Source organism: Mus caroli, unplaced genomic scaffold (genome assembly GCF_978045245.1).
Source record: "Mus caroli unplaced genomic scaffold, Mus_caroli_1 scaffold_17, whole genome shotgun sequence".
NCBI lineage: Eukaryota > Metazoa > Chordata > Mammalia > Rodentia > Muridae > Mus > Mus caroli.
In genome coordinates, this window is record NW_028227272.1 from 82752884 (window position 1) to 82824972 (window position 72089).

The 72089-nt window shown below is 40.1% G+C and overlaps 1 protein-coding gene across 1 annotated transcript; it reads right to left on the reverse strand.

The window, feature by feature from the left end:
• Nucleotides 1–8796: 8796 nt before the first annotated feature.
• On the reverse strand, nt 8797–54961 carry Adamts5 (ADAM metallopeptidase with thrombospondin type 1 motif 5). Its single transcript, XM_021185177.3, has 8 exons — nt 53784–54961; nt 41729–41861; nt 30994–31161; nt 23109–23392; nt 21733–21916; nt 21214–21389; nt 19819–19994; nt 8797–16827 (listed from the first exon to the last, which is right to left on the reverse strand). Exons 1-8 carry the CDS (start codon nt 54882–54884, stop codon nt 16260–16262), a joined length of 2790 nt encoding a protein of 929 aa, XP_021040836.1. The 5' UTR covers nt 54885–54961; the 3' UTR covers nt 8797–16259.
• Between the last annotated feature and the right edge of the window lie 17128 nt (nt 54962–72089).

The window sequence follows — 72089 nt, forward strand, 5'->3', positions numbered from 1 at the left end:
TCAGCATTTCCTATCCACAAACCTGGCACCCAGTAATATCTTCCTTGCAAATTTCCATTTTCTGGAATATCATATAGCTGTATTCACTATAATCACAGGCTGTATGAAGCCTTTCGAAATTGGATTATTTTACTTACTAATATTTCTTAATAATGTACTTAGGTTTCATGTGTGTCTTTTCATGACTCAGTTGCTTCTATTTGTAGGGCTGAATAATATTCTACTGTCCAGCTTTACAAAGATTCAAGGACATTAGGTACTCTGAAGTTTAAAGAATTAAGAAGAAATTACTACTGAGCATATCACTATTCTTTCATTGTTTTCAAAACCTGCCAAACTGTTTCCAAAGCAGCCACAGCATTTGCATGCTAGAAGCAGACAATGAATATTCCCAATGTTCCAAATATGTGTGTGTGTACCTATGCATGTGTGTGTGTGCATGTGTGCATGTGTCTGTGTGTACCTGTGCATGTGTGTGTGTGTGTGTGTGTACATGTGAACACACCTGCTTGAGCACCTTGACATTTACCTGTAGGATTTGGCTTGAGAATTACTAACTTAGAGTATTAACATCTCTTGGTAGCCATTTTCTTCTTTGTCTTAGTGTTCTTATGTGGTAGAAGAGGAACGTTTAGTGAGTCAGTGGATCAGCATTCTCCTTCCAGATTCTTAGAAGTGCCTTCCCTTTTCTATAATATTTATCATAGAGACTCCTTCAAGGAAATATGGATCACGTGAAAACAGAAAAGCCAATCAGCAACTGAAACATCCTGGAATTGTGCACATTCTAAGATTAGTTTTTAATGCACTCTAGATGTTATTGTCAACCAAGGCTGGCAGAGAGGAGAACTTGATAAAGAAACGGGCAGTGAGTCGGAATTCATCAAGAGGAAGTTTGCTGGCTTTGTGCATGGCCACACTCTCAAGCCACTACCAATAATAAAGCAAGGAAAGGGAGGTAACTAGAATATTTTACCCTAGATTTTTCTGCCCTCAGTTTGCTTAATCTTTAAAAAGAAGAGAGTTCCATGTATGCCCTAGAAGCTCTCTTGCTTCCACCACACTGTACTGTTGCTCAGGATCAAGGTTTCATTTGTGTTAAGGAAAGCAAAGTGAACAAAAATCATGTCAGCTTTTCTTCAGCTATGTGATATTCAGAAAATATTCTAGGCCATCACTTAGGATAAGGCAAGTGGAGGACTTGCCCTTCGCGCCTACAGTAAGGGAATGGGGTCTTTCTTTAATTGTTAACATTTATCAGGATATGTAATAGACTAATGATACATTTCTTCAAAAATCAGAATTGATGACAATAAAATGTTCACACACATATGTATATGCAGACTGTGTTTCAAAACTGTCTATTTGATCTGGTAAGTTGATGTCTCTTTTGTTTGTTCAGTCTAATATAATACAGTTTCAATTGTATCAATCACTCATACAACAGATTTGTAATTTATATGTATGGAGTTTGAACTGCATCCATAGTCTTCAATGGTGGTGAGATATAATATGGGTTGGAGAAGTAGCAGAATGAAGCAGGCTTGTGAAAGAAACTTTAAGATGTGGGGAAATATGAGGGTTTTATACTACAGGTAGCCAGGACACAGCAACATGGATGCAGGAGTCACTCCGTTGCTTGAAATGGAGAAATACTGGTTTCCACTCATTATTTTCTTTTTGTTGAAAGCCAATAATCTGGGCTTGGGTATTTTAAGGTATGAAGAAATAGTCACAGAAATTAAGTTGGGAGAAAAGGAAGAGAGAGAGAAAGACTAAAGAAAAGAAGGAGGGAAGGAAGAAGTGGAAACAAGAGAAAGCTGGAGAGAGGGAGGGAGGGAGAGGAGAGAGAGAGCATAATAAGTAAAGCAAAGAATATATTTGGAAACTTGGACTTTTGGGAGTGAGGATTATCTAGATCTCTGCTCATTTTGATTAGGAGTGTGTTTGCAAACTCCTGTGTGAGTGTGTATAAATGTGTAGTTGTCGCAGCATATGAGAAAAGAACAAGTTTTGTTATGACAGACTGTTGAAAGGCACCTATGTTGAAGGTTGACTTGGCACAGGATGAGATTTGGGCACATTAGGAAGTTCAGGATAAAGGAATCCTTTTGGCGGTGTTTTAAGTGTAGTTAGGTACCACGGTTGGACATAGGGGCAAGAAAGTTGGTAGATGGTAAATGTTATGGGCATACTTTACCTGCTGCACTCAGCTCAGCCACTCTTGAGTGAAGGATTGAGCAGGAAACATTCTTAAAAGTGTGAATTCCTGCTCTGCTTCTAAATGAAATGGTGTTCAGAAGGTTGTAAGTGACCTAGGAAAAAATTAGCCAAAGAATTTCAGTAAGTATGCAGAAAAACAAGCTGCCTTCAGTTTGCTCTGAATTGACAAAAGGAATTATTCCCTGTCCTCTGCATCACATAAACAGTGAACTGGAATCCAAGAGAATGTATTGTTTAGGCATGGCATTTGATTAGATGTACTACCCCCCCCCCCCCCCCCCCCCCGTGCATCAGACGTTGAGTTTAGTCAATATTGACTGTGATGACTGAGAATCACTCTCACAGGATGAAAACAAGGTGCATCAAAGTGCGGTCACTTTTCAAACGGCACACTACTGGCTGCTAGAGATGGAGACTTTCTGGCACTGACTTGAAAGTCATGGTGCTGAATCTTTTAGGAGGTGGAAGGTAATGGCTTTAGACAGTAGAAACATGAGAACCTCAGGAATCCTTCTGGTTTGGCACAATGGAGCCCAGTGGCAAGTATACTGAATATATCTAATAATAAACAACTTCTTGAAAATGTAAGCAAAATTTCATAATCTCCCCTCCCCTGAGCTTGCCAGCTCCTACATGTAATGCTGGGTAGCACACTTGTTCATGCTTTCTGACTCTGGTCTACATTACTTTGGTCTTTCCAGTAGTTCTCTTTCTTGCTTTCCTGTTTTTCCCTCCTCTCCATGTCTCTCCTCATCTTTAATCTGTAAGATGTTGTTTATTGTACTTCTTTTTCTGGGGTTGCCAAAATTATTCAACTAGCATATTATTGATAACATCTTTTTAAATTTAGGATATTTTGGTTTATAGAAGGAATGAAAAATAACCTCTGCCACATCTTCTTTAGTTAACCAGAGCATCATTACAGTCATGTGTCGGGGCCAAGTTTAAGAAAGAAAATACGTTTAGTCAACAATAGCAGTTTTCCACCTTTTGCATAGCTCCTTTCCTTTAGTACAAGTTTAAGAAGGTTTAAACAAAAGATTTGAAAATTAAAGGATAATGATCTTTTGAAATTTAGAACCCGAATTGGTTGCAATTCTGAGTTTTCTGATTTTCTAGATTTTCCTAGAAAGTATAGTACCTTTATTTAAAGCAGTTACTATTTTAAAAACACATGCAGTTTCCATGAAAGTCAGATATTGTTTTAAAATGCTCTTGAAGAAACAAAACTTCCATTCTTCTTAAGTCTTCGCTTGGCTCCACAGGAAACATTCTACTTAGCCCATTCAGAAACTGTAGAGACCTGGCTTAGGACATAACACCAATTTTATAAAGTGATTGGTCCAGGGAAGTTTCCAGAGACTTCTTACGATCACTTGTAAATATCAGACTAATAGTGATTTACAATAATTGCCTGTCTTATGTTTATGCCATAGTCACCTGCATAATCCATCAATTGCCCCAACAATGCCACGTTCATAATCCACCTAGATTTAGCTTTTAGGAACCACCCACCTGGTGTCAATGTTCCAAGAATGAGGGGCTGGCTTTCTGCTTCTGCTGCTCCATGCTCTAGGAGGAAAGAGAAAGGACTCATAGACATGATGGCTATCATCTCATTAGAAAGGGAAGAATACTATTCTGAGAAAGTTTACTAACCCGATGTGGCAGGAAGGAGTGATGACTGATCAATGGCAAAGTCCTTACTTCAGTTCCATTGACAATCTGAATGATTTTTTTCATGCTATGGGGTGTTTTTTCATGCATTCCAGCTTCCTCAGTTTCTCCTTATGAGACCCCAGTACCATCTCCCACCTAAGTGGTAACTCTAAATAGCTCCAAACCTTGGCAAATATTTACCAGAAAGTAAAATTTCCCTGATTAAGATGAACTAATGTAGCCAGGCGTGGTGGCACACGCCTTTAATCCCAGCACTCGGGAAACGGAGGCAGGCTGATTTCTGAATTCGAGGCCAGCCTGGTCTACAGAGTGAGTTCCAGGACAGCCAGGAAAAACCAAAAAAAAAAAAAAAAAAAAAAAAAGAACTAATTAATGTAAGGTGCTATGGCATAAACATGACTATGTTCCTTAGGGTTCATTGGGACTAACGAAGAGAAGTGTGTACTTGAAATAGAGCATTCTGGGTAAGAATTCTAGATGCATTTCATTTGTGACACTGTGAGAATGGAACCGTGAGCTAGGGTGTGGGAAAGCACAGTGGATATCAGAGAGGATGATGGGATATGATCCGTGGGACCCCGGAAAACAGGAGAAGATACTGTTTCTGAGTTTATGGCGAACAGAACAATGCTAGAGAATTTTCAGCAAAGAAGTGGAAGGATTTGACTGAAAGGATTTCCCAGGAACAGTCTTGCTGTTGATGGAATCAGGAAGCCCCACCAGGAGGTTTTGGTTGTGGTTCAGGTACAGTGGTTAGGTGGGGGTTTGGACCTGACTGGCAGCAGTGAAGGAGAGAGACTGGCTCTGATATAAGCCTGGAGGTAGAGATAGCTATTGTGTGTTCTTGTAGATTTTGCATAACATACTTATATCTGGGAACTTTTAGGCACTCTGCCTATAATGGATGTTACATATTTTCTACCTTTCCCCTGATTTTTCCCTACATTAACTTTTGAAATCCCAAATTCCACCTGCCTAAAACTACACAAAATGAAAATGTAGGGGCAGGACATTAACCTTGCCTAGCTGGAGGACAGAAAATGGAGCGTTGCATAAAGAAACAGTAGAGTAAGTTATTTGCAACATCTAGGAGATGTATTTAGAAGATAAATATGATAACATCTCTCAACATTTCATTTATTTTTTTTTAACATCAAAGGTACCCCATTCACTATAATTTCAGCCTAATTACACTTAAGAAATTACTATTTTTATTTCTAAGGTTTAATTACTTAAAAATTTAGATTTATTTATTTTATGCTTATGAGTATTTTTCCTATACATATGTATGTGCACCACACGGTCATAGGAGGGCACTGGATCTGGCAGTGGAGTTATGAGTGGTTGTGAACTGCCATGTGCGGGCTGGCAACTAAATTCAGGTCTTCTGCAAGAGCAACAAGTGCTCTTAACTGCTGGATCATTTTTTCAGCCCAGGTTTAGATTTTTAAAAATTTATTAGATATTTTCTTTATTTACATTTCAAATGTTATCCCCTTTCCTGCTTTCCCCTCTGAAAATCCCCTATCCTATCCTCCCTCTCCCTGCTCACCAACTCACCCATTCCTGCTTCCCTGTCCTGGCATTCCCCTACACTGGGGCATTGAGCTTCCTCAGGACCAAGGGCTTCTCCTCCCTTTGATGTCCAACAAGACCATCCTATGCTACATATGCAGCTGGAGCCATCCCTGTGTAATCTTTGGTTGGTGGTTTAGACCTTGGAGCTCTGGGCATACTGGTTGGTTCATATTGTTCTTCCTCCTATGGGCTGCAAACCCCTTCAGCTCCTTCAGTCCTTTCTCTAGCTCCTCCATTGGGGACCTTGTGCTCAGTCCAATGTTTGGCTGAGAGCATCCACCTCTGTATTTTTCAGGCACTGTCAGAGCCTCTCAGGAGATAGCTATATTAGGCTCCTGTCAGCAAGCACTTGTTGGCATCCACAATAATGTCTGGGTTTGGTGACTGCATATGGGATGGATCGCCAGGTGAGGCAGTCTCTGGATGGCCTTTCCTTTAGTTTCTGCTCCACAATTTGTCTCTCTATTTCCTCCCATGGGTATTTTATTCGCCCATTTAAGAAGGACGGAAGTATCCATACTTTGGTTTTCCTTCTTCTTGAGCTTAATTTGGTCTGTGAATTATATCTTGGGTATGCCGAGCTTCTGAGCTAATTATCCACTTATCAGGGAGTGTATACCATGGTGTTCTTTTGTGATTGGGCCACCTCACTAGTTACATCCATTTGCCTAAGAATTTCATGAATTCACTGCTTTTAATAGCCAATTAGTATTCCATTGTGTAAATGTACCACATTTTCTGTATCCATTCCTCTGTTGAGGGACATCTGGGTTCTTTCCAGCTTCTGGCTATTATAAATAAGGCTGCTATGAACATAGTGGAGCATGTGTCCTTATTGCATGTTGAAGCATCTTCTGGGTATATGAGCAGGGGTGGTGTTGCTGGGTCTAGTACTATGTCCAATTTTCTGAGGAACCACCAAACTGATTTCCATGGTGGTTGTACCAGCTTGAAATCCCACCAGCAGTGGAAGAGTGTTCCTCTTTTTCCACATCCTCACCAGCATCTCCTGTCACCTGAGTTTTTGATCTTACACATTCTGACTGGTGTGAGGTGGAATCTCAGGGTTGTTTTGATTTGCATTTCCCTGATGACTAAGAATGTTAAACATTTCTTTAGGTGTTTTTCAGCTATTCGGTATTTCTAAGTTTCGAATTCTTAGTTTAGCTCTGTACTCCATTTTTAATAGGGTTATTTGGTTCTTTGGAGTCTAACTTCTTGTGTTCTTTGTATAATGGGACCTCATGAAATTACAAAGCTTCTGTAAGGCAAAAGACACTGTCAATAGGACAAAATAGCAGCCAACAAATTTGGAAAAGATCTTTACCAACTCTACATCTGATAGAGCTCTAATATCTAATATATACAAAGATAGATTTTTTTAAAAATCATAGCCCATGTAGCAACAAATATACTGTAATTCTAATGTAAGTAAAACTCCAATGAAAGATAAAGTCAGATTTTAAAAAAATGCACTGTTGACATGTTGAAAAAACTGGTCTATATGATGGTCTACTTGTTATAATGGTCTTGGGTCTGCTCGTATTCCTCCATCATTGGGAACAGCCCCAGCTTGCCAATCACCCTGGGATTCTCTTCTATTTATCTATGTAATAGACATCACAAGGAACTAATAAAGCAAGACCTACTCTTGTATTCCTTTATCTACTTAACAAAAGCCCTATCATGTTAGTCAAATTGGTTTTATATTACTTAATATTGAAACCAGAATCTATAGTTATACACCGTACCCAATAATGAGCTCCTCATGTGTGTGGAAAAATATTTATTTAATGGCACAGATAATGTGGTAAAATATTCAGAAAGACACAACAATAAGCATTAAAGATAATTTGGTGGCACGAGTATCTGTGCTTTCATTTCTAGACAATGTCCTTGTTTGTTATAATAGAAAAACTGCCCTTCAGACCATTTTTCTGTCTTTGACCTGATCTGCCTCGGCTCACTGTAGGTCGCACAGAAGATTGCAAGGTTAAGCACTGAATGTCTTGAGAATGCCTAACATGCATGGATTCGTTTTCCAAGTCAAATTCTTCCTGCTCATTCCAGAAAAAGTAATTCCTTGTGCTACATGTAGCTTCTGAGTCCATCCTTATGCTCTATGTGGCCTTCTGTAGCTTCCTAACTATTTCCTTGGAACATTGTGGCTGCTCTCGAGCTACCCAGAAAGCCCACACTTTAGAGACAGTAAGGATATCTCCAGTCTAAAGAGCTTTCTGTTCATAGTAAGAGCGGTCCCTCTGACTATTAGTTCCTGCCTTTAAAGATGCTGACAACAGATAATGATTCCCCTAGGAATGCTCAGTATCACATGCTACTTGATATCAAATTGCATGTCACGTCACGTCAATACTAGAATCTTCTGACTACATTATCAGGTCACAGAAATAAAGCACATTTAGAATGTTCAGGAAGTGTTTGCTACAGGGCCTCAGGCAACAAAATGCTGAAGAAATTCCAGCCATATCATAACCATTAAGTTTATGCTACCTTTAAGATTAATAGGAGATTTTAAAAATTTTTTGGTGTGTGTGTGTGGGGGGGATAATTTCTTTAGAAGAAATTACTAAGGATAAGGTTTAAGAGTATTACTACTTTTCTTTTTAGTACTTTCAGAATTGCGTTTTTCCTTAATGACTTATTGATCACTCTGGATGAAAGTATTTCTCAGCTCTCTTCAGATAAGCTTCCCTTTGGAGTAGATGCAGTTGATATAGAGGCATGCGGATAGACAACGTGTCGAAGTAAATGACTGCGGATTGCTCAGATTTAAATGTGGGCATTCTTATTACATTCCTTTTCGGAAAGACTCAGGGATTTTCTGAGAAGAGGGAGCAGAAAGGTTGCAAGTTCGTGAGGTGGTTGGCAACATCAAGAAAACAGTGTTTCCCCTGGAGCTGGTGTCTCTAGCTGCATATGAATCAGAAGATGGCCTAGTCAGCCATCAGTGGAAAGAGAGGCCCATTGGTCGTGCAAACTTTATATAGCCTCAGTACAGGGGAAGGCCAGGGCTAAGAAGTGGGAGTGGGTGGGTGGGGGAGTGGGTAGGGGAGCGGGTGGGGGACTTTTGGGAGAGCATTGGAAATGTAAATGAAATAAATAACCAATTTAAAAAAAAAAAGAAAGAAAGAAAACAGTGTTTCCCAAGATACAGTGGATCCTGTGCACAGATGAACTCCTCACAGCATGCATAGGACATTCCCAACTCCAGACTGAGAACATCCCAGCATGAAGCAGGAGAGGTGGTCATGACATCACATCGCTACTCACTGGAGAGCTCTTAGCATTTGATGGCTGCAGGGAAAGGAACCTTCTGTCTGCTTTAATGATGGGACACCCAGGATTTGGACCACACACCAGGGCAAGCCTCACTCCTAAGACTAGCTAGGCAACACAAAATGGACTCAATGGGGAAAGAGGAGAAAAAAGTAGAGATGATGAAATCTCAAAATAGCATGAACGGAATGGGGAAGGGCTGAGAGAATATTGAGGAAAAGTGGAGGGACTTGTTATTCAAATGCATCGTATGAAATTTACAAAGAATCAATAAAACATTGAAGGACATTTTCAGTATCATAATTCTAAAATATTGCTTGCTATTGGAGGGAAATTCAGTGTTTGTAATGTCCACATAGCATCAATGACTGCAGTTTTAAAAAGAATCAATGTGCACTGGAAAGTTACTTATAAACTCTTATTAAATGTGTAGGGCTTCCAGTAAATTTCTCTTAAGAATATAGGCTTAATTATAATTTCAACTTCTTAAGGCTATACTTGTAGTAAGTTTATGTATAACTGTAATCCAGTTATAGTGCCAGCTTATGTTTTAATATTCGGTAGACTTTAGGAGATCCTACACTGACCAGATGTTACATGCCAAAGAGCTACTGTTTCAGCTAAGACACCATCTTGTCTGTGCCCTAACTGATGATGAATGACAGAAATGACAGACCAGGCTTTGTGCTACAAGGGTTGTGAGATATTTAAAAATAAAAGGACAGTAGTTTTTAAGTCCAAGTATATACAGTACATTCTTTTACCTAGTTTTCAATTTCTATTTATTATGTCCACTGAAACAGCAGTTAGGTATACAGTTTAATTTCACACAGAAAAGATTTTTTTGCTTTATAAAATAGTATTCCTCAATGAAAAATAATTACAGTTTATGTCCAAAACAGCTCAATTCAAGTGTTTTTCTTAAATAAAAAAAAAAGAAAGGATTTGGTATGGGCTGTAGACTGAGATATAGCAATACTCTAAATAGCCAATTCCTCTCTGAAGTTTGTTAAAGCTAAGGAGACATTTTCATCAAAACCTGTCTCACTTTTACCAAGATTTTTTTGGCCACTCAACTGCATTGAATGCCATCATTTTCAGGTGTCATTATCTTTTATTATCAGGGAAATTATCTTTTATTACCAGGGAAATATGTTTTGAGATTTCAAACATCTGAGTTCTAACTTCTAAGGTTTACTAATTGGCTTACTCATTAACACTAATAGAAGTTCAGCGTTGGCGCCACTGCTTATGTCAATGGGTTGTATTTCTGCCATTGATTTAGCTACTTGCAATATTTATTCTCAAAACTAGGTATGTTTCCCATGTACAAACCAACCAAGCAAGCAACCAATCAATCAACCCATTAATCAATCACTATTAAAATATAAGCAGTGTTTGCCACTTCTTGACTGTAGCAGACGAACCAGCAATTTCCATGCTGCACACAAATGCACATTTCATTACTGCTATGTAAAGACCAGACATTTCTCAGTCAGAGTCTAACCTTACACTTTTTCACATTGATGAGAACCCCTACTCTAATTACGCTCTCTGTATAGGTACCAATATTTCAAGGTACATATTAGAAAGAGGTTGAGATCTAGGCACTAAATGTTGACTACAGCATGAAACACTACAATGTTTAAGAAGAAAATACACACACAGAAGTTTCCATTAACTGTTGAAAACTTAGAAATTCAGAAAGACAAAGACCAAACTCTCACAGGTCTCTCTTCAAGATTTGATGATATCTTAACTGTGCTCAGATATACCATGGATCCGAATGTCCATTAGATAGGCTGACTCCTCAACCTTTGAGGATTAAATTGTGCCTGACCTTAACAAAAAGGATAGAGATCATTTTTTAGTAAGTTATAGAATCGTGTGAAAACTAAAAAACAAGTCAGTAATGCTATATTTGACAGCCATTGCTAAAGACCTTAGCACCTCTGCTACAATAACGGTTTTTCACTAGATAACACAAAGAAAATTGAGTTAAAAAACTGTGTATTCTGAGCACAGGTGTCCTTGGAATTCTGAGTCACTGGGGGGTGTTACTTGACAGTGTGATGGGTCAGATGGGACGGTCCTAATTTTTTCTTTTAACCTGTGTAGTCCACACATGCTGGTTAGTAGAGACATAAGGTAGGGGCTAATAGACTTCTTTTCTCTTGGTGACACAAATATACACCAGATAAGACCAGATTAAAAGCAGGTAAATGCAGATTTTTTTCAGGTGTTGCTCCCAGGCAGGCTCACTGGGTTCACCTGTCCCAAAGAACTGGGTCTGGGAATTTGGGCACCTGGGCTAAGGCCAGAGGGTTTTGTATAACTTCATCAAGGGATGATCACGTGTAAGTCAGGATCTGGGACTGTGCCCATATATGGTCAAAAGGTGAGCCTTTGGGAAGGCAGTCTTGGGTGGGTTGCTAGAACTGAGAAGGCCAAGGGTGGCAACTTATAAGCCAAGAGTTTTCTGCTTGTGGGTGGGGTTGATGGAAGAAGGAAAGACAGGGTTTTTTTTTAAGCAATGCAAGGGCTAGCAGGGGTTCCAACCTAACAAGGGCTAGAGAGCAACATATAGAAAAATGCTGATATATTAATAAATCAAAATTAACTGGATGAACTAATGTTACGTCAAAGTCCTATTCTCTCTGCACATACATAAATGACATATTATATTTCCCATAATACCTGCACCAGAGTTATATTATATACAAAGAATTTGTTAGGTGTATTTTTTTTAATGATTTTTATTCCTGTGCATTAACATTCCATTAATAATGAATGGACCTGTATTGCAATATGTCCTCATTGTTTGATTGAAGAGAATTAATGAGTTGATTATAGATTGCTATGTTTTGTGGTGTGATATGATTCAATAAGCCATGCCTATATTTCACATTAATAAGGGTTTATTACCACATTTTTACCAAACTATTCAGTTAGGCTGATCTACTTGTTTGATTCTTTGCAACTGTAGATTGTTGGCCAAAGAAAATAATAATACAGAAACCATACAAATGCCCTTTCTCTGTGTTTCAATGATAAAACTTCTTTAATATGATTTTGCATCTGCTTTGACCTATTTTGCTCTTGTGGTTATTTCTTTTATTTTGTAGCCATGAAATAATAAAAAATGTAATGCATTTGTATGGTCCCATGTTTCAGTGTAAATAGATGAGTGGTATTAGCACAGTATGGCTGTTTTGCAAGGTTCTCAACTGAGAGTAGAATTAAGCACTGTATTCATCATATTTCTAACAATGAGCTGCAGTCATAGTGCACACCCTGGACTTCTGAACCTGCCTATGTCCCCTGCTGGTTGACTGACTGACCTTGTTAATTTGCAAACAAGGAAGTTATTAATGGAGGAACATCGGAGCCAGGGATTGATCCAATGACTTGTACAGTGGGGCCAAGAGGGCTTGACTTTATTTCTAGAACTGGACCACAGTCTCACTCACAAATGAGCTGTTGTTCCCAGAGTTGCTCCTGCTGGTCCCATGTCCTACCACTCTGGTCTGATAGTAGTAGTAAAAAGTCATATTTTGTTATGTGCACCTACACCCCTAGACAAGGTTATGACTGGTATTATTAGAAATACACAAATACACTTTCATTTGAGATCATCTCTAGAATATCTACAGACAGCAGAGGCTCAGACACTGTCTTTGTGGGAAGCTGTTTCTAAAGCTGTAAGAGTTTGTATTTATCATTCTTTAATCACTTAGAAGTTATGTGTCTATAACATCCATATAATAAATTTAAGTTTCTTTGTATGTATTTATCAGTGATGTGACTGAAACTGATTCTATTTCTTCCCCCAAACTAGGGATCTGCTGTCTCCCAGACAACTCTTAAGTTCATAATCTTCCTCCTTCAGCCTCCTGTGTGCTATGCCTGTTTCAAACCCTATTCTCCATTGTGTCTTAGCTTCTATGAGATGCTCCTAAGGTATATATGTCCTCCAGTTAAAAACCAGTTGCAACTTGCTGGATTGAATACACATTTTTAAAACTCATGATCTGAAAAAGCCAATGTTATTGGTATTTAAATGACCTATTAACATAGTGATCAGTAAGGAACATTGCTAGCAATGGAACTTTAAAATTTAAGAGAGTGGCAGACTGAAAATACATGCGGAATATACACACATACACCTGTTCCACACAGAAAGCCTTCTGTAAAAAAGAAATACAAAGCCACCAGTGCTGTATATTATATAAACTCACAAAGTGCACTTTATACACAAACAAGAAGCATAAATTAAAAGAAAGGACAACAGCAAAACATTTCAAATATAAGATTTTGCACATAATTTTTGTTAAATAAGAATAAATAATTTCATCACAGAAATTCACATGGCAGTTGCAAAAACAATAAATTACTTAGTTTTCAGTGCTGCAACTTCTTATTCTGTTTGTTTGTGATTCATCCCTCAATTGTTAGTTTAAAACTGTTTCCACAGGAAGGCAATAGATGTTAAGTCTGTTAATTACACTATAACCATGTCCTTATACTTTCAAGCAATAAGGGGGTTTTTAAGGTGACATTTGCTGTTCTGATAGATCAAGGTACTGTTTCATTGTGGGCTCTTTTGCACTGACACTCACTCTGGAATTGTTTTTTTATGCAAGCAAAGTTAGACATTTTGTAACCTGAGCACTGCCTTGTTCTGTTTCCCCACCTTTATTCACCATCTTAAATCCAAGGTCTTTAACAATTCAAGATACACAACCAGGAAGATGGCAAACACAGCATAGAATCTAACTGAATGAATTGGAATTTAATATAGGTTTCTCCTCCCACACTCAATTTCTCTTCCCCTCTGTGACACTTCATATTTCTGAATCTCAGCTTGCTGTGTTTCTTTCCTTAGGAGATTTCTATACATTCCCCTGTCAATGTAGGAATAGTCTTTTTTTTTTTTAACCTACTTTTTTTTTTAGATTTATTTATTTATTTATTTATTTATTTATTTATTTATTATATGTAAGTACACTGTAGCTGTCTTCTGACACTCCAGAAGAGGGAGTCAGATCTCATTATGGATGGTTGTGAGCCACCATGTGGTTGCTGGGATTTGAACTCCGGACCTTTGGAAGAACAGTCGGGTGCTCTTACCCACTGAGCCATCTCACCAGCCCCGGAATAGTCTTTTTAAAACATAAAGAAAATCCCTCTAGACATAGATTAGTGGTTTATCTGTTTATCCTCCTTAGGATGATTTCAGTGTGAAGTATAAAACTCGATTATTATAGGGAAAGTAACCCAGTGGAAATATTAAAAAATCTATGATGATCATAGAGGGAAGGAGAGTAGGAGATAATCACATTTACTCTTCATTTATTTTTTTAAATATAACCACAACAAAAAACAAAATAAGAATTTTGTCAAATTGGAACTACTTGGTTTATATTGTTTTAAAAAAAATTGGAGAAAGTTGCATTATACTATTTATTCTCTCTGTACAGTTAAATAAGCAATGTGAGATTTAATTTTTTTGTCTTATGACCAATTTGACTAGATTAATTCCCTGCTCTATGTTTGGAGACCTGCACCCAATATAGGCTACAAGTTCTGTATAGTCTGCATTTCTTGATGTAAAAAGACCAGGCTGTGAGAAGCCAATGGATGATGACTGGTTTGGGAGGGCATTGGTCTGTTTCACAAAATAATCTCTTCAAACAAACAAACAAACAAACAAACCAACCTAAGTAGGATTTCATTCTTTTTCTGGCCCACTGAAATCAATGTGATATGGATTCATCAATTACATAATTATTTATATTAAAATATCCTATAATAAAAATAAACTCTCATACATTTAGTGGAATTCCAGAGAGGATTTCTCAAAGTCCTTCTATGCAAATCTTTCACAGTAGGCACATTTGGTATGATCACTATAGAATTTGTGTAAAACAATTTACTTTGCAGATTTTTACGAAGAAAAAAGAAATGCTAGTGGAATAAAACCACCTCATATTATTTGAATTATCGGAGGGGGGGTCTTTCAGTGAGTAGTTAAAGGAGATTATGATTATCATTAAGCATGTGAGACCTTCTTGTGTAGGTAAAAGACTTCCTGAAACCGCTTATATTTCATCACTTACATACTCACTGGTATAGACAAATGCCTCTGAGAGCAGAAATTCTCTATTACAGCAGGCATATGCTTATATTTTGTAAATTATGAGATAATTGCCTATGGTGTGGAAAGAGTCTTTTAAGTGCTAACCAGTTTGGTTTCTTGAATTAGTTGAACTGATCCGATTGCTCATTCAAGATGAGGCTAAATACAAAATGATTTCAATATTACTGTTAGACCCAGTCAATACAGAACATACATCTTCCCACCCTCAGGAAAAACAAACAAGCAACCACAAACACATTTGAAACCCTGGCTGAGCAGAGGTGAGCCATTACTGTGGAAGCTGGATGTGACAAACAGCTTGCGGCTGCATGTTCTCTATGATCCCTACGCACTGTGAGATATGAACCAGGAGCCATAGAAAAGGAAGCAGTTGTGAAAATACAAATTGAAAACACAGTGACATATTTCTTTTTGTTGTTGTTGTTTTAAATTCCAATACAAGCAAGCTAACTTTTAGACCCTTGGATATTGATCACAAATACACAGGAAAACACAGTTTCTACACCCAAATGATACAATAACTTGGCTGGCTGCCTGAAAAATATACAGACCGTCAATATCTAGAGTACACAGAACTGAATATGTGCTTAAATGACCAGACATACACAGATCCTTTCCCTTTTTAGAACTTCACAGAAGGTGCTTGCTGTCAAAATGGTTTCTTTCTTTCTTTCTTTCTTTCTTTCTTTCTTTCTTTCTTTCTTTCTTTCTTTCTTTCTTTTTAACTAAAATGTTATCTCCTGCAGACTGACAATATATAAAGTTTTATTTAACAGCAGCAAGTTCTTAATTTCCAGTAAATCATCCTCAGCTCTTTCTGGAAAATAGTAGTTGAAATAGCTGCAGACCTACTTTGGTCAAATATATATATTGTATTTACACATGTGTATATATTAATAGGACCAAGTTTATAAAGTGACATACTAAGGGTGGATGCATTTACAAACAGTAAAAATTAGCTGTGTATCATGGCTGAACATGATCACGATGTCTTTGAAGACATTCTATAAGAGGTAGGTGACAAGACTTCTCTGCCATCTTCAAATGTCCCCGATTCTACATTCATCATTGTGTGTCTCCTTTGTGTAGGCCCAGGGATGTTCCATAACCTTCATGTTTTCTTTATTCCAAGGTCACCATCATTACACCAAGTAGAGTAAACCTTTTGGTCGCAGAGAGCAGATTCTGCCCATAATTCGACTCGTGGTGACAATGACATGAAGGCATGACTTTCTGTGCTTTGGGTAGGCCTTGTCTTCACCACAGCTGTATCTGTGATGATCCTCCTGTTGTTTTTTTGTGCATTAGTGTAAACCACAGGCTAACATTTCTTCAGCAAACATTGCTTAAATGCAGAAGGCCTCTGAGAAAGAAGGCATCCCTTAGCTAATTTCCGGTTACCATCCTGGCACTGCACGGTCCTAGTGTGCCAGCCTGTGTCACAGGTCCTAGAGCAGGCCAGCCATGGACCTGTCACCCACTGCAGCTGTGTAGAGTGTTGTCCCACCTTGTTGCTGCCATGGCTGATGACAGAGTTTACTTTTTGAGTGGTCTTCTTGGGAACAAAAAAGCTGTAACGGACGTCTAGCGCTTTAGTTGGGTCTGTGGCAAGGATCTGCACGATCAGGATTTCTTTTGTGGCTGAATAGCCCATCCCATGTAAAAAATCATCTCTGTGGCTCCATCCACTGTAGTTCATGACGGTACCATTGATGTCGATGATGGTCTCTGAAGTGGAAATCATGTACTTGCCGTTGATAAGGTACTCGCCAGTTTTCTTCTTCAGGGCTAAGTAGGCAGTGAATCTAGTCTGGTCTTTGGCTTTGAACTGTCGGACTTTTATGTGGGTTGCTCCTTCAGGGATCCTCACAACGTCAGTATAACCCTTGCTGTAGGCCAGGGTGTCCAGGTGAAAGGTTGGGAAAAGAAGGGGGCAGTGAGGTAGAATTAGCATATGGCTATACATGGATAAACAAATGGAACTTTTCTAAAAGTTTTCCCCCCATCTTTACACAGAGCTTTAATGTATTCAAGAGCTTAAGTTTAAATTGGCTTTAAACGTTTTTCCATAGGACAAAATAAAATTGCTATACAATATAACATTTTATAGGTTTTTGTTGAGATATTAAAAATTAGAATGACGCTAGCAACCCGTGCTTATTTTAAAAATGGGTTTAGAGATTCATATTATCATTTTATCATTATTTGTACCACATTTGTACATATATATGTGCTATAGCACATTTACAAAGATATTTTATGTTCTTCCAGCACAGGCACAAGCAGGTTATATGTGAGTATAAACAGCCAAATCTGCCTCACTTACTCTCATGGAAATACTTAATGTTTTTAAATTCTGATATTGGATTCACTAGCAAATATTTAGAAGGCCCTAATTCTGTGCTCCAGGGTCTGGCAAATCTTTGTCTTTCAAGGAGGGCTACAGGGGATGTTCTTAGAGTCCTTTATGTTGCTCCAATATGCAGACTTCTTGAGGAGAACAGGGTTAGTTGCTTACTGAACTGGCGTTAGAACAAATGAAGTCTCTGCCTCTAGAAGCCTTAGTAGATTTTCTGGGGGTGAGAAATTAAATGAAAGGCAAAATTTTGTCACTAGATCATGTGTACTTACTATGATTCCTAGAAAACATGATTTTAAGAGTTTATGATTTTTTGAATGTTTCCTTTCCACCTAAAAATATGATAAATTGATTGAGGAATTTAAATGGGTAAAGCCATAAGCCAGTCTTGAAGGATACATCCTCTGCCCAGGAGGGACAGACACCTCTAATGTCCAAAACCCTGTAGACCTCTAGCACAAAGGCTAATTAAGTACTGGGACACTAAACCAAAGAGAAGGGCTCATCATTTGCCAGAATATTTGCTTTTACAAGAGGTTATAGTAAACCTCAAAGATATATTATTAGTTAATATGCCCTCAAATGTTTCTCAGTTATTTAAATAGAAGTAGCATGGCATGTGCAGCTTGACTGTTGTGAGATTAAATTAGGTAATTTATAATTCTTCCTAGGTCCAAGATTATATGTTAAAAATCTAAGTTCCCATCTTCTGACTTGGACAGGAAGCTTAGTCTCAAAGGAACTCCTGGGTCTGAACGCTAGTGTCCGTCTCACACATGTCAGAACCTCTGAGTCATAGGGAGAGCAGACTTCCTTGAGGAACTGATGATTCTGCCTATCTGGGCTCATTATCTTTACTGTTGTAATATTATTTAAGGTAAGACCTTGTTCCTCAATTTTATGGTAGTTTCTAAAGCTACTCTCCCCCTAATTCTCTTACTTTTCCGCATTTCCTTCCTTTTCAGCCTGCCCTCTTTCTATCTCTCTCTTCCTTTTCTTTCTTTTATCACAAAATGTCCTCCACACCCATGACCTCAGGTATAGGCTCTGCTCTGTTTTGGCATTCACCTACTGTGGTGAATTACATAAATCTCAGATGTTCTAGTTTTAACTTCCTCATTTGTAAAACAAAAGTTTGAGGTGTTAGTCTGTAAGCTTTCTTGCATATTTTAGATACAGAAAGATATAAAATATAAATGGCTCTTCAGAGTTGCTACGATGGTACATTATGTTCAAATGTTTTGATGTCAATATTTAGGAAGATTAATAGTATGTATCTACCATCAGAATAATTCTGCAGGTTTTAAAATCATATGAAATATAACTTTAAGGTTTTCAAACTAGTTTACTACTTAGTCCTTTTAATGAAGCTGTTGATGTGGTCATTTGATTCCAGAAACTGTAATTTGTGGTCTCATGTGTTTTAAAGCAAAAGTATGGAAACAGGAGACATTTCTGTGTGTCTGTCCTTATAGAGTGGACAGAAACCAGATCATCCCCTGTAAAATGGGAGTGTTGTCACAGTGCCTCAATTAACTTACATTTTGCAGGGAAAAATGTTTTCTGAAGAGAAACACACTGTTGAGTGAGAAATTGTTTGCTATAAAAATTGTAAAGAGAGCCAGGAGTGGCATCTCACACAGAGAATCCCAGCACAGAGGCAAGATGATCAGACCTTCAAGGGTTCATGGTTTCCCTGGTCTGCATGCCAACACCATGCCTCAAAAAAAAAAAAAAAACCCACAAAACAAAACAAACAAACAAACAAAAAACAAACCAGCCAACCAAAAAGTCCAAAGAAGCAATGGAAGAAGGGAGGAGGAGGAAACGTGAGGATGGGAGATATCACACTGTTGTGCAGTGGAAGCTAGAAGACTGGGTGTGAGTATGACCAAAATGCATTATAGATATGTATGAAATATTCATAGAATAAATTAAAAATAGCATGGAAGGAGACGGAGAAGGATGGCTCAGTGGTCTAAAGCCCTGTGTATATACTATTCCAGAGGACTCAGATTCAGTTCCCAGCACCCACATGGTGGCTCAAACTTTCTACACCTTCAATGCCGGGAAATCAGATGCCCTCTTCTGGCCTCCTCCAGCTGCAAGCAAATGGTGTGCAGATGGACAGGCAGACAAAACACCCATGAACATAAAATAAAACTTAAAAAAATATCATGAAGTCAAGATAAAGCCAATCATTTGAGGCTTTAGAAAATGCAGCTTCGCTAGGCTCCACTTTAAAGAACAGTGCCCACGTTTTCTTTTTGCTCTTTAATCCTAAATTCTCCCTCCATGAAGGTTGTTATAGTTTATCTGCTTCCAAAGACAATTAAAGTTTCCATCAGCCACAGAGCCCTTGTCAGCTCTTCTCCTCCCCTGTTCCTATGCAGGACGCATTGCTAAACTAACCTTAAACCTTCGCCTGCAAAGAGATGAGGTAACCTGTCTCCTGTTTCAGCTTTGCAGAAGTCTAAAGCCTTGTTTAATTCACAGGAGTGCTAGGGTGCTGTCATGTTACCTTTTTTTATTGAAGGTTCCAATAATCTTTGTACAACTGGAGTTATCCCCTCCGCACACTCCACACTTGTCATATTGTAGCTTTGAGCCAATAATGCCGTCACATCCAGTTCTCACACACCTTCCTCGGACACACACAGAGTTGCTGTACGGCCTGCATTCAGTCCCATCTGTAACCTGCATATGACAATGTTATCAGTAAAAGGGATATCTGGGCTCAAGAATTTGGTTCCATTACTTAAGGAGAAAGTTGTAATTTGTGAACTTTTATTGTAATAAATTCTACACTGAAAAATAAGGCAGTTATTGATCATTGGGTAAGGACACATACTGCTCTTGTAGAAGATCCGACTTCAGTTGCTAGGACACAGGAAGGATGATTCACTACAGCCTGTGACCCCAACTCCATGGGGGATCCAATACCTTTTGCCTTCCCAGGTGCCTGCTCTCATGTGCGAATGTCAACATACATGCACACACATGCATTATATAATTAAAAAATAAAGAAATCTTCAAAACTAACCCATCAAAAAAGCAATCAACCACTTAGTTTCTAGAAGATTCTAAAATATGCATAATACATTTTTTATTGGAAAGAATACTGGTTATATACTTTCTCTCTTAAACTTCTTGCATAATATATCTGGTGATTCAAGTTATTAATTTCCTTTTACTTTTTTATTCAAGTCACGGCCCCACTGTATCACCTGTCTTTTTACATTGGTGAGAAGAATCCCTTAAGTTCCTGGGGGACTATTGCTCCTGTAGAGATCTGAGCACCAGAAAGCTTAAGAATACAAAGATTCTTTGCTGTGTAACTCTTAGTTTAGCAGCAAATTTGAAAATTGAGACTTATGTAAAACCTATCACAAGTAGGGAGGGAAAGTGGACAGGTCAAGGGGGAGTGAGGGGCGGGGTAGAGTGAAACCTGTTCTGGCATTGGGTGAGAGAAAAGGACTGAAGCCCTGAGGGCCAGCAGAAAGAATGGAAACAGGCAACCTTGGTAGATTGAACACATAAATTAAGTAAGTAGCCAGAAAATAGAAGTCTTTCTTCCCAATAGTCCTCTCACAAAACTTGTTTGGAAAAATGTATATTCTTCTCTAGGTTATTTTGAAGTTGACATTGTACCTTCCCAGATAATAAGCTACACTTTTCAAAAATTCATTTTTAAATCATGTGCTGGTTCTGTTAAAATGTTTTTAGACCATTTTGTAAAGTTGGAAAAATACAGAAATTACAGGGATCAAAACAAAACCTTCCCAAATCTAACTGTCCCGAAAATAATGATGGTGTAATTTAGTACACCTTTCTGTAAAATAAGTTTACAGAACCTACTTTATGAAGTAATTTCTGCCCAGCATGCCCACTGCTCCAGACGTAGAGAGATAGTTACCTTTGGAGAAAAGACCACATAGTAGCCAGTGCCCTTAGCTCTGCACGTAAGCTTGCACACATCTGCCGGCAGGACACCTGCGTATTTGGGAACCCATTCTACAAATGTTTTGACTCCTTTTGCATCAGACTGATAGCCATTTTTGGCTTCACACTGCTCATGGCGAAAAGATTTACCTAGAAAACATAATGTTTGACATTCATACCTTATTAACTTGAACATAAAATTTAATGATTTCTGTTCTTATGAGTTCTTTATGCACTAGTGTTTCAAGTGCCTTCATATAAGCAGAATTAAAAACAGAAGTGTTGTCTCCCCATCTCTTGGAGACACTGTTGTCTGTGACAGTAAACTAAAAATCTCCCCCCCCCTCATATTTGTTAGTATCTTATATATGAGTGCCTGCTCTAGCCAGTATGAGATTAATGCTACTTCTCCAGCCGTCCTTGTTTATTTCTATGAAAATAGGGATAATGCATGACGTATGTGATTACTGACACCTGAGGGCAGCGTACTTACCATTGGGTGGGCAGGGTGTGACACTGCAGGAACGGTATATGGCCCTCTTGCCCGTGCAGTAGCGGCCACTGTTTCGAGGTGCAGGGTTATTACAATGGCGGTAGGCAAACTGCACTCCTCCCCCGCATGAGCGAGAACACTGACCCCAGGGGCCCCAGGACCCCCAATTTCCATGGCTTGATGTCTGAAATAGAAAGCAGAAGATATTTTAAGTCTGGAAAAAATATCCCACATGTATATTACAGTCACTTGCGTATATCATCCCAGTGGATACATATGCACCAATTAAGGGTTTGCAGTCCATTTCTGATGCTAAGCAGGTCATCTTTATTCAGGACCTCATTTCTAGCAGCACAGGGTCTAAAATGTCACCCTAAGTAATGAGCACATGTCAAGAATTACATCCTGTTTTCTCCAGGCATTGTATTTCCTGAGCCTTCCAATACTGTTGAACTCTTGTTCATAACCACAGATAGCTGTTAACATTCTTGGTATTTTCCTCTTGGACCAATAATGAAAAATGCATCATGCTGAAACCTTTGTTTGATGATGCTGGGCATTTACATTGCTTTCTTTCTATTTAGTCTCTACGTTCTGAGATCTGTTTGTTGACATCACACATTCTGTCTGTGATAGACTCTGCTTCGTACATGAATGCATTTGAGCTGGGATCAGCTAAATACCCAATTAGACATGATAGACAATGCAAGGCACCTTTAGCCTGTGTGCTCAGATATTGTGCTTTCCATATGGAAAGACAAGCCTAGGTACCAAACTGTGCGCTTCTTTCTATGGAGACACTGCAGGAGAAAGCTGAGAGACTTTGTTAGCTGTGATAATATGAGCTATTTTGACTAGGAAATATAAGCTTCCTGCACCTGTGTCAGGATATCTGACAAGACACAGGCAATGAGAACTGTCTCCTGCATTGTTATCATATTCTTGGGCACAGCCTCTAGAGCACCATAGCTCCTAACATTACATACATTTTCTGTTGGGAGAAAGTGACCATGTGGAATCTTATAGGATATGAGCAAGGACCATAGCATCGGCAGACACGTTCTGATAACTTTAAGGATTTCAAAAGGGAACCTTCAAAAAAGCACTGTAGAGGCTACACGTTAAGTGCTAATCTCAGTTTATTTGTGGAATTTGTCAATCTGGATTTACTTGTGAAATCATGGAGTTTGCCAAGAAATCCCTGTTACTTGTGTGTTTTCCTTTGTTTGGTTACAGGCAGGGCTGCAGTGGAGAGGAGATGAAAATTGATAGATTATTGAAGGACAAAAATCTTTTAACTGGGAAACAAAGCCCTGTGATCGCGATGAACACGCATGCCTGGAAAAGCACTTCCTGTGTTGGGTCTCGCCACTTACCGAGTAATATTTTTTCTTAGTTTTGTCCACACATTTGCCTTGAAGGCAGATTCTTCCCTTCCCACAGGGAGTGCCCTCCACAGCAGGCAGCTTCTTGGTCAGACACACCATTTGGCCTTGGCGCACCACAGCACACCACAGCCGCGCACAGACATCCATGCCAGGGCACACCGAGTACTCAGGCCCAAATGTCAAGTTGCACTGCTGGGTGGCATCGTAGGTCTGTCCTGGGAGTTCCTCGGGACCCAAAATCTGCTTCCGTGGTAGGTCTAGCAAACAATTACCTAGGAGAATAATCAAGGGTTAGAATCAACCTGGGTTTAGGTTTCAAATTGCTATAATCAGGGACCTAAGAAGTCAAGTCTCAGGATCTACAAGTCTGTAGAGTAGTCCCCGTGGGGATGCAGGGGCAGGGCTGGCCATCTGTTTGGATTCTAGAAGTCTCTTAGAGTGGGGCCCCCTTAAACTGGCTGTAATGGTGGATGTCAGGCTGCCAGTGCTACTGTCCTGGATGACAATTTTGTAATAGTTGTAATACATCACTGAGGGAATGCAGAGGGTCTTGGAGAAACTCTAATGGGGAGCTTCATGGTAACTGTGCCCTTTACAGCTCTGAGCAAGCTCATTGGTGACACCCCACTCACCAGTGCTAATTCACCTCTTCCTCATGTGCCCATAGTCTGTCTCCTAGTCACCAAGACTTAAGGACATCCGAGGTCATTATTCCCCTTTGCACTCACTGAATGAGCACTTACTGAATGTCTAAAATTCTTGAGTCACATATAAGTTGTCCAGAAAACAAAAAAGGGAGGGTGTCCTGTTCTACTCCTTAATATTCCTCTAAAGTGAGAGGCGAAATAAGTATTTCTCACAGGCTGGTAAAATTTGCAATAAAAGGCTTTCAAGATCTCTAGAATAAAGCAGTGATCAAACGCTAGAATCTTTGGTAACGTGGACCAGAGAAGTTCCAGTGTATCATTTACCTTGGACTTCTATTAAACCGGTTTATTGTAGGCTTGTTGAGTATCTAGAATGGCAGGCAAAAGCAGTTGGGGTCTTACTGCATTGCATAGGTGGAGGCGGTGGGATGCTATAGAGACTTCACAAAAGCTGAAAGTTCTTTTCACTCAAAATGTTTCCCTAAGAAGCCAGACCTGGTGAGCTGAAATCATTTTCTTTACTGTATACTCTCTCATGGAAGCCCACTAGTTTCTGTGCTTTTAATTATTATTTTTTTTCACTCAATTATATAATTATTACACCAATTATAATAGCAATAACAACTAACACTTGTTATACATTCATGGTTCTTTTCATATATTACATGTAATATATATTTCATGTGAATATTTAATTCACATGAAAATCCCAGGAGGCTGACTTTTTTTATTCATCTTAAAGATAAATCAAGAAACATAAATTGTCAATGTCTTACCCAGTGTTACATAGTTACTAGGACTTTGTGATCAGGGGCTGCATACTATGTTGTCTCTGTCAGACCTATAGAAAGATGTCTATTTTTCTTTCTGAGGGGCTGACACATGTACAGATCCTCTAAGTGACAGAGATTATGCTTAATGCAAGAAACAGCTGGCCTGAAGTTTAATCCTGGTAAAATACCATATGTTTGGGTACTCTTAGCCAAGTTAGTTAACCTCTCCCTAATTCATTTATGGGATCTGTGAGATGCTTATTTTTTCACTATGTACTGTAAAGATAGATTTAGCTTTGAAAAATTAGAGACAGGACAGAAATAGACAAAATAATGATAGTTGCTTCTATGTTCGACTGAACTAAAGAACCATTTATGTATGTTAGTCAATGCCATTTGTCCAACAAAAATTCTTCTACATCCAAATCCTTATACTGAGAAAATATCTATTCAGCATGTTTGGAATGTACTATAAACAGTTTTTTACAACTGTATAATCAACTTGGTAGAAAGAGAACACATACACCTATTTGTCCATCTGTGACAGAGGCATTATATGAAAATGAATAAATAGCCAATTTCCATTTAACTGAGCCAGAGCGTTTGAAGAGGTAAAGCTTCTTAAGGCCAGCCAGAACAAGCATTAAACATGAGAATCTCGCCAAAGTGAACTCGGGGAGAAAAACATCAAGTTAAAAGAAAAACATTAACATCAAGTCAATAGGAAAGAATGATAGTAAACCTCACTAAACATTCTTTATGGGACAGAGGAAGAACAGACACTTTGGAACTCTGGGGAAAAAAATGTTATCTTCACTGCTGCCTGAACTGGCTGCTGTGCAAGCCAGAGCAGCCTTAGCAGATTGATGATGTTAGTGAGTTGTCAACACATCTCTTTGTCAACAAATCTCAGAGTCAGCGAGAATGCTTTCCAAGTCCTCAAAACTGCTGTTAGAACATTTTTTCTTTTGTTTTGTTTTTCTTTCCCTAAAAAGTATAGACCATAGACTTCCTAACAAGGTATTAGCTGGGAAGACTCCCACTGACACCCACCCTACTTTACAGGAGACGGGGATGGCTGAGGAATGTAGAATGCAGGCAGTTTGGCACCAGTCTCTGACGAGGATACTTCAAGATGCAATTCGTCTTTACAAAACTCAACTCAGTGCAATTAAAATAACTTTATAAGAGTCACATGGCAATGACATTTTCTTGTTGAAAATAAAGCAATTTTCTTCTTTGAATAGTTGAGATTAACTTACTGCTATTTTTTTAAATAAAGATTTGTCTCTGCACTCATTTCTGCTTACTCTGTAGCATGTGACTTTGTTTTTATATGTAATGATTTTATATGTAATGATTTCCTTTGGAAACAAAACAGTACAGACATCTGTACCACATGGAAACCTTATGCTGGGAAATGACAAAAATCATTACAATGCCTGGCTATGAAATCCACAGTGCACAGTATTTAAAAGTGATGTAGTAATATCTGATCTTTGTCTTCCACTTTGAAATGTGAATATGGTATGGAGGAAGACTGCAAATGAGAAAATGCGTATTCTTTCAGCATTTAAATTCCTTTGCCTTTATTGGAATCCAACTAACAGTTGACGTTTTCTTTATCTGATCTATTCCTACTTTTAGTTTCTTCATATCTAAAACGTTTCTATTAGCTGGAAATTCTGCCTGGCCTTTGTTCTATTCTAGACTGCCACACTGGGCCTTCCTCACTTCCTCCCTCTGTCCTCCTTTCTTCTTCCTTTCTTCCTTTGGTGCATGTAAGATTGATACTTACAAAGGAAAGTTGGCAGGCACCTATACACATGATATACATGTTTTGCCATGCATACAAGGTTAAAAGTCTGAAATAAGGCCAACAACTAAAACCCCAAAAGCATTATTGGAAGTGGGTAAATGAAAGAATGTGGTGGTTTTTCCTCAGTCTCTGCACCCCACCAGTCAATGATGGAAGTTACAGCTTGCCTCCAGGAAATAAAACCTAAAAGGCTCAGGAATCTCAGGCTGTTCTTTTTCTTAATGGTAAGTAGAAATTATAGAACTAATTTTTAATGATTTTACCTTATTCTATTTTTAGCAGCATAGCTGCTTCTTCCTGTCCTCTTTCAGCACTTGGGTTATAAGATTGAGCATTGACCTAAATATCCATAGCTTGGAAATACCCAATAAATAATCCTGAAGAAGCATCCGAACCTTATACAACGTTTGCTGTTCCCATTTTGTTTCTAGCTTCATGCTTATGGCTTTCTTTGGGGTTTTTAGATGGATGTCTATCATGAGTAGTGAGAAGCACTCCCTTTCTTTGAGAAGCCATTTCTGGGTCTAGTGATAAAGGAACACAAACACTGCCAGAGGAACAGAGGATGCTGACTAAAGTCATTCTAGGAGTCTGCAGCCGAAGGGAGCATTGTATACTCACCATTGTATATAACAGTATGGGAGTGAGGCTAAGCTTTAAGTCATAGCTCACTGTGGCCTTAGAGTATGTGTTATTTGTTCATATTTTCAAAAAGCATACTTATTATGGAAATATCAAGATGTGACTATAAAAGACATCAATTTCTTCATATTACCTTAAAATCTGGCTTTATATGTATACCTACTGTTGGAAATTGACAAAGAATCCAGATATATAGCTTTCCACTAGTATTTTCTGTCCAACCTTCTGTGCTTGCTGAGTAGCTGTACCCTTAGTTCTTTAAATAAGCAACAAGATAATTTCCGTATGTTTCTCTTATCAGCTCAGGTTGCTGGTGTTCTTGAGTTTTACCCACTGGGTCCTTCTCATTATCTGGCAGAGGACTTCCAGATGCAGCAAACAAAGCTATCTCCCTAGACCTCACTGAAGGTTAGGAAGCCCTTGGTAAAGGAAATTCAATAACCTGCCTCCTTTGCACTATTTCTCTGCCCATGCTTACCCTTATTTCAGAGGCTTGCCTTCCCAGCCAGCTAACTTGTACAAACACTGCAACATTTCTGCAAAGCCCTTGGCCAGGGTTGGGGAGTCCCATGAGGCATGGCGACTCCTGTTCTGAATCACAAGTCTCCAGATACAGTTACTTAAGAGTGTGCACTTTGGCTTCCCAGCCATATCCGAACCACTTCACATTTCTCTTTGGACCTAAATCAGGAAACACTCAGTACTAATGAATTCAACTCTGGCAGTGGTAGAGTGCTACAAATGTTCAGCTACTTATGCCTAATAATTTAAAAAATAAATCAAATGCTTTGAGTTTAATTTGACTCTAACTTCACTTTGCTTTAGCACCACTGGAGAAGCAAATAAGAAGGAGGTGATATCACACCGAATGTGTTTCCAGATCATGTGTTTTTCAAGCACCATCAAAACACTGGACATGTTTTGGTGACAATACCTACCTAAACATGGGATGCTTTTCTGCATAAATCACCACTGTATCTGGCCAGTGTCTACAGGTCTCTCTAGGAATGACATTAGCAAGACAAGTAGATGTCACATTGTTGTTATTTAGGAAAATGGTACCAGGGCACGATATGGTTTTGTTTATTTGTTTGTATGTTTTCTTGTTTCTTCTGTTTTTGGTTTAGCTTTTGGTTTTCTTACTTCCTTATTGTCAAATCAACTCATTAGAGTATGGCCTCAGGTGTTGCCAATGATCATGTCATTGGCTTCCTATAAAAAAAAGGGGGGGGGGTAAACTATGGTGTGATGAAATCTGTTAGTTTTGAACAAATGTGGGCCTGTGTGCTTGTTTTTATATCAGTTTAGGCTTGGGGTTTCTCCTTGATTCTCTATGGTTGTAGTTCAAATGTTAGCACTCCAATCATAAAAGAGGGGCGGGGCTTGCCAGTTCCTGCTACCACAGTGACACTAAACTGTCTTGTCGGTATTTTTAAATCAAAATTACCAGGCTATTAATTTTTTGAAATCTCATTTAAATATCAAAGCTAGAGTGCCACTACTGGAATAAAATATCTCGGTGTGATCTCTCAACAGGATCCATGGCTTGGCTCCTGCTTGTACACCACCTTTCCTTATGCCAAAGTTACTTTCATCATTAGAAGTGATTGAAAACATACAATTTTTCTTTCTTAGTTAAAATGAAAGACCACCTAATAGAAATCAACACATAGAAAATTAAGATTTGATTATATAAGAAAAAATATATTTCTCACAATTCTCTTGTTTATTTAATCCACATCTTGGCGACTCTGACAATCTTTATTAATGAGAGTTAATATGTTTGTTTCTACTATGACTGTGTTCTTAGATGCTCTCTGTCTGAAGCCCCTTTGAACAGAAACTGATGCAAATGTAGGGGAGTTTGATGGAAATTAAAAACTAATCAGAGTACAGGTCCTTTAAAATATAAAAATACTGTTAAAAATTGAAACAATGCAGGAAGCATAGTTATCCTGAAAGTCAGATCTTGATCCACAAACATGAAATAAAGGCTCTATTCTCAAATCATCGCCAAAGGAACACAATTCCACACAGCGCTGCAGCTGAGCTAATGCGTACACAGGCTGCAAAGCTGACCGACTTTGGCCATAAGAATTTGCTGCCTTAGCAACCTGATCCATTCACTTAGAGATTCAGGGTTGAGCTAAGCCTTTTGGAATGTGTAATATATAATTTTAAAATAAAATATTCATGCTATTTCTTAAAAACTAAAACAGTAAGGGAGTAGAGTTAAGATGCTACTAGAGAGAGACTTTCTGTATGTTCAGCACTGAGAGAAAGGTGACTAGGGGATCATTCACTCCAGGATGTATCTATAACCAAACTAAAGAGCTGCCATTTTTTTTAGTCTAAATGAAACGTCTATGCATATTAGTATTGTTTCTACGTATTTAAGTGTTCATTTCTGCTATGATATATATGTATATATTATATATATAAATATATACTCATATATATTGTTGATAAAATATTTATTTCTATATTTAATCATTTGCTTATCTATCTATCTATCTATCTATCTATCCATCTATCCATCTATCTATCATCTATCCATTTTTGAGGCATGACTTTGCTCTGCATGCAAGGCTGTCGTGAACTTCACAATCCTGGCTTCAGCCTGCAGAATGGCAGGTTTACAGGTTAATATTACTATGCTGCTGAAATTTTGAAAACTTCTACACAAGAAGGAACTAGATTGCTTTTAAGATTATGAAATGCAAATTCAAGTATCCAAAAAGGCTTTACCAGTTCAACAGTAATATAGGGAATCATGAAGTAATGAGCACAGCTTGGCTACAGGGTAGAAAAAAAGAACACTTTGTAGCAAACACTCACCTGTTCGAAATTAAATTACTCTATTGGTTGTTTTGGCACTGTTTAGTTGAAGTTCAAAATGCCTAACACATTAAGAAATAGGTGTTTATAGACCAAAACTTTGTGAAACCCGGGATGAAGATGGTTATCGCTGATTGCCTTGATGCTACTTTGAGCAATGACTCTCATTAGATCATTTTATGGAGATTATAATCTCCAAAATCCAACACTTAGCCACCTGTTTCAGAAAGAGACCCATTTGAAGAGAGCAGAAAGAAGGCTGAATGGCTGCTTTTCTGAAAGATGAGGAGGTGGAAGTATATGCTTATGCTTTCAAGGCTTCTTTCCACCTGTGGTTGTCCTGCTTGCCATATTTCTATGATGTTACAACTGTAAAGGACTAAAGGAAATTTGCAACAGCTTGTTTCGAAGACTACTTAGGGAATAGGATTTATTATTTCTAGAAATTGTGACTTCCTCTGTACTTTTTTTTGTGACTTACAGCACTAATCCTCCTCTTCTGGAGTTTAATAAAGTATGCTATGCTCTTGAACTGCCTCACAAGGATAAAGCCAGCAATTTTCCTTTGAAGTTCTTTAAGTCTTTTCCCACCATGGGTTGGGCTATTTTGGTTCTGTAGTTTTTAGTCCACTTCCAGGAGAACCTGCTGTCAGGATAAAAATCAAAATTTTCTACTCAATGAATAACTAAAGAGCTTCCTTTTCTAGTTTTATATTGCTGTCAAAGGTATTCATCACATCCTACACCTTAACCAAAGCCCTTTAATGGATATGCAACAAATAATTCTGAAAGTCATATTAGTATCAGGCAAACCAAAATGTCTGCCAATGTTCTCACAGGAACTTAGCGGTATAAGAGGAAATAAAAGCCAGACTCTCAGGGCTCCCACTGCTAGACATTCTGTGTGGTCTCCCACACTCTTTCCCTTTTGAACTTCTTAAGTCAACAGCAGAAATACCATAGCTGTAATGCCACCAAGAATGCTGGCATTGCATGCCAAGAGGGAATCAATTTGCTTGCTTCTTTTTGGAGACTCTTCCAATAACCATTGTCTCACAGGGTAAGAGTTGAGCGTCATGAGGTCATCATGTTGGGAAGCTCCTAACAATCTGAACCTGTTTTCCTGAGCCTACGCTGTCCAGAAACCTACATACCGTGACCATCATCCAGGAATTCTGTGATGGTGGCTGACGTGCATTTGGACCAGGGCTTGGATGCATCGATGCTGGTAAGGATTGAAGACATTAAACGCTTGTCTTCTGTAGTACCAAAGTTCTCTTCACAGAATTTGGAGTCGTCATGAGAGAGGCCAAGTAGATGCCCTAGAGGAGAGAAGAGAGAGTGCAAATGATGGACGTGAGAAGAGGATTTCCGGTTACAGAATATTCTGAGTTTCTATTTCCACCTAAAAAGTTCTTTAGCTTTTGTTTTTGGTTTTTTGATTTCTTTTTCTTTTCTTTTTTCTTTCTTTTTTCTTTCTTTTTTTTTTTTTTTTGCACCTAAACAAAGGTGAGTTTAACAGTCTACGTACCCAGGCTGTTCCCCCTGCATATGAAAGCTGCTATGAAGTAGTTGCTTTGGGTGAGCATTTGGATGAAATTAAAAATAAATGAAGAAGGAGATAATCCCAAAGTCCATGTGGTTCCCATATGCTCACCAACATGTAAAACCTTATTTAGAATCATGAATTTGGGAGGCTTCTGTGGGATTATGTCATAGTCTCACCACAAATTATTTTTATTGTTAGGATTCTGCCTTCTCTGATCGACTACAAACCCCAGCAGATCAAAGCGCATTTCTAGCATCTAGAGCTAAAAGCTGACTTAGTGCTATGCAAGATGCAAACTGTAGATGCTTTTTGAAAGTCAGTGGCTTCTATTTTCTTTTTCAAGTATATAGTTCCCAGAGATGGCCCAAGAGACAAAAACAAATAGAAGTAACATATAGTGGATTTCTTGCTGCATAAAATATCAGCCCTCTTCGTGTTTCTGTTTATTATATTTAGTGAAACACAGAGAGCTACTAGTGTCCTAAAGAATCTATTTTGGAAGTATGCTCATCTCTACTGTATTTTGGATAAAAAAGAATTCAACATAGTTGTTATGAAGTACTAGCAATAAGTGAAGAACTCGATTCCAGGAAGATGAGTGATGGTTCTAAGGCACAGGGCCAGGATGTGCGTGCACATAACCCTCCATTACTTGTTGCTAGACCATTGTCCCCTCACCTATTCAGCTATCAATTCTTAGAGTGTCAGTATCCTCAGATCCTTATAATCGGAGTAAATTGCTTCTTGTTTCTTGATAGAAAAATTTTCCATACTCTAAGAGGTACATTGACTTTCTTCTATAAATTTCAAAGCCTAAAGACTTCATGTAACTAGATATTTCACCATAGCTTTCAGAATCATATAACACTACCAATATCTTGTGTAAGACAATAGAACAGATGGGTCACTTTTCCCAAAGATTCTCATACAGAAAATGCAGGAATGTTGGCCACGTGATCAGGAGTCCAGTCAGTGCAGAGCGGCACAGCCCAACAGAAATGAAATCTTTCACACCACATTCCAGCTACTTTGGGCCAACTTGTTAAATCACTGACACCTCATAACAAAATTATTCACTGAGCAGCTGACTGCTCTCGTGCTTGAAATGAAGTGACTACGGTTCGGTGACCTTCCAATTCTCCACATATTTATGCCATTTATTTGGTTGTTGACTTCAACAGCATTTACAGAATTGACCGGGCAAGCAAGATTTCTCTAAAAAGCCTCACCATGACACTCATGATGGGATTTCTCAGTAGCATCGGAATCCATCTCAGTTTGTGAGGTGTGTCCCCAGTGAGATGGGAAGCAAGACTGGCAAGGGCCACTCTAAATTTGGAGTGGTATGCAGAATTTTTTTAAAAAGGGTATCACAATCCACAGAAAACATATTTATTAGGATTACTCAAAATTACTTAATCTATCCAGCACATTTTGTGAATTCACCCTCTAGTCCCTGGACTTCTCCAAGGTAGAAGCTTTAATGGCCAGTACAGTGGAGTGTGCTTGGATGTTTGATGCTGGAGTTGTGAAATATGTCATGAGAAGAGAGAGAGGGGAGGGTGCCCAGTGAAATCTCTGTAACAGGATAGTCAACTCCATGTATAAATGTATCAGTATGTGCTTTTTGCACTATAATTTCTGAGATATTCACCCATGTTTAAAGGAGCCAGGATCTTTTTCTTCCAAATCAATATAAATAGCACTTTCCAAAGGCATTTTTATTATTGCCTTAAGGGATTTTCACTTCATTGAGTGGGTGTGGTTTTAATTTATGGTATAAACTATAGTGTGGCAAACATCAAATTCACTTTGAGGATCTGAACAAAGTCTTGCTTTTGTTTCTGTCACATGCAGTGGTAATGCCTATAAACTTAAAAAATTTAAATTATGACAACCAGGCAGTTTATTTTTTAGCCCAATTTGATAAATTATTTATCGTATTATTTCATATATCACATTGTGATTTTTTTTTGCAAAATTGAAAGTTCTTTTATTTATTCATTCATTTATTTTAAATTAGGTATTTTCCTCATTTACATTTCCAATGCTATCCCAAAAGTCCCCCATACCCTCCCCCCCACTCCCCTACCCACCCCCACTCCCACTTTTTGGCCCTGGTGTTCCCCTGTACTGGGGCATATAAAGTTTGCAAGTCCAATGGGCCTCTCTTTCCAGTGATGGCCGACTAGGCCATCTTTTGATACATATGCAGCCAGAGTCAAGAGCTCCGGGGTACTGGTTAGTTCATAATGTTGTTGCACCCATAGGGTTGCAGATCCCTTTAGCTCCTTGGGTACTTTCTCTAGCTCCTCATATATCACATTGTGATTTTTAAGATCCCTAAATTTAGCTATCTAACTTAATTGCTACCAAAGACACGTATGAGCAAGTTCAACCAGAAAAGGTTGAAAATCTGCACATGAACAAATCTTAGCTCCAGTTCTGCTATAGCTTAAAGGGAAGGTGCATTTTGTAAGGTTCCTCAAATCAGTCAGAAACACTCCTGGAAGACGAACTTTTAAAGGCAAATACTGCATCCTACCTGGACTTTTAAAGGCAAATACTGCATCCTACCTGGAGAAAATCAGTTAACTGCCTGGATGGGGAAAGCATGCTCCCTCAAGGGTGACAAAAGTCATGGTTCTAGAAGAGCATTTCAGTGCACCACAAACGGGTGGCTAGTTGCAGAGTAGCTGGAACCACGTGAATTCCATAGGAGACCCATGTGACTTCCCTTCCAGAGCTGGGCAGAGCTTGAAAAGGGAGACCAATGTGAAGAGTGTTGGATGCTCTTCAGGGAGGAAGTGACACACACTGAAGGTCACAAACAGCGAACAGAGCGTCCACTTAAAGCCTGTGTCACCAGTCAGTTAGGGGAAGGCGTTTAATGTCAGTCTGCAATTTCTCAGCACCCCTGAGAACTGGAATGATAAGTCACACAGAGAGAGATGGGCAAGGCACTCACATCACAGGTGACTGAGCACGGCAATGCACAGACAGATTCTAGGAAATTTTAAACTGAAACATCACAACTGACAATCCTGGATTTCAATTAGCTGTGAAGGGGACACAAATTGCATACATGCAGGTCTGGTTGACAAGGATAGATAGAGTTTACTTCTTCAGACAACTGCTTCTTCAGAGGAAGTTAGCTTGGAAATCATTGAAAAGATGTTTACAATGCCCATCAGATGGCATTTGGATATTCATGACCTAGAGGACACAAGGCCCCAAGAAGAATCTGCTGAAGTGACATGGTCACTTCATAAGACTAACAGTAGTTGTTCTCCTCGAAGTGTTTAATTGTTGTTATTGTTGTTGTTTTGTTTGTTTCTTTTGTTTGTTTCTTTGTTTGTTTGTTTTTGAGGAGCTTTTGAAGCAACGGGACAGTGAACTTAGTAGAGGAATGAGGTGTTAGAGGTCAAAGGGTATACACTCGATCTCCAGACCCATGGAGAGGAGCCATCCTTTCCCTTGCAGCTGTGGAGATGTATTTTTCTCTTGGGAGTCAGAATATCAGAATGGAAGAGTAGGGTGGATTTAAGGCAATTTGAAAGGATAAAGTAATTTTGAGGGAGCTCTCTTACTCAAATAGGGAACCTAAACTAATGAACAAGAGGTGGAGACAGACTTAGAGGTGGCCATTCACTCTTAAAGATCTTTAACATTAAAGAACCAAATCTTGCATAAGGGACGCATTCACCTATGTATTTAGAGCCTTTGTAGTCAGTAGAGTACAAAGATGAAAAAGAAAACTGTTAGAACTGGATAGCCTTTATCATAGCCTTCATCATAAAATTGTTAAACGATTTTCACTTTTGATATTTCAAATATGCATTTAAAGATGCCCTCACCTTCTTGTCCTGTAAAAATGCAGTTAGAAAAAAATGCACCTAGGAAAAGAATTTTCCTTCCTTCCTTCCTTCCTTCCTTCCTTCCTTCCTTCCTTCCTTCCTTCCTTCCTTCCTTCCTTCCTTCCTTCCTCCCTTCCTCCCTTCCTCTCTCTCTCTTTCTTTCTTTCTTTCTTTCTTTCTTTCTTTCTTTCTTTCTTTCTTTCTTTCTTTCTTTCTTTCTTCCTTCCTTCCTTCCTTCCTTCCTTCCTTCCTTCCTTCCTTCCTTCCTTCCTCTCTCTCTCTCTCTCTCTCTCTCTCTCTCTCTCTCTCTTTCTTTCTTTCTTTCTTAAAAAGGTGGGTCTTTTTTCTCCTAGACTGTCAGTAGTCTTGATCCATAGCTAAGGGTGACCTTGAACTTCCTATAATCGTGCCACTAGAATGTTGGCTCAAAAGAGTACGTCTCTGACTCTTGCTTTATTCAGCACTGGTGATGGAACTCGGGACACTGTGCATGCAAGAAAGGCCATCCCAGCTCTGCCACACCCCCAGCCAAGACACACTCTGTGCAGAGGGAACCACTGGGTTAGCTTCTCATTCGACGCAGGTATTACTAGGCAGCATTAGCCTCAGGAAGGAAATTGAATGTTTTGCTAAACTTTGGTCTGCAAATTAAACAGAATTTCGAGTTCTTGTCTCCTGATCCCAAACTACCCAATGGTCAAGAGGACACAGCACCACATCCTACAAAAATGTCCCAAGAAACACTGTAATGTGTTTACTCGGGGAAGCGCAGTCCAGAAGAGGCATCTGTTTCTCAATGAGGTCATGGTTTTCGTTTACCTAATTTTCCAGCTGGGATTATGGAGGTGCAAGAAGGTCTCGCCAGGGGTTGAAAAGTGAGTCAACAGCTCACAGGGGATCAGAATCTAGAACCACCAAAGAAAAGACTCATGACCTCCAATAATTGGGTGGGACACACTCTTCTTAAGACTAATCTTTATGTAGAGGTGATAACATGTGGAAACATTTCAAAAACGTTAAGGAAAAAATGTTCAATGTGATATTGAGCATGTAATTTAGGAAGAGAAAATAATGAACTCTTTCACGTTATGATGGTCTATTTTTTAGATCAATTGTATACCAAATAGTCTCTAAAGCCCCACTATACAGTATTATTAAAGTCTTGGGCTCTGAAATCAGATAGGTTGTATTGAAATGTGACCCTTGGAAAAATTTAGTTATGGATCATAGACAAATCCTGAAATGTTCTTGTTTGTTAGCTTCCTCTTTTGTGGGTTCCTCATGATAGTATTTACTTCATGGTGTACCCAAATGCATGTTTGTGTGTTGTGTGTCCACACATATATGCAAGTGTATGTGTGCATGTGTGCAGGTAGGCATGTGTCTGTGAAGAATTGGGGGAGACCCTAAGCTGTTGTTTCTTCAATACAATCTACAATCTACCTTTTCTCTTTTCATATTTAGACTGTCACTCGCCTGGAATATTCTAAGTGCACTAAGTTACCTGGCTACTAAGAGCCAGAGATAACTGCTTCACCAGTACTGGGATTGCAACTGTGCACAACTATGTCTGGTTTTGGATTTGTATTTTGTTCTAATGTGGCTTATGAGGACTGAACCTACGTCTTGTTGTTTGCAAGCAAGCATTTTACCAAGCAGCTCTCTTTAACTGTGAGCATTTGTAATAAAATTTAATATCGCTGAATACCTAGACTTGAGAGAAAAAAGAACAATTTTCTAATTTGAAAAGTGAAGCAAACCACATATTCCAGCTTCAATCTTCTTTTTAATGACATGTCCAACTAGTTGGTGTCAACCTGTGTGGCAAAAAATCAATAGGTCTGCCCTGGAGAAACATGGATTGGGATTAAATTTAGTTTTAAAGTCATAATAAACACTACATCTCGAAGTGCTATGGGACATGTAACCCATACCTATAACTGCCTTTCATCCCTGGTCCAAGAAAGACATGGTGGTTCAAGTTTGACAGGAAGTATGCCTCGTTTGTGTTGACTAAAATGACAGGTCTGAAGATAAATAACAAGTTGAATCCTAGCTCCCTTCTCATTTTATATCTTACTTGCCTTGCCAGTCTGAACATCCAAATCCATGGACTTGCCTTTGGTCTACGAAGTTTTCTTTCTTGCCAGGGAGAGGGACCTCTGCAGTTTTTCCAAACATAGGCTTGTTTAATCTAATCATCTATGGGGCAGAGTCCCATACTGATCTGCACAACCAGACAGGCCTCAAACCACAGCAAAGCACAGGCAGCCCCCTGCTGTGTCTCAACCACTTCCTAAGTCTGGCTGAGGAATTGGTCCCGCTCTTTAATGTTGCCTGGCTTTAACGTAGGGAACACATTGCAGTCTTTCTTGGTGGAGAAATTCACTTAGCACATTTTATAATTAACTACTATAACACAGACCTTTTGAGGGCTGGGAAATTATGGATTTCATTAATCTGAATAAAATCCTATTGTTCCCCTTGGTATATTAGAAGCCGGCTCAACATCAATAAAATGGTTGCTTTTAATGAGCATGTGTGCAGCAGGTGAAATATTTATTATTACAAGTCTATAATAAAAGTTTGACAAGTTAAAAAATATAAACTTAGAATGTAAACTTACATCAACTTGAAAACTTTCTGCTGTTCTCCTTTGGGGTTGTAAACACATTCCTGCCTCCACCCAGAGCACACGAATGGTCTGAAGCAACATTGTGAAATGTTCTAGTAATTGAGTCAGTGCTCACTGTGCATAGTCTAGAAAGCAGAAGGCCAGTTATACCTGCCTATGGGTCCAGTCCATATTGATGGGCACTGCTCTTGCAGGAGCCTGTATTAGCATCAGGTGACTATGTACCATCACACTTCCCTGTTCATTTGATTTTGAGTTAGAATGGATTATCAAGATGACAGAAGAGTTCCAGTTAGTACATGGGGCACTAAGAGGAACTGTTCAAAACTAGGAATCTAATCCATGCCATCCCACAACCTACAATATAACATTATAAAGCTTCTATCATCTCTCTCTCTCTCTCTCTCTCTCTCTCTCTCTCTCTCTCTCTTCCTCACTTCCCCTCCTTCTTTCCTACTACCTGCCCCTTCTGCTCTCCCTTTCTTTTTTCTTCCTTCCTCTCTTCCTCCCTTCCTCTCTTCCTCTTTCCTTTCCTTTCCTTTCCTTTCCTTTCCTTTCCTTTCCTTTCCTTTCCTTTCCTTTCCTTTCCTTTCCTTTCCTTTCCTTTCCTTTCCTTTCCTTTCCTTTCCTCTCCTCTCCTCTCCTCTCCTCTCCTCTCCTCTCCTCTCCTCTCCTCTCCTCTCCTCTCCTCTCCTCTCCTCTCCTCTCCTCTCCTCTCCTCTCCTCTCCCCTCCCCTCCCCTCCCCTCCCCTCCCCTCCCCTCCCCTCCCCTCCCCTCCCCTCCCCTCCCCTCCCCTCCCCTCCCCTCTCCCCTCTCCCCTCTCCCCTCTCCCCTCTCCCCTCTCCCCTCTCCCCTCTCCCCTCTCCCCTCTCCCCTCTCCCCTCTCCCCTCTCCCCTCTCTCCTCTCCCCTCTACTCTCCCCTCTCCCCTCTCCCCTCCCCCTTCCTTCCTTCCTTCCTTCCTTCCTTCCTTCCTTCCTTCCTTCCTTCCTCGTTTTCATTCTCGCTCTCTCTGACAGAGTATCACTATGTAGCACAGAGTAGATTGAAAGCCATGATCCTTCTGTATCAGCCTACCCAATCCTGGCAGTTTTGATGTGCCATCATCTCCATTTTTGCTTTAGTTTATCTCATGTGTTAATTTTCAATATATGAGTTTTTAAAACTGGAGAATGGGGGCATGGAGGAGGATGCTTTGTCTCCTTTGTGTGTAGTATAAGCCTTATTCTGTACTTGAAACCACTGTATATAGCCAAAGGAAGCTTTGGACACTCCACGAAACCCTGTTTCCGTTAATAGAACCCATCCCTAATCAAACATACTCATTTACTTCTTATAGAAAAAAAAGCAAAGTAGGAAGTCTAGGACCTAATCCTGGATAGTTCCTCCCAGCTTGTGTTTTGAGTGCAGAAACAACTTGATGACGGTGTTTGTTTGGAATGAATGAAGCTGCACATTTTGGAATGTGACTCAAGCAGATTCTAAATACTCAAAAGCCAGAGCTTCAGACTGTTCCATTTTATAACTTCATAGATTGTACTTACAAAGCTAAAAAACGTAGCAAACACATAATAGAAGAGAAAGAAATCCAAGAAGAATAAAATAGAAATAAAACCCAATTCATGGTTGGCTTAGGTTGAACTGACAGTGCACGTAACGGGTAAAAATAAGGACTTTGAACAGATCAGTGAACAGGTCAAGATGCTTGAGAGACCAGACTCTGCTCACCCAGACAGAGGAAAATGTGAGGTATAATGATCTTTACTAAAAATTTAGGACTCACGTTTTACATCACATATTCATAGTATTTGGGCAAAATTAAAATAAAATAAAGCATTCAAAATGAAGTTAGTAAAAAATTTTTATGAAAAGAATCAAATCCATATTTTTTTATCTTTGGCCTTTTAGATCTCTTTAGGCCATTTGCAATACAGAGAAGAAAATTAAGCACACAATAGGTGACTGGACAATAAATCATAGAAGGTTATAATGAAGTAGAGACAAATTAACCCAGAAATCCAAGGAGACACCAGGATGTAATCATATGCAGAGGTACAAGTTTGACTCTGCATAAAGAGTTTACTATTCCACCACATTGCACTTCTGGGTAATTATGTTTAACTGCCTTGTCCTGCATATCAGTGTCTGGCTCTATATCTTTCACTGCCTCATCAGCCTGTGCAATACAGGGTCTTTGTTGAAAACTGTTGAGGACTGGGAAAGTCACTTTGCTAGCCTCAAACACTCTGGTCCAAGTGGTGTGACATGAGCTATGAAGAGGCTGTGTACAGAGCTCAGCTTTTCTCTCATAGGGAAACCTGCCAATGCTGCCACTGTATGTAAAGATCACCTTGGGAAAAGAGGTCAGGGGGAAGCAGTGGCCAGAATGTGTGATTCACAGCAGCTTGTTCTTATGTTGTCCACTATATAGGGACAATACAGATGGTCAAGGTGTCTAGATGACCTGGCCAAACTTCCACAGGGATCTGACAGGGACTCAGCACCTTGTCTTAAGTGGAAGATGCTCCAGAATGTTTCATAGTGAATTAACATCAATGATAATGTTCAATAATTATTTACACAACGGTTTTATGTTTGATCCAAAGACAAGAGTCAGTACAGCCATGTCCTGATTAATACTCGAAATAAAATAGTAGAAATGCAGCTACGTAATTCTGCTCATTGCTATCATATTTGGATTTAGAAAATTGTTCCTTTAACCAGAAGTTATTATGCTCCTTAAAGAAATATGATTAGAAACCAGCACCTCGTGAAAATATACAAGTTACTAGAAATGTGAGGTAGACTTTTTGATTTCCACTTAATAGTTAAAATTGTAGCTTTAACAAGCTAAGTCTTTTAAATGAAGATACAAAAAAATCTAAGTATTAATTACTGGATGATTTTGTGCCAGAAATGAAGATGCAAAGAGGTTATGCATTAATTAAGAAGGGGGAATGAGGCACTTAAATAGGAAAACATATGGGTGCAAAAATAAGTGATAGCCACTATCTACACTCAATCTGGCTTCTAAAACAATCCCACGTAAAAGGTCGTGCTACCCCTATAGTTTAGAAAAGAAGATGAGGCCTCACAGAGTTTCCTAATAGGATGACTTTACATGGAGGAAGCAATGCCAGTAAGCTGTGAACTTGCATGTGTTGTGTCCTCAGTACTAAATCAGTTCCCCACCAACCAGTCTTCTAGGTCAGTGGTTAGGAGGCCTCCTTTCCTGATCCCAGAGTTTAACTGTTGACCTCTGCTCCCAACTCATAGTTTTAGGATTTAGAAGTCTTTGGTTAATTGACTATGTGGCGTTATAAAGTAAACTCTGTGGAGAGCCAGTTTGATTTCATCTGCCTCCCTACTGGGAAGGAGGCTGGGCTATTTACCATGAGCTACTGATTCTCTGTGACAGGAACCTACTATTATCACTCACGATGGGGCAAAACATGTTAAATTCCTGTGCAAACTGATTATCCCCGGATGAGTCAACACTGTCATGAAGAACTTCCAAAAGGGACGCCTCTGCATCCCATAGGCGACTGTGACAAATTCTGTCTAGAAGCCATTGAGGGATGCTTAAAAAGAGAGAGAAAAAAGACAGTAGCAAATTTCCCCTTAACTTTTAAATAACACCCTCAAAAAGGAAACGTCTACTCCTATGCTGACTTTGCCTTCCTTTTCCTGCGTCAGTTAACCCTGAGAGTTCAAATATAAACAAACGCAATCCCCAATGGTACATCTGAACCAGAAGAAATCTGGAATTAATTGCCAAGTATTTTGGGTCCTGTTGCAGCTGTTACAAGTGTTTGATTTGGCGAGGGAAGAGAAAAGGCGTTGCATACCAATTTCATGAGCCACAGTGAAGGCTGCATGGAGGCCATCATCTTCAATCACTGCACAGCTGCGCTCCGGAGAACATATGGTCCCAACGTCTGCCATTCCCAGGGTGTCACATGAATGATGCCCACATAAATCCTGCCCGGGAGAAAGAAAGAAATCATTAAAATCAATTTACATCCAGAAGGAGCCACCATGGACAGCCACTTGTTCACCCCAAATGGCAAGACTGAGATATGTTTATGGTGTCACCTGCTCAGCGCTGGAAGCCTTCCAAAGACAAATTCAAAGCAGGAACTCTTCTGAGCTACTTTGTAACCCAGAAGCACAGAAGGATAAAGACATTCAATGACATTTTAAAGGAAGCCACGGTTATAGCCTGTTCATTACACTCCAAGCTCTAATGCCCGAACAAAGCTGAGTGCCTACACAAATGTCAAAGGTTACATGTGTTCAATACAGAAGTGCCTAATATTCTGAGCTAAATTCAAACTGAACTTCTTGGAAGAGAGGTCTAATCATTTGTTTTCTGTTAGAGTTAAACTACAATCACACTTTGTGATAGAATATACATTACTAAGACTTTGTGTTTATATATATATATTTGTACCTATACACATATTCAGTCATTTATACAAGAAACAAACTACACTTGAATGTATATGTAAAATTAGATAGAAAATCAAGCTTTTATATGTCAATTAATACTTAAATATCATTTTTGAATTTCCCAATTGAATTTCATAGCTTCACGTGTTGTGTCTTCAGAAATGTATGCACAGTCACTCAGAGCTTTTTAACCACTTCACATTTATTTATTGGGTTATAAAGGACAATTTCTGGTGATCAGATTTCCACTCCTACCATATGAATCCTGGGAATCAAACTCAGTTTGTGAGGATTGTTGGCAAGCTCCTTTTTTTTTTTTTTTTAAATCATTGACCTGTTACTACCAGGTCATCCTTAGCCCCAACTCAGCTTTCACCAGTCCTGATTCTGTTATGTCAATCAATGACTTAGCACCTATGAGTGAGTTGTATATGGGTATTATACATCTTTAATCTCCTGGTCTGGAATTGCTCCATATTCATCCATTGCGAGAAGATTATAAAGAATATAAATACTGACTTTATTTTTTTAATTAGGTATTTTCCTCATTTACATTTCCAATGCTATCCCAAAAGTCCCCCATACCCCCCCACTACCCACCCACTCCCACTTTTTGGCCCTGGCGTTCCCCTGTACTGGGGCATATAAAGTTTTCAAGTCCAATGGGCCTCTCTTTCCAGTGATGGCTGACTAGGCCATCTTTTGATACATATGCAGCTAGAGTCAAGAGCTCTGGGGTACTGGTTAGTTCATAATGTTGTTCCACCTATAGGGTTGCAGATCCCTTTAGCTCCTTGGGTACTTTCTCTAGATCCTCCATTGGGGGCACTGTGATCCATCCACTAGCTGACTGTGAGCATCCACTTCGGTGTTTGCTAGGCCCCAGCATAGTCTCACTAGAGACAGCTATATCAGGGTCCTATCAGCACCATCTTGCTAGTGTATGCAATGGTGTCAGCATTTGGAGGCTGATTATGGGATGGATCCCTGGATATGGCAGTCTCTAGGTGGTCCATCCTTTTGTCTCAGCTCCAAACTTTGTCTCTGTAACTCCTTCCATGGGTGTTTTGTTCCCAATTCTAAGAAAGGGGAAAAGTGTCCACACTTTGGTCTTCGTTCTTCTTGAGTTTCATGCATGTGTTTTGCAAATTGTAACTTATATCTTGGGTATTCTAAGTTTCTGGGCTAATATCCACTTATCAGTGAGTACATATCATTTGAGTTCCTTTGTGTTGGCAAGCACCTTTACCAACTGGACAAGTTTTCTCATAGCTTCTAGTGAAATGCATCTCAAGATGATGACACATGAGAAAATGTTTGTGATACAAGTATGTTTTATGCATAGATAATTGTGTATTTGTTTTATTCTTGAGAAGTCCCAGAGCTTTTAAGAGACTCTCAAGACTAAAAATGATCACTTAAAGGATATAAACAAGATATTAAAGAAATATAAATAAAAAGGATAACAGAAGTTACAATTTTGACATGTTCAACTTGTGCTAATAATGTTATCTAGAAATGTTAATTCAGTTATTAATAAACATAAAAATTTCTTGTGCTTTCTTATGAATTTCATTAAAAATCAACATGTGTATTGACAACCAAAAGAGCAAAATGGCATTCCCAAGTAAACCATAAATTAATAACCAACTTTGCAAAGGATTTTAAAATATTAGTTTGAGAAATAAGCACTGCTCTATTATACCTGGCATCCATTCATAACACATATCTTACCATAGGGACTTAACTGATATTTGCTAAATTGAATGGTGAGATACAGTTATACTCAATGCGATTGTCCTCATACATCTATATTTTGCTGCCTATTAGTAGAACCTCAGCAGCTCTCAGACACACAAGTACAAAGTGGTATTCCTGTACATATCAAGTGTACAGACTCAGAGCCAACAGCTACTCCTCATTCCTCTCTTGATCATAAAAGCCCAGCAAAGGTGAGCAAGACTTAAAAGCCATCCCCAATTCTCTTCTCTTTAGTGCTTTCTGGACCTTCTCACACTGTTTATATTGTGATTTCCAGCTGTGTTGAGCCTTGGTGAGTCAAGACCTCATGCCAACAATAACTCCTTCAAGCTTCCCTAGGTATCCTTCCATGTCCCATGAGTTCCCAAATTACTGCTGCTACAAACAAATTAGCATCTTTAAAAGATCGAAACTTGAGTAGATGTTTTCCATAATAATTATTATTTGGGATAATGATAGAGTAATAATACATTTTCAACCTCCCTTTCATCAGTTTTAGCAATTTTAGGATGAGATCCCAGGTCATAGTTGAATCCTTATACACAGTAGGTTATCCAAGAATTGACTTCCACTCCTTGTGTCATGAATCAGCTTGGAGTGACTGCAAAAGGAAATGGCCTTCCTGTTCCCCATGGCATTGAAACCAGAATCTTATTATCTCTGTTGCCTGCTAATCAATTGCTCATTAGAGGCCATCAACCCTCCTTGTTTTCTTTGAATCGCATTAAATGAATTTGGCCTTTTGCCATGGAAAGTGTGCATGTGACTGAATTATGAACAGAAGCACTCATTATTTAACTACACTGATTAAGCCCCTTGACTACACAGCTACACCACTACACTTCCTCAGCCATCATTATAAACTGGCAAACGTTCCATTTCTCTCACACAATTTCAAACCTTTTTAGTGCAGTTGTGGTTTCACCTTCAAGACGTATCATAAACATGTTAACATGGTAAGCCAAAGTTCTTCTTAACGTATAAAAAATAGATATCAAATTATTAATATATAGCTTATTGCATTTCTATATTTTCTGTTGGCCCTTCACAACAGTAAATTAGCTTTCAAGTTCATAGGGCCTTTAAAATTCAGAGGAGGGGCATGATAGGCAGGGATGACCACATATTACTGTATATATATAATATATATTATAGCACACATGCACATAATCTAGCATCAAAGGTAAGGGACATTAAAGTAGGCAGATAAACATCTATGAAAGAAGTAAGTGAATTAATGTACTAACAAATGATTTTCTATTTGGTCTGTGTCCATCAGAAGGCAAATTAAATATTTATATATGTATATATACGTATATATGCATATATATGCATATATATACACACACATATATGTATACTTTTTTCTGCTAGAGGTTACCTGTGTAGAATCAATCCCTTGTTATCATTGGGTATTGAGTGATAGAATGGAAGACTAAGAAAAACAAAGTGTCTGAAAAGTGTGAGGAGAGTTAGCTGTGGTCTCATGGCATCATGTTGGCCAGGCTATAGAACAGTGACAGTGGATTTAATTCCATAATAGATCTGAGGTAGACTTCAGAAACAAAAACGTTCCACAAGGAGGCCACTAGCCCTGTTAATGTCACAGGGGCTATGTATATGAGAAAGTTGTGATTTATCATGCTATTCAGAAGTATACCTTGGGCGTATGTGTGGGGATGGAGAAGCTATCAGCCACATCATGCCAACAGCCAGCAGAGCATGCTTCCTAGAACACTGGTGCTTGAGGAGTAGCTTGGAAAGTGCCAGTGATCAGTACCAGATGGGAAAAGGGGCCACCTACCATGTGGACAGTGATATCCAAGCAAAGAAAGTCACAGGACTTGGAGAATTCCCAGTCTTCATTGAGAGACTGTTCTCCGAAGCAGCAACAATATGCTGAGATGAGGAACTGGAGAAAACATAAATTCTGAAAAGGGCACCAGTAGCACTCCCTCAGATTGAAGAACACTTTGGATAGTATTAGCTCCTGACAAGGACAATTGTAACGTGCAAAGCAAGGGTGAAACACCACAGCATTCTGAATGCCCACTCTTCTTTTTACACAATTCCACTGCAAAGAGACTTCTGATGGAGGGATTAATGCTAGGCTTACAATTTAACCAGAAGTGCCACACACATGGATGTATACTTACAGCTATACATACAGATTTGTCTTGTGGACTTTTTAAACTTCCTGATTAGCACATATCAACTGTACATATTGACAAGTTCTGTGTGATAACCTCACACATGCACAGAGAAGGCAAATATCAAACAAATTGTCCTCGTCTACCATCACACCACAACATGGGACTGATTCTTGATGCATCATTTTTTCTTTCTTGCTACTTATACAACAATCTTTTAAAAATGGTCTTGTTTTTTGTATTTAAATAGAGATTATTTTAATTTGGAATGTTAAGTCAATCATGACAGTGACCCGTATTACGCAGTTTCTAAGCAGGCATCTATACAACAAGGTGATTCTGAACATAACAGAGTTCAGCGGGATGAGGGGCTAAGGAGCCCATATGTATTCACTTCTATAACAAAAACTGTGTGCCTATATTCAACTAATCCTCATGCAAGTTGCTGCCACTGCAGTGAAAGGATCTAATAGGGATTCTTAAGAAGCGTGATAACTTTTAGAGAGTGAGCAATATGTAAGTTTGCAGACGAAGCAAACTGACGTGCTGTGATGAACAGCTTGTTGTGAACACAGAGCGGGGTGGATGGACCCTCCTTCAAGGAATCGCTAAAGGTTTTCACAGGCTTAGAAACACCCAAGCTGGTATGATATTCTTAGAGAAAGGACATCCTAATGAGGTAGGACTAAGAAACATGAGCTCTGACTCAGGAAGGACATGCCATGGCATTTTCTGTGGCTAGAGCTATAAGAGTTTGGAGTTGACAAATAGGATCTCTGAAAGGACAATCTGGACCCAGAATTATAAGAGCAGAAAGTGACTCTGATAAATTTTAGGTAAAAAGAGGGGACATGATGGAATAAAAGACAGAATAAATTATGGACTGGGGGGGAACAGATACTTGGACTATTCCTTCTTCAGGGTGGGAAGTATGCTACTAAATCTGGTGAATGTAAGGCAGATTGCTTCTGAGACTTCAATTCTAGTTGTAAGATACATTTTGCAAACAATTAACAAACATTGAGACAAAGGCTCTTCTTCATTCATGTAAGGGCACTGTTCAGCTTCACCTGTGCTGGTAATTGACGTGGAACTTTCTAATATATAGATATCTTCATATTAACTCTCAAGTTAATGTCAGAAATTAACTCTCAGGAGAGATAAAACCTGGAGTCTCAAACTTCCGAACAGGGAAGCTAAATTTTAATGATAGATAAACTTTGCCTTCCCTGTACTCCACAGCATGATGCTGTTGAATCATGATCTTATTCTTGATGACAATGTTATCTTTTGTATTCCATATCTGTATTTAATTAAATGAACTTCTTTTCTTATAGCAAATAAAAAGCTACCATGGTGGTCTTCATGTGTGGTATGGTGATGAAGCTAAACCATTAGGTGCATAGAAAAGAGACAAAATGCACTGTGGAAGATGTTCTAGAAAACAAGCAAATGAATCAGAGAGAGAAGAAAATTTCTGAAATAGTTAGCTTTGCCCCCCAACTCACAGTCACATACATGTGTGCACTCCCTACACATATACATACCATATGAGCAACATTTAACTATTTAGGCTATGATAACTACCCTCTTTCTCTTGCTTTGCATTATCTCTTCCTACCTGAGATTTCCAAATGATCTTTTTGGCATCTGAAATTTCCATATCTACATGCTGTGATCAGTTAGTTTCTTAAAGCATGGGTCATGTAAGATATGTTTAGTCTTCTATATTGGTCACAGCTTGGAATTACTCTGCACAATGTATCCCAACCTTCTTCAAGTACCAGTGAGCCTTCTTGCTCCATCCTGGCAACTATTTCCTGCATAGAACATTTGTATGTTGTTTCCCAAAGAATAAGCTAAAATATTCCATCTACTAGAAAAGATTAACTTTACCCGTATTTGTCTGTTTTTCTCAAACATTTCTTGACACATGCCTTTCAATTCCTAATGTCACTGTGCCTACAGGCTACATCTAGCCATTTAGGACACACACAAGGCTCATTTTTGAATAGCCTTCTCATCTGTAAACTTCCCTAATGTTCCTTTCATTGGTTTCCACTGCCATTAGTTCCCACCATAAAATGTTGTACCACGATGCTATGTCCTGAACTGTATCCTCTTTACATTGTTCATGCTAATTTCCAGTAGTCCAGTGCGACTGTATTTGGAGAAAGGATCTATAAGAAAGACCACAACTTTAAAAGAGTGGAATTCAAAAGATGGCCTAGTCGGCCATCACTGGAAAGAGAGGCCCATTGGACACACAAACTTTATATACCCCAGTACAGGGGAACACCAGGGCCAAAAAAATGGGAATGGGTGGGTAGAGAAGTGGGGGGGGGAGGGTATGGGGAGCTTTTGGGATAGCATTGAAAATGTAATTGAGGAAAACACGTAATAAAAAATATTAAAAATTTTTAAAAAAGAGTGGAATTCAGCTCAGGTAAGAAGAGGCACGTCAGGACATCTTTCCTCCTTATCCTTTCTTTCCAATCTGCCCATTCCTCTTCTTCCCCTGCCCCATGCCCCTCTCTTGGACAGACATACAGAGTGAGGAATGAACACATAAACACACAGCAAGTAAATGGACTCCTACCAACCAGGAAGAGGTATCTCCCCAGAAGGTACACCAGGTGGATCTTCGATCTTAAACTTTCCAGTCTCCAGAACTGAGTGAGAGTTTCTTTTTGTTTTGGATATGCCCTTCCCATGCTAGTGCATTGTTGTTGCATTATCAAACCAACACACACACACCAGATCATCTTTTTAAGGAATTTAGTTGTCACTTCTTTTCTATACTTAATAAAAAAAATCATTCAGCCTTCCTGCTCTGTCTTCTTACAGCACTTCCCTCTACCACACAGGCTGTCCACACTCCTCTGGTCATAGTACATGGCCTTTGGGTGTGGCTGCTATATGTCTTCCATATGGGTCTGGCTAGCATTGCCTTCTCCAAAACTGGTGTCTACAACCTCAGTTCTTCCCGGGACAACAAAATGTCCTCAGATTTTCTGTTTTTTTTTTTTTTTTTCCTTCAAATATATGTTTCTACCCACAAAACAAGACAACATGGTGATTGCTGGTTCCTCAGCTAATTAAGGATAAAACGATTCACACTATGGATATTACTTAAGAAATGTTCAAAAACAGTTACTTAAATCCAAATGAGATCAAGCCATTCTTTAGGAAACACTGCAATGGTACACTTGTAATGATACCTGATAAAGCCACCTAGGAGGAATCTGTGGGTTTCTTCTCTTCCCTGTCTCAGACTTTGCTTATCCTTGCTGAGAACTTTATCAGTTTTCCTGATGTAGGAGTGATTAACTTATGCATCGCTTCCTCCTACTGGTGGTAAGCCTACTGATGGAAACCAAGTGTCCCCCCTTATTGTCTTCTGTCTTATTGGCTTCATCTACCCTCTTCACAGCAGGAGTGTGCATGCAAGGTGCCTACTCAGACAATCCATCCATTGTCTTATATATTGTTATTTTCTGGTTCAAGGTTTTTCAGAATATTTCTCATACATTTTCCATACATGACCATCTAGAGTTGCGTAGTCTGTGGTCACTTTCCCCCTTTCTTTTAAGGTTGACCTGTAGCTGTGATTCTTCAACAATGGTTACTACAGGCTTGATGTAGATTTGAATTCAAATATGTGACCATATTAGTTGGTTCAATCAGCAAACCAAGGACAAAGAGTGCAATCCCCTCTCTCTTCTAAGGTTTTTGTCTTCTAGTGTCCATTTCATGCTGAACCTAAAAGGGAACTAGATAGGAGAGGAGAAGGGTCTTTATCTGGGACTAAAGAGCAGAGAAGTGTCTGTGTCCTGGATCACGCATCCTAAGACTGACATGGAAGGAGAGAGTCTAGACAGAGCACAATGGCTCAGTGAAGCATGATTTAGTAATCAATGAAAAATTAATAGACCTTTTATTCAATAATCTTTTAACTGTTTCATAGTCATCCCAATGTCTTAAGTCTATGCAATAGTAAAGAGTTCATTGTTTTTGGTCAGATGTAGGGAGAGATGTGAAAGTATTTCTGATTTTGACATCAATCAGGAAGATTATTTTTTCTAAAGATGTTTTTGGAAAATAAGTTTAGGACTGTCTTTTAAAATGTATTTTATAACAACGGAGAGTCAGAATGAGAAGAGAACTCTGAGAAGCAATGTGTAAACCCCCAGGGCCTAGATTTCTAATGTCTGGTGGCAGACGTAGTATGAATTTCAGCAGCAAGGCCATTCACAATAGAAGTAACTTTGTGCCAGAAAAAAAAGATAGGTGCAGTTCCTATAACCAGAACATTACTGAGGGCCAGTGCATAGCCCTGAGATCTCAGTGTGCTAGCTTGGTAGCTGAGATGTGAACATTCCTCTGCTGACTCCTAGACACAACACTCAAGGTGTTACTGGCTGGTAAATAGGAGTGGGAAGCACTTCCTCGCACATTTGCTTCACGCCTGGAAAACAAGCACTTTAGCAGAAGACAGCTGGACCCAGAATTCGAACAGAACTCAGAGCCCATCAAAACATGGATTTGATGGTTGAGCGTCTGGCTGCTAAGCAACACACATCTTACATTCAAAACAGAGTTGTAAAATCGGAGTGCTGGTGCCAACTCTGGGTATTTCTCATTGAAAAGAAATAACTATGGAAGTTATTTCTTTCATGTGGACAGCCTGAAAATACCTGACTCGCATGAACAGAAGAGTCCTGATCTTCCCTCTTCTAGAATTCTTGGTTTCCATTTTTTTCAAACATTAGGTAGAGATTAAATGCACATGCAAAATACTTTCAGATGGGCTTTGTCCTGTATTGAAATACTTATACAAGCTACCTAATAGTCCTCTTTTAAATTAGAATTATGTATTCATATTATAAGTGCTCTTCAAAGATTCAATTTTTTTTTTGTGAAGTTAGACAAGCTTATTACAGATCAACCACATCCCAAATTGTATTTGTTTTAAAGTAGGCTTCTGCTTGGCAAAGAGGAAAAGGAAGATAGAGTAAAATATTCCCCATGTGCAAACCAGCGTGGAAAGTTCGTGGCAATTCTTAGTAACATTAAGTTAGGGCTGGCAAGGTGGCTGTGTCAGAGGGTAAAGGCACTTGCCACAGAGACTGAGACCCTGAGTTTGATTCATGGGACACACACAGAGGAAGAGAATCAATTCCCAAGGGTTATCCTTTTGGACCTGTGCTTGAAGGCTCTGGAACATGCCCTCTCTCATTAATAGAATGTAATTAAGATTTTATTTTAATGAAAAAGAAGTTAGAGAATGAATTTACTTCTACTTTGCTTTTGTCTAGTTAAAATGTAGCGATGTATTTCCCAGACTAGGAAACAGTGATTGTCAATTACCCAAGTACACCCCCCACACCCCCCCCCCCCAGCAAAAGCAATAGACATCATTTAGAATCCTGGTTTCCTTTCAGCTGGGAAATAATTGGGAAAATTATGTGGAAAAGAGCAAACGGTGAGAGGTCTTCCAGTTAATTTTAGAATTATGAACAACGATTTTGTATTAAACTGAAAGAAAATTATTACCATGATTGGCAGTGTACTGCTTTTTGGTGTGGTCTGTCTACAAAAGTATTTTTTCCTCTTTCTTTAGGGAACCTCCTTCTACAAACTCTCCCAAGCCTCCTTCTTGGCAGGCAGTCATTATATAGCAACACAAGGAAATCCAGACGTGGAAAGTTGCTTATGAAAAAAAAAAAAAAAAAGACTTGGAAATCAAGTGAGAAAAGGGCTAGTTTTACAGAAGAACTTTACAGGGAAGCCTACAAAATGCCTGTTGCACCATTATTTTAAAAACTAGTGCAGGGCAGAAGAATTAAAGGGTGGCTTCCAGATCATCTCTTAATGAGATGAAAGCTTTTTCATTGCACCCAGAGCTGTGATGCCTACTTCTCCCTGGATACTGCTTTTGATGACTTTCTTTGTGGGTTACAATTATGTCCACCTCATAATCTGCAAACGTTTCTCTCCTTCGACTTTATCAACACTCTTTTCTTCATACCATGGGCACCTTAGCAAAAATAGAAAAATTAGGTAGGGAGGATGTAGCACCCTGAAGCCCCTACAGTGTGCCATTGAATTATCTATCCTTCCTCTTTGGTTACAGTTCGTAACTGTACACTGTCAAAGAGTTTGTTGTTACTTAAAGTTATACTGGATGGATTTCATGCACCTGGAATGATCCTTAAACATCAGTCCTTCACAGGCATGTGAAAGGGCACAAGTCAGGCAGAGAAATTGAATTTGGCAATAAGCCAAGCTTAAATCAGACTTAGAACACATCATGATGCTAAGATTAAGATAGACAGGGAAGAGCTCCACCTGGATGGTGGATGTATACTGAGGAAAGAAGTGGAGAGCAAGACCATGACACCCAGGCATGGTGTCTTCTAGGTATGCCATGCATAGTCACGGCAGTCATGCAGAAAATGAAACTGTGATCATCGATAGAACACACACACACAGACACATACACACAGTAGGAGGGGGCTAGCTGGGAAGACAAAATTCAACAAGGATGGGAGGGGGATAGATAAGGAATGGTAATCGGGACAGCTTTCTGAATGCTCAGGCTCACAACTACCAGCAGGACTTTTGGTCTGAAACGTCACGCTAACATGGTGGTCTGGTAACTGTGTAAATAGATGTGTTGCTCCCAGAATGTCTGGGCTCATAATGATCCATCTCTTTTCCTTCTGGGTAACCATCACCCTTAACGTGGGGAAGTCCTTGGAAAACGTTCTTCCCCACATCCTGAAGCTCTGCCCAGAACTTCAGAAACACATTCATCCAAACCCCAAACCTTCCAACTGGATTTGACCCTTGTTTGGCAGTTGGGCCGGAGGGTGGTGCTTCAGATGTGTTGGTAGAGGGCCTGGGGTGGGGGGTGGGGTGAGGGGTTGTCCTCACTGCTGATTGGGCTTCCGCATCCCCTTGACCCTCCCACATTCCTTCCTTCTCAGGAACTCAGATTCCAAGGTGGATATGTCAGAAGCCCATTTGGAAGCCACATTAGAAAAAGCAGTCCTTTGGAAAAGGCTAGTGTTGCAGAAGAGTTCGTTTAAGGACATTTACAAGGGAGGCCATCAATCAGATAAAAGCAACTGCCAACTTTCAAGTCCTTCCCATTAAGTAGGACAAAGTAGTACTTTCGTCTTCACTGGGAAGTAGAAAACATGCAATTTCAGACGACAGTCTTACTTTCCTCCTTTTGCCATGTAACTGTACACCTCCTTATCACGGCCATACACCACAGTGTCCTGTCTGACTGGCATCCAGCCTTAGTGAGTGTTGATCTCCTAAAGTCCCCTCACTTAAAGCAGAGATTACTGCAGAGGCTCATCAGAACACCTGAGTGTAAGTGAGGGCTGAGTGGTTTGCATGCAAGATGCATTTAAGTAAATCTCTATTGAGTGACAGGTCCTTTATGGGAGAAGCAGAGCCACTAGCAAGACCTGCCCTTCCACCAGTCTTTGTATCCCAGGGCTGGGCACCCACCTTCTGTACCTACCTCTCGGGTGAACAGGATGGCTGCATCATAGTGCTCCTCGTGATCATCCCCTAGCTGGTTATGTTGGTGCTGCCATTTGCAAAAGTTCTTGAGGGTCGTGGCCGCATTCTTGCTCACCTCCAGACTCTTGTCCTTGTCCGTCAGCACCACCACCTTCACCACAGCCAGGCGGATATGGTTTTCAATGCTTGCATGACTGTACAGCCTGTTGGCGATGGAGGCCAGGGTCAGCAGGTAATGTTGCAGGCCCCGCCCATACATCCTGGCCATGGAAGAGTCAGCCACCAAGAGGAGCTCCACCTGGCGGGCCCTGGAGATGGAACGGCGCCTCCGCCTCCACCAAGTCTGAGGTCCCGCGTTCCCAGATGGTGAGAAAGCTGAGTGGTCCAGCAGCTGCGGGGCCAGCGCTGAGCGTCTCCTAGATCTACTGTGCACCGAGGGGCTCTCTTGGGGCCCAGACGGGGATGCAGGAGTCTCGCAACTGGCGCGTGGCGGCAGGGCCTCGAAGCTAAAGCCCTCACGGGTGTAGACATGCAGGATGCGGGAAGATCCATCCCCATAAATTCGTTCATACTCTGCCCAGGACCCACGCAGGAGCGGCTTTAGAGTGTAGCGCGCATGCTTGACTGCAAAGAAGCCATCGAGACCCCCGCAGAGGTCAAAGACAGCTAGGGATCGAGGGCTACCGTCCACGGTGCCTCTGTAGAAACAGTGACCCCGGTGGCCAGATGATGTGCTCAGCCCTCCTCCTGCAGTAACGATGCTACCAGCAGCACCCACTGTGTCATCTCTCTCCAGGTCCAGCAGGAACCTCCGGCCGCCCGCGTAGACAAGGTAGCCCACTTTGCCACCGCCAGAGTAGAGTTGGTCTATATTCTGGACCAGCCCGCCGCTCCTGCGCTGCCCGGCCAAGGGTTGTGAATGGCCTCGCTCCCGTGTTTCCTCCCCCTGCGGCTGGTCCGGCTCGGCGGCCGCTGCTGCAGCCTGAGGCTGCCTGGTTTTATCCTGGGCAGGTGCCGCGGCGGGGCTGTCAGCGGCCAGGGACAGGCAGGACGCGCTCAGCAGCAGTAGCAGCAACAAGGACGCCCATTCGAGCCGCATAGTGCGCTGCCCGCACTGAGTCTAGCTGGATGCTTGCTATTTGCTATGGAAGTTTCAGGGGCGGGGGTGGGGGGCTCGCCCTCCCACCCACCCACCCACAGCCGCACACTCTACACACTGGCGTGCAAGGTTGAGTCAAGTGTCCAGGAAAGGGTAGGGGGAATCCGCAGCAGAGCGCCAGCCTGGCCTGGCACCGGTGCCACTGTGAGAACTTTTTCTTTGTTGGTTTGGAAAATGTTTGGAATGGAGTTCCAAGAGACGGAGGAAGAAAAATGTAAAATAAAATAAAAGAAAAAAAATAATAAATGAAGGGTGGTGTTGGTGGGAGCAAAAGCCAAGAGGTGGAGAGCAACCAAATACAAAAAAGGAGAGAGGCCCAACACAGACAAGATCTTTGCACAAACAGATCAAAACAAACGAGCTAAGAGAGTAAGAAGGGCGACCGCGCTCCCGGCCCGCAACTGGTGCGCGTCCGCTCCCGCCCCCTTGAAGCCCGGGGCTGGCGGCTGCAAAGCTTCCAAGCTCCGACCCACTTCCTTTCTTATTCTCAGGGCTTCCTCTGCTCTGCTGGAACCCGAAGGCAGGGAGAAATGAGACGGGAGAAAAGAAAAGGAAAGAAAGAAAGCAAAGAAAACACCTAAAAATGTTTAAAATCAAAAGCTAGGAGACAGCCTGCGGAGAGCCAGCGAGGCGGCGCGTCCTGGTCCCTTCCGTTGCCGCGTCCTCCGGCCCGGGATCATCCCCAGTCGGCTGCTACGGGCGCGGAGAGCGGCTCAGGCGCTGTGAAGATGCGAGGAGGTGGGACAATGAATTTATAGCGGCGTGCCATCCTGCAATGGCAATTTCAACAATTCGTCACTGCACGCTGCCTCTTAAAGGGAGAGCTTCCCCCACCACTCCCACCCTTCCCGGTCCGCGCCTAATCTGATGGGGGAGGGAGCAGCGAGAGGAGGAGGGTGATCGAGGAAAGGCAGACCAGGAAGGAGGAAGGGGCCAGAACCTAGCAAGGTGGAAGGAGGGACAAAGGAGGGGGTAAGGGTGAGAAAGACATTGAGAGAAAAAAAGTATTTGGGCAGAAAACAAGAAAATTCTCTTGGCCTTATTTAAAGCCACAGCAACTCTGGTTCTGTGTGGTATTTCACAACCAATCGGGGTTGGCTAACCTCGGCTTACCTCATCTCCTGAAGGGGTGTTTTGGTGTGTTTTTAAAGTCTCTCCCTGCCTCCTTCCCCTTGCTGTTCTTGAGCGGGATATGAAGTTCTTGCTTCATTTTGCCGGCCTGTGCGCTCTGGCTTTGTAGACCTGGTAACTTCACTGGTCAGGGCAGCCGCCTGTGCACCCCCAAGTCCCTCTCTCTTTTCCCTGGTTCTCTCCAGTCGGTCCCGGTAGCTGATTTCCAGCCTTCTCATCTCCAGCTTGTTCAAGTTCCAACACTTGCTGACTTCGGGCTAGGGCTGACTAACTTCTCCCGGCCATCAGCTGAGCAGCCAGGCAGCCACCGGTGCTTCCTGGCGCGTCTCTGGGCATGCAGCACTGCGGTGACCCCAACAGGGCCGGCTGCGGCCTGGGAAGTCCTTGGCTTTTTGAATAAATGGCGGTGCTCCCAGCCTTTTTTCCAGGACATAGTTGGTCAGTGCCCACAATCTGTCACTTATCCCAGCCACTGGAACTCTGAGCTGAAGGATGTCAGGGTGGGAAAGAGTTAACTCTTGAAGGGAATTCCGCACCCCACCCCAGACTTTTACATTTGTGCTCACACTTTCTCCCTTTCCTTCCTAAAAGGTAATTAAATGGCAAACACGCCTTTGTTTGTTTACTTACTACTCTTCCTGTAAGTCAGCCACTCACTGTCAGCCCCCTCATTTTCAAAGCTCATATTCCCATGGAAGAATACTTGAGGGGAGGTGATCGGTGTTTATTAGCAGGCAGGTGGCATGGCCCCTGCCATTCAGTTCCTCCATTCTTTGTTTCCTCTACTTATCAATTCTAAGAAAGGAAACCCCAATGACTTTCTCACAGCACGTTGACTTGCGGCAGGGTCCAGTACTGGTCTCTGCACACACCCCGGTATAATTTACACATCTCCATCCCTTTTAACTCCACTCCTTCAAAGGAGAGCAGGCACACTTACATAGCTTCTTCAGATGATACATTCTCATGGAAGGTACCACGAGGGCCAAGACTGGAGAAGGCCAAACAACAGTTAAAGTAAAAGAGGGCATGGATTGGAGAGAGAACAAGGTGTGTGTGGGGTGGACGTGGGAGGAGTCCGAGAGAGCCTGAATGGATCCTGAAATATATCGGGACCTAGAAGGAGGATGCTGCTGAAAGCACTTGTGTTTCGATTCTCAGGATGCTCAGGTAGGTTTCCAGTAGTTAATATTACAAGGCAATGGGCAGATAGTAAAGGCAGAGAATGGAGGCACCAGCAATCTTCCCTGTCTCCCAGCAACCTTTAGCTTTGTGATGACCCAAGTCACTCCAGGGAAGATTACCTGGCACCTATTTGTGTAGTAGTGGTCAGAGTGAGAATGGCCCCAATAAGGTCATATGAGGTCTCCAGTTGGTGGGAAAGTTTAGGAAGAATTTGGAGGCGTGGCTCTTTTAGAGGAGGTGCATCACTCAGGGGGAGGTTCTCTCTGCTTCCAACTTTGGAATCAAGATGTGAGCTCTCAGCTGGTCCTGCCATCATGGACTCAAACCCTCTGAAACAGTAAGCCCAAAAGACATTTTTAATTTTTATTATTTTATTTTGTCCTAATCATGTCATTTTTGCCACAACAATTGGTAAATAACTACGATAAAACTTTATTTCTTTTACAGCACTTCCAGGAGAAAAAAAAAAAAAAGCACAGTATTTCAGTATTTGGGATCAAAGGCTCCAAAACAAACTATATTTGAAACACGCAACTTACTCATCTGTGTCTCAAAGGATCTTTTACAAAACAAGTATTTCAGGTGACCCTGGGGTAAGGCTATTAAATGCAATTGTTTTCATTTGTGGTCAGGTTCCTTATGAAGAAGGTTAAAGGATTCCCCAATGACTTTGTCCTCCCTGACACCTTTTGTATCTCTGAAAAATAAAATGTTGCTCTCGAAAAGAGACTCAATCTGAATCTCATGCCTTCATGTCTGATAAGTGAGTGGCATTAGAATTCAGACCAAATAACCAAGTGTTTGGAAATATGTTAAGGGCAGATTTGTTTCAAAATGTGAGCATAAAATAGGAAGTATTTATTGGAAGTACTAGTCACAGGGATGGGGCAGATAGAGCTTGAGATACAACGAGTAAATTTTTATTGAAGGAGGGTTTTTTTTGTTTGCTTTTTTGTCTTTGGTTTTATTTTTTTGGTGTGTTTTTGTTTGTTTGTTTGTTTGTTTGTTTTCCTGGCTATGTATTCAGTTTTCATGGAAGGTTCTTGTCACATTGTAGAAAGTTTGTTACTGATTGAAACAAGGACACTGCACCAGTGACTCAGTGCAATCTGAGATGTTCTGTAACAGAAATGTTTCCATATTAATTCACAGTCTATTGAAGTAGGTGAAAATAACAGTCTTTAGCTTTGCAATAGGAAGGAAAACTACATTGTCTACCATGTTTAGCTGGAGCCATTGATTACCTTTTTGCCTTAACAGCTATTTTTGTACATAGGTAATAAGAATTATTTTTAATACATTTATTGGATACATGATCCACAATCAGTTTATAAACTTTACTTTTCCTCAAAGAAAGATTTTCTACTGCACAATGCTACAAGTTCAAAGTTACCATGGGGATTTATTGTGAATTAGTTCTAAAGATTTGATTTTGAATCTGTGTCTCAAAACATTGAAGGTCCTGGTCCCCAGTTGGTTTTTGATCAATCAATAAAGATGCCAGCGGCTAATGGGTGGGCAAAGGGAGATGGGGTGGGACTTTTAGACTTGCTTGGCTAAGACACAAAGAGGAACAGAGAATTGCCATTACTGGGGGGAGCAGGATGTGATGCAGGAGCTGCAGAAGAGAGAGCCAAGCAGCCATGTGAGAATTCAGGTGGGTGGCCACTCAATACTTCCCCTATCGGCCTGGGGTAGCAGGGGAAGGTTTAGGAATGTCCAGCCTTTGAGGTAGCCAAGGCATTTTAAAATTAACTTGTGTGTGTGTGTGTGTGTGTGTGTGTGTGTGTGTGTGTGTGTGTCTTTCATCCACAAATCCACATAGCTTCTGGGTGAGTGTTAGTGCGATGTGCCATGAGCCAAAGCTGTATAGCTCAAACTTACTGCTTCAGGAATTGTGTGACGCATCTACCATCTAGTGGTCTGTCACAAGCTGATGCTTCCATCCAAGGTGACTATTAGTGACACACTCTCCCCAAATGAAAATCTCCTAACTCTTAATTATATCCAACTTACAACACCTCTTAAAACCTATGCAGCTTATGAAAATACATATCAAGGCGTGAAAGGCTTTGTGAGACTCTCTGGGGACCTGTGAAGATGGATAAGTCATGACTGATGTTTGTAAAGAATTCACGGTTCAGAAATGAAGCCAAAAAGATCAATAGGTACTTGGGACTTCAACCTGGAAAATGCAGATACAGAAGGGAAGAAAGAGAACAGTACCTACAGGTGTGCTGCACTCTGCTTACAGCATGGCTACACTCCACCACAGTTTGGCCCTGGTAAGTAGTATTTTCTTGAATTTCCATTTGCTAAAGTGTCAAATCCTCACCTCTACCCTAAACCATGGTTTTAATGGGAAGAGTGAGGAAATACCGGACAGTAAAATATTCCCCTCCAGCCAAACACCTGCGCTTTACCTCCCACATGGAAGAATCATAGCCTGTAAACTGGCTTTCCCATATCAAGACTTCTACCCCATGCCTTGCTGCCTTTGGAACCTGCTCTCTTGATACAAGGAACATGGACGCTGTCAACAGAAATGAACTAACCAGTACTCGCAGAGTTTGTGTCTCTAGCTGCATATGTAGCAGAAGATGGCCTAGTTGGCCATCATTAGGAGGAGAGGCCCTTGGTCTTGCGAAGATTATATGTCCCAGTACAGGGAAATGCCAGGGTCAGGAAGTGGGACTGGGTGGGTTGGGGAGCAGGGTGGGGCAGGGTATAGGGGACTTTCAGGATAGCATTTGAAATGTAAATGAAGAAGATATATAATAAAAATAACTGAAAAAAAAACTAAAAAAAAGAAAGAAAGAAAAGAAAAGAAAAGAAAAGAAAAGAAAAGAAAAGAAAAGAAAAGAAAACTTACCGCACGGCACTATTTTATAAGACGTGAAGGGAGCCTCTTCCTCCTGTGTCACTTTGACTTGCAACATTCTAAGAGAAGTTCCAGTTTAAAACCAAAGGTAGACTATAGCCGTAGGGCAGGGGGTGTATGAGCTAGCTCGGACACAAGCCAGGACTTTGTAGAGGGTTTTCAGAGAATCTGCTGCTTTTCTCATTTTCCATTCTTGCCATCTCTGTATTTGACAATGCAGGCATACATCTGATGACTAGTGCAGTCCCAGAGTTCCACACACAACAAGCATACTTAACGTACACATGCATGCTTCCCAACTCTTTTCCCCTCCAGACTACACAAAAGCCCGCTAACTGGCTCAGAGCTTGGATATGTAGAAGAACGGCGATCACGTGCTCTTTCTCTCTCACAAAGACAATATTCTTGAGACTTGTACAGTAGAGATCTTTTCTTCTTAGCCAAGAAGCTGCTTTATGCCTGAAAGAAGTCAAACTCATTTTCTGTGTTATCTGAATAGGACAGGTGACAGAACAATTTATCTGTTGTTATTGACCACATGTGTTTTTTGAGTAAATTTTACTTAATTGTAAATTATTACTAAATTGTAAATCTATCTATCTATCTAACTATCTATCTATTATATATTATATATTAGAGAAATCTAGATTTTATTTCTTTATACAAAGGAATTTTATTCCATGTTAAAGTCTTTGAATGAAAAATAGCCCATGAATTACTCAAGAGGTACAGGTGTTATTGGTAAAGAAAACTGGCAAGTCAATTTTTTATGCTAACCAGCTGTAAAATGTTATTTTAGCTTTTGTCACACAACTATGCAGTTTTGCTTTTATGAGTTACCCAAATTCTCTTTTTTTCTTTATTTTTTAGAAATTCTCTTAAAAATCAGGTCTTACGGGAAACACATGGAAAACCAGAACTTTCCTGCCCAGAGTAATTTTAGACATTTGAGGTTTCTTTCTTTTTCTTTTTCTTTTTCTTTTTCTTTTTCTTTTTCTTTTACTTTTTCTTTTTCTTTTCCCTTCATAAATCCAACTCTAGCTAGGTCCTTCCAAGCACTCATGAGTAGTACTTGTAGATTTCAATGGGCTTGTTGTTTGAATGAATAGCTTTTCCTGCTGATTATCATCAACTAGTTGTTCACTCAGAGATAATAGAGAAATGCAAAAGGAACTGCCAAGTCAGTTTATTGGCCATATGAGTTGTGTAGATGGGTGAATGCTCTATACAACCTCTCTTACTTAAGATGGTGAGTGGACAACCACATGTCTCCCTAGCATACACTTTTCCTAGAGGCACTAACAGGCTACACTGGTCCCTGCAGGTATGCCATGTTTTGTTTAATGAATCTCCTTCCATATCTTGACTTTTCAACTTCCCATTACAGTGAAAGGAAGAAGTGATAATGCACACCTACTTTCCAAATAAAACATTTGACCTACATTTCTGACAAGACACACACTAAAATGTTCATCATCAAGTCTACCCCTCCTCCCCTCCTAGCTGGCTGTACATGGCTCAGTTGGAAACTCCCTAATTTTATTACTAGTTGCAACATCACAGGATCTCAACAAGTCTGTCACCTCTGACCTTTCAAGAGGTGATCATCAGGAGTGGTCCCTGTCTGAGCTGCTGCTCAGGGATTGAATTGTAGATACTGCTTCCCTATGTGGTTCTTCTACAATGTCAACTGCTTGCTTTAGTTGTCTTATCAGAACCTTCTTTGCATCTATGTACATCCTTGCCTGCCTATGTTAGGAGTGAATCCAGGTTCCCTAGCCCTTCAGATGGATGGGACATCAAACACTCATAGGGATAAAGATGAGCATATATATATATATATATATATATATATATATATATATTGCAGCTAGTTACTACCTTAGTAGGTGTCTTTCATCATTTTACAGAAATGGTGCAGATTGAGTCAGAGGAATGTGGAGGTACTAACAGAAGGAAACTGGGTAATGTGAGGTACAGAAAAGCTCTTATGTGTAGCCACAGCTGAACTTGTCAAAAATTTTCAGAGAATACATAAATAACGTTTAAAAGTGCCAGAGGATTAAAGGACAAAGGAACCCACTAGAGTGTGTGCTAACTTCCAGGGAATCATTTTACAATGTCTTGAGACTATTAAGGTTTTTTTTTTTTCCACCTAAACTCTTGTTATTTTTGACTCTTGATAGACATTTAGTGGCTGGGTAAATCCTACATAGAGTAAAATTCCTGTGGGTTAAAATTAACTTGATGTCTCAAAGTTGGCTTACTTTTGGATTCCCTCTGTTTTCTTTCTTATTCTTTTTCTCCCTCCTCCCCTTTCTCCCTCTTTTCCTCTCTTCACCTGTTTGTCTTCTTCTCTTCTTTACTCTTTCTCCTTAGTCCACTATCTTACTCTCCAACTCTCTCTTTTTCACTCTAGCTTTGCTTAGTAACTCTTTCTCTATCTCTATTTCTCCCCCATCTTCACTGGAATGTGCTCTGTGAAAACAGGCAAAGGAGAAAAAGAAAGGAGAGAGAGAGAGAGAGAGAGAGAGAGAGAGAGAGAGAGAGAGAGAGAGAGAGAGAGAGAGGCAACCAGAGACAGAGAGACAGAAAGACAGAGACAGAAAGACAGAGACAGAGAGACAGAGAAAGAGAGACAGAGATATCCAGAGACAGAGAGATAGAGACAATAAACCCAAAGGGAAGAAACATGAATGTAGACTCTGATTAGTGGCATCTTATTTTCCAAGTGCCTCAAAACACAAAATGAAAATAACTTTGGATCAATCCCTGCAAAAGTGCGAAAGAAAGAATGAAAGAAGGGAGAGAGGCTGGATAGCTGAACTTGGATAGAACCAAACATGGCTGCCATTTAAAAAAAAAAGGACTCAGTGAAATGATTCCTAATGATATGCTGTGATACTCATAGACTACAGCTCAACTCAGTTGTTATCAGAGTGGCTTCAGCAACTGATGGGGGCAGATGTAGAAACCCATAGCAGAGCATTAGGTAGACTTCAGGAAACCCCAGGGAGTACAGGAACAAGAGCTGTAGGAGCCAGAGGGATCAAGGACACAATAGAGAACATCACCCACAGCATCAACTAAACAGATAGTCTTAGGGGCTTACAGAGATAAAAGTGACAATGATGGAGGCTGCATGTACTAGTTCTTCTGCATATATGTTATGGTTGTTTGGCTTGGTGGCTTTTTTTGGGGGTGGTGGTCGAGACAGGATTTCTCTGTGTAGCTCTGGCTGTCCTGGAACTCATTTTGTAAACCAGGTTGGCCTCGAACTCAGAAATTCGTCTGCCTCTGCCTCCCATGTGCTGGGATCAAAGGCATGTGCTACCACTGCCCAGCTTGGCTTGGTGTTCTTGTGGGACTCCTAACAGTGGGAGTGGGGTTGTCTTTTTCCTGCTCTTGAGAGCCTTTTTCTCCTACTGAGTTGCCTCACCCTGCCTTTATGTGAGGGTATGTGGCTAGTATTATTGTAATCTGTTATGTTTTGTTCAGTTGATGACTATGGAAAGCTTGCTCTTCTCTTAAGGGAAAGGTAGGAGGAATGGAACTGCGGGAGAGGGGAGTGGGGTGGGGGATTGGGGGGAGTGGAGGGAAGAGGAACTTAAAGGGGATGGATGTAATATATGAGAGAATAAATAAACTAAAAAAAAAAAACCAGACAGACAGACAGACAGGCACACAGAAGTGGAAAGAAAGGAAGAAGAAAGGGTGAAAGAAGGGAAGGTGGAAGAGAAAAGGAGAGAGAAAGAAAGGCAGGCAGATAGGAAGAAAGAACAACAAAATAGAAATGACCAGAATCTGGGATGCAGCAAGGTCACTAAAAGCTAGTGTAATTATCAACCCCTCCCCTCCCCACCTGCAAACATTGAGAAATTTTCCTGCGTGCTAATTTTCTATATGGTTGATTAGATCTTTTAGAAATAACAACAGGAAATTAAGAGAATAGTTTGCATGTTTCCCTGGGTACTGTAATGCCATGGAAGCCATTTAGAAACTCCACGTTCTGGGTTTCTTCTTTCCAAATGAGATGAAATTACAGTGCTTATGTTACTGGAGTTTTATGAAGATGAAACATTAAGACTTGTGTGACGTTGGTTGACCTGACCAACAAAGGTATCATTAGCTTTAGTAGACATCAATGTTTAGACTGTTCTATAATTCAGCAAAAGTAGTTTGAGTCCTATTGAGCAGGTAAGAAAGAGTTAAAAGAAAGCCCATTGCAGTAGTTGAATAGTTTAGGTTAATGCTTTCATGTGCGTTTACATTTTAGCTCTGACTTTATCTCTGACTTGGTCCTCAAAGGGAATCAAAAACACTGTGAAGAATAAAAATATTTAATACTAGGATGTTCTGTTCTAGGTACTATGGTTAGAAAAGAAATAGATGCTGAAAGGAACCATGTTCAAAGGGTTGGAAGAATGCACCTCCTCCAAGGGCCATTTTCTCTGATCTGTAGGAGAAATATAAAGAAGAAATTTAAAATAATTATATTTTCTGTTCACATTTTCTTATGACCAGAGTACTCAACGATATTAAAATGAAATTCCTGTCTATGCAAGACTAACTTTTTGCAGAGCATAAATGTATTGGGAAGGCTAGGCTGACTCCATGACAGGCTTCAAATTGGCAATTCAGGAGACAAGGCCTAAATCTCTGTTTCCAAGAACTGGGTAAGCCTAGGGAAAGCATATATATATATATGAATGAATGATACCTCCTACTGTCCACTAAAGTAAACTTATAAAGAGTCTTCGCATTTAAACACAGTTCAAGTGGTAAGGCTAAGATGAAGAGCTTGAACTAATCACACCTGAGGAAGTATTGGTTTGAGGCACACAGAACCTTTTTGACCTTTTTGAAATCTGTGGGGTGTATCCTGGTGATTCAATGCTATTTTGGTTAACAAGATGAAGGGCCCAAGTGAGGATCCCTGAATCCCACTTGGGAGGGAGAAGAAAGCCATCACAAGAGGACGAGGGAGGAAGGGACCTGGGTGGGAAAGGGGACAGGGAGGGGACGAACAAACATGATCAGGTATTGGGTGGAGGGAACAAGACTGAAGCACTGAGGACCAGTAGAAAGAATGGAAACAGGCAGCCTCAGTGGGTAGGAGGTGGGGGTACCCTCTAGAATGTACCAGAGACCTGGGAGGTGAGAGACTCTCAGGACTCAAAGGAAGGGACCCTAGATGACATGCCCTAAAGTGGGGAGAGGAAACTTGTAGAGCTTGCCTGTAGTAGAAAGAGAGAGTATCAAGTGGAGGAATGGGATTCTGAGGGGGAAAAAAAAACAATTACAAAAACCTCTGGACCAGATTTGTTCCTGTCTAAAAGAACTGCAGGGACAAAAATGGAGAAGATCCTGATGGAAAGGATGTCCAGTGACAGGCTCAAATTGGGATCCATCTCAAGAGGACGCTCCAAGGCCTGACACCATTACTGATGCTATGGTGTGCTCACAAAAAGGGTCTTATCATAACTGCCCTCAAAAAGGCCCAACAAGCAGCTGGAAGAGTTAGATGCAGATATTTACATCCAATCAATGGGCAGAAGCTGCTGACCCCTGTGGTTGAATTAGGGAAAAGCTGGAATAAGCTGAGGAGGAGGGTGACCCTATAAGAACACCAGCAGTCTCAATTAATCTGGACCCCCAGAGATACATCAGACACTGAGCCACCAAACCATGCAGCATACACCAGTTGATATGAGGCCCCCAATACATATACAGCCAAGGACTGCCAGGTCTGGATTCAGTCAGAGAAGATGTACCTAACCCTCAAGAGACTAGAGGACCCAGGGAGTGGGGAGGTTTGGGGGGGGTGTGGGGACATCCTCATGGAGATGGGAGGGAGGAAGGAGGTATGGGATATGGAACAGTCAGAGGGTGGACTGGGAGGGGGATAAAATCTGGAATGTAAAAAAAAAAGATTAAATTAAAGAAGAAGAAGAAGAAGAAGAAGAAGAAGAAGAAGAAGAAGAAGAAGAAGAAGAAGAAGAAGAAGAAGAAGAAGTTGTTGTTGTTTACAGAAGAATTCTTGTTTTATTTGAAATCATCAAAGGAATTTATATTGGTTACTTTGCCTACCTCTATCCCAGTACCTGACAGAAATCATGTAAGTAGAGGAGACTTTTTTTTTTGCACTTAGCTTGAGATTTTCATGGTAGGTTTGAGTCTACTAAGGCAAGAGATACCTGGTATTGAACCCCTCATTCATGGTGGTAGGAACAGGGAACAGAGTCACTTCACAGCCATTGGAGAACCAGACAGGCAAGCAAGAACCAGGAACTCAGCACACCCTCCAAATGCCTAATCCTAGTGATCTCCATCCCTTAGCTAGGCCCACTTCCTAATGATTCTCAAACCTCTCCCATTAGGGTCAAGAGCTAGAGACTAGACATTCAAGACCAAGCCTCTTGGGGGTAGGGTGGGGGAGATCCACACCTTAGAGAAATTTTTTAATATATTACCCACATGCACTCCTGTGAAGAGAAGAGACTCAGAAGAGAGCAACAGCATGTTCAGTGATGAGCGCAGTGACCTGAACTTGTTGAAACTTCCTTCCCAAGTTCTCTGCATGAGATGAACAAGAAAACACAGGCGTCAAGGAAGCCAAGGCTGAACTGACTCATCTGCTTTGGGGCAGAATAACATATTTTGGGATTAGGACTCACTCGGTTTCCTGTTCTGTCATTTCCAATATTAGAGACTTGAACAAGAACTCCCTAGATGTTTATTGACATTCCATCTAAAAGCATCAGACATTGCCAATTTCCTTTTTGTTTTTCTTTTTCTTTCTTTTTTTTTTAATGTTCACAAGTATTTTGTGCCAATACAGTCCTATAAAACATATGATACTAGAGCTTTTAAAAACATAATAGTAAAGTAGAAGAGTATACTTTCTCTGTCTTTATATTTTTGCTAAACAATTTTAAAAAGGGAAGAAAATCACTAGTGGTTCCAGACTCTCTTGCTTTAGAAATTACTGAAGAGTTCCGAATATTCCTTTTGTGAGTTATGTCTTCTGATGTTTGCCATATTAAAAAAAATAAACTAGAATTGGAAACATAATCATTTATATATTTATATTATATTATTCTAAATCTATTTTACACTAATGTAGGTAACAATTAGGGAAATTACATTCCTGCACGTCTCTCTATAATGAAAAATACTGGACTCTCCTATTATCTTTGGCATTTAGTTGTATTAACAAGATATAAGATACAATTTGCTAGACGCATGAAACTCAAGAAGAATGAAGACCAAAGTGTGGACACTGTGCCCCTCCTTAGAATTGGGAACAAAACACCCATGGAAGGAGTTACAGAGAAAAAGTTTGGAGCTGTGACGAAAGGATGGACCCTCTAGAGACTGCCATATCCAGGGACTGCCATATCCAGGGATCCACCCCATAATCAGCTTCCAATTGCTGACACCATTGCATACACTAGCAAGATTTTGCTGAAAGGACCCAGATATAGCTGTCTCTTGTGAGACTATGCTGGGGCCTAGCAAACACAGAAGTGGATGCTCACAGTCAGCTAGTGGATGGATCACAGTGTCCCCAATGGAGGAGCTAGAGAAAGTACCCAAGGAGCTAAAGGGATCTGCAACCCTATAGGTGGAACAACATTATGAACTAACCAGTATCCCGGAGCTCTTGACTCTAGCTGCATATGTATCAAAAGATGGCCTAGTCGGCCATCACTGGAAAGAGAGGCCCATTGGACACACAAACTTTATATGCCCCAGTACATGGGAATGCCAGGGCCAAAAAAAATGGGAATGGGTGGGTAGGGAAGTGGGGGGGAGGATATGGGGGACTTTTGGGATAGCATTGGAAATGTAATTGAGGAAAATACATAATAAAAAATATTAAAAATTAAAAAAATCTAACATTTATTCTCTGGAACACTTCACTGAACTGCTATTTTGGATCTGGGGAGATGGCTCAGGTAAGATCACTTGCTGCTCATACATGAGAACTTTGTTCAAAATCCTAGAACTCATGTAAGAGACTGGGCATGACTATTGCTATCCATAAATCTAGGACTGTGGGGGTTAGTTGGGAGGCAACAGAGACAGGAGGATTTCTGGAGCTTGCTGGCTACAGCTGGTTCTAGATTCAGTGAAAGACCTTGTCTCAATGGCATAAGGTAAAAAGTAATAGAGTAGAGCAAACCTGACATGACCCCTGCCCAGTGTCAGATGGCATGGTCAGGGTATAGCACTGTGACATGATGCTAGACACCCAGAGTCCCCTGGACCCACTAACATGAGAAACTAAGTGATGGAGAGATAGAAGAGAAAGAGAAGTAGAAGGATGCATGCACACTGAAGAAAGGTAGAACTGGAGACTTGATGGTAGTGAGCAACAGCCTGATGGGGGTGGCAATGAATGCCACTTGAGGTCATGGTAAGGTCCTAGTCCATACTGCCCCAAGGGACATGTCTGGGTCCATAGCTCTGAAGCAGTGAGGGGCAGTTATCAAATGCCATGCAGACGTTCCTGGTCTGGGCTGCTGGTTGGGGCTGTGTTGATGTCTGTGGGCTGTGCACAGCTGACCCAGGTCCTTACCTGGGTGTTTTGGGAGAACCCAGGGTATGAGAGCAGGAGAGTTTTCCATGCCCAGATACAGGGCTTTGAGTTGGCCCACTCTAACATCTACCCCATCTATAAATTGCTGGAGCTCATGAAGGGGCCAAGAAGATCCAAAGCTTCAGGATCTCTGTGACACAGAGCAATAACCAGATATCTGGGAGAAATTCTGGTAAGGATCCAGTATTGATAGTTTAGTAGAAAGCAGAGGCCTTGAAGCAAGCCAATATCTCATTGCAATGAACATTTGCAAGTAAAGATGTGAAGACAGAGGAGTATACTGTGGGACACACCATAGCTTCCACAAGATTGGCTTTGATTTGTGTTGTTTGTTTTTTCTTTTGGAGTGCGTTGATATGAAGGGAATTGGGATGCATGATTAAATTTACAAAGAATAAAGAAAAATTTAAAAAAATTGAGCAAGTCACTTGACATACTCCTCTAGTCTTTATGTAATTAGGAGCGCGCACACACACACACACACACACACACACACACACACACAGTTCTTGCATATCTCCTGGTATTTGGATAAAACTCCTCTCCAGAATGTTGCAATCTCAGGCTATATTCTAGTCCTGCTGGAGGAACCCTTATGTTCACAGACTCTCCTAATTCTGCACATCAATATGTGTCAATAGAAAGACACTGGTTCCTTTATTTTCATCTCCAACAGATTTCTCGTCCAAGAAAGAATATACCAAGGAAAGCTGAAGAAAAGCATTTGGCATTTTCCAGCTGGGAATCTTTAATATGATAGCAATCATCATTATGGTTGGAGTCAGTCTCCCTCAAATGTCCATGTGTTGAGGGATTGGACTCCCATCCCATTCCTTTCTCCTTTTCTTAGCCATGAAGTGAACATCTTTGTTGTGCACATGACTTCTCCACGAGGTACAGTCACATCAGAGGCCTAAAAACAATGGGGTCAACCAAGCATGCACTGCTGCTTCCACTGCAGGAACTCAACTACATCTTATCTCTTTATATGTTGATCATCTCAAGCATTTTAAATCACTTTATGATAATTACCTAACAAATGAAAACCGCACACACTTAGCTTAAGGTAGGGACTGAAACACTTGCCTGGTCCCTATACATCTCTGCGGCCTTCTCTACAGTAAGAAGGACCATTAGGAAGCAAAGGAGCTTCATGTAGGATCTTCTCCCTTTGGTTTTTGTTGTCAATTATATTGTTATTCACTTAACCACTATTTCATTTTACAGTTATGGGCTTCATTGTGACAGATTCGTGGATATATAAACGTACTTTGCAAATATCCACTTTAACATTACTCTTGTTAGCCTCTTCTTCCACTCTTCCTTAATACAAACACTCATCTATCTACTTTCATATCTATCTATCTATCTATCTATCTATCTATCTATCTATCTATCTATCTATACATCTATATATCATCTATATATCCATATCTATATCTAATCTATATCTATATATATGAAAGAAAAAAGAAGTATTTGTCTTGCTGTGTCTTACTTATTTTACTTAACATAATGATCTCTTGTTCCTCCCAATCTGTTGCAAATAATGTAATTTTGTCTCTATGTCTAAAATTTTTACATGTTTATGTGAATGTACACCCCACCCCAAGTTTTCTTTATTCATTCACCTATTGGTAGATATGTAAGTGATTTCACAAATTAGTTGTTGTCAATTATGTTTTGATGTAAATGAATACACAGATATCTCTAGTGAATATTAAATGATTTATGTGGGTATATACACAGGATGGTATAACTATATCAGACATGTTTCCATTTTTAGTTTTTGAGGATCACTATACTGATTTCCATAGTGGTTGAACTAATCAATATTCCTAGAAGTAGAGTGATCATGTTTTCTATTAGTGAAATTGTAGTAAAGGAAAAAGAAAATAAGGAAGGGGTTGTTCTAGGAGTTCACAGATATTGAAGTATACATACATAAAAAGAAAAGAACACTTATTTAGAACTAATCATAAGAGAATAGATAACTCAGCTTTAGTAGCTTTGACAGGGGAAACAAAAGAGAAGAATTTTTAAGTGTCAAATCACTAAGATTTTTAATAGATACCTTAATCTTTATTTGTATAAATACATTATCATTGTCATCACCACACTGTGTGATTGTTGCATATGTGTTTGTGCATATGTATGTGCTTGTGTACGATTTGTACATGGCAGCAACATACAGTGGTGGGTACATGTACAGGCCAGTAAACACACTTATGATATTTGATCTTTCCTTTTATCTTTACCTTGGTCCCTGAATTAAAGTGACCAGCATCCCTATCCACTATGTATCATCTTGCTGACCCAGAGTTAACTCTGATATTAAAAATATACTCTGGACAACATGAAAAGAAACAAAACAGATTGGGAATGGTGGTAGTGTTATGGTTTAGAAAATTCAATGTAGGTTTTCATATCTGTACCTGAGACAGAATTTTGTCATCTACAGTTTACATAGGGTATGAAAGTTTTTCTTTCATTTTATAAAGAAGTTAGGGTCAGTGTAGGAATGATGACTCAGCACTTGCAACTCTTGCGGATGACCCAGGTTTGGTTTATAGCTTCCATAACTGGTGGTTCACAACCTCCTGTAATTTCAGGTCCAACAGATCATACACCCACTTCTGACCTTTCCAGATATCTATTCTCATATTCATATCCACATAGACACATACTTTAGAAAATAAAATAAAGGTAATATCTATTTCCCCTTCTCAGTGAGATTCAAGCATCCCTAATTGCCCCCCCCCCATTACTTAGCTTATTTGGGTTATCCTGTTCTTTATGACTAATATTTACTTATGAGTGAGCACATACCATGTTTGTCTGTCTGAATCTGGGTAACTTCACTTGGGATGATATTTCTAGCTCCATCCATTTGCCTGCAAATTTTATGATGTCTTTGCTTTTAATAGTTGAACAGTTTTCCATTGTGCAGATGTACCACATTTTTAAAAAATCCATTCTTTAGTTTAGGGACATTTAGTTTTTCTCCAGTTTCTGGCTATTACTAATAAAAAATGCTGTGAACATTAGTTGAGCAAATGTCCTGGTGGTACTGTGGAGCTTCTTTTGGGTATATGCCCAGGAGTGGTATAGCTGGGTCTTGAGGTCAATTTTAGGAGAAAGCACCAAATTTATTTCCAAAGTGCCTGTACAAATTATTTCTCCCACCAGCAATGAACAGTGTTTCTCTTGTTCTACATCCTCACCAGCATGAGTTATCTCTTGAGTTTTTGATCTTAGTCATTCTGACAGGTATAAGATGGAATCTCAATGTTGATCTGATTTGCATTTTTCACATGACAAAGGATATTGAATATTTCTTTCA

What these genes read in the sequence shown, in the direction of transcription:
- Adamts5 (XM_021185177.3), bottom strand. Translation starts at nt 54,884, where the DNA reads ATGCGGCTCGAATGGGCGTCCTTGTTGCTGCTACTGCTGCTGAGCGCG. An exon ending in CTAAGAAAAAATATTACTCG is followed by an intron (nt 21,917 to 23,108) that starts GTAAGTGGCGAG and finishes TTTCTATTTCAG; the next exon opens with ACATCAAGCCATGGAAATTG. An exon ending in ATGTGGTCTTTTCTCCAAAG is followed by an intron (nt 19,995 to 21,213) that starts GTAACTATCTCT and finishes TGTCATATGCAG; the next exon opens with GTTACAGATGGGACTGAATG.